A 67,067-nucleotide genomic window follows, 5' to 3' on the forward strand; every position below is an offset into this window, starting at 1 on the left:
GAGAATTGCTTGAACCCAGGAGGCGGAGGTAATGGTGAGCTGAGATTGTGCCACTGCACTCCAGCCTAGGCAACAGAGCCAGACTCCGTCTCAAAAAATAAAAATTAAAATAAAACCTGGTCCTTCCCTTTTCTGCATATTTTGTTTCTATTGCCTACATCTAAAACAAAACCAATCACTATTATTCCCCCAAACTTTGGATTTATTTGTCTGCCTAGCCTCATTCAACTCTGGGAAACACACTGAAGTGAAGCAAATAAAAATTGAAGGTCAGTAGAAGACGGCAAAGGGGACATTCCAAAAGGGAATGTGCAGAGGCTCAGAGACTGGAGAGATTGTTTAAAGATCAATAGTTTCAGCTGGATGCGGTGGCTCACACCTGTAATCCTAGCACTTTGGGAGGCCAAGGCGGGTGGATCGCAAGGTCAGGAGTTCAAGACCAGCCTGGCCAATATGGTGAAACCCCCGTCTCCATTAATAATATAAAAATTAGCTGGGTGTGGTGGTGCACGCCCGTAGTCCTAGCTACTCGGGAGACTGAGGTAGAAGAATCGCTTGAACCCAGGAGGTGCAGGTTGCGGTGAGCTGAGATTGCACCACGGCACTCCAGCCTGGGAGACAGAGTGAGACTCCGTCTCAAAAAAAAAAAAAAAAAAAAAAAAGAGACTAGAGAAGCAGAGAACATCGTATACCAGTTTGGGAGTTTTGGACTTTATTTATATTTTTTGAGATGAAGTCTTCGCTCTGTAGCCCAGGTTGGAGGGCAGTGGTGTGATCTGGGCTCACTGCAACCTCTGCCTCCCAGGTTCAAGCGATTGTCCTGCCTCAGCCTCTCCAGAGTAGCTGGGATTACAGGCGTGTGCCACTGCACCTGGGTAATTTTTTGTATTTTTCTTCTTTCTTTTGGTAGAGATGGGGTTTCACCATGTTGGCCAGGCTGGTCTTGAACTCCTGACCTCAGGTAATCTGCCCACCTTGGCCTCCCAAAGTGCTAGGATTACAGGCGTGAGCCACCACGCCCGTCCTGGACCTCTTAATTTTATGATAATCTGAGTTCCCAAAAGAGTAATTGATAGAAAAAAAACTAGACCTGAGGACACAACTTTCTAAGTTCAAATTTCTTCTATTTTTTTTGAGAGAGCCAGGCTGGAGTGCAGTGTCACAATTTCAGCTCACTGCAACTTCCGCCTCCCGGGTTCAAGCAATTCACCTGCCTCAGCCTCCCAGGTAGCTGGGACTACAAGCGCACCACCAAGCCCAGCTTTTTTTTTTTTTTTTTTTTTTTTTAATAGTAGAGACGGGGTTTCACCATGTTGGTCAGGCTGATCTCGAACTCCTGACCTCAGGTGATCCACCTGCCTTGGCCTCCCAAAGTGCTGGGATTACAGGCTTGAGCCACCACACCCAGCCGGGTTCAAATTTCTTATTCTTTGTGTTTACAGACTGGGTCTCACTCTGTTGCCCAGCCTGGTCTTGAACTACTGGGCTCAAGTGATTCACCTCGGCCTCCCAAAGTGCTGAGATTACGTGCTTGAGCCACCACACCTGGCCCTGGATTCAAATTTCAGTGTAAAATCCCCAATCCACAGTTATACAAGCAATGAACGAGTTATTTAACCTCTCTGAGCCAGTTTCCTCCTCTTAAAAAAGGCATAAACTTTCACTCAATAGTAAGCAACTAAGAAGCCGGGCACGGTGGCTCAAGCATGTAATCCCAGCGCTTTCGGAGGCCAAGGCAGGTGGATCACCTGAGGTCAGGAGTTTGAGATCAGCCTGACCAACATGGTGAAAGCCCGTCTCTATTAAAAATGCAAAAATTAGCTGGGTGTGGTGGCGGGTGCTTGTAATCCCAGCTACTCAGGACGCTGAGGCAGGAGAGTTGCTTGAACCCCGGAGGCAGCGGTTGCGGTGAGCCAAAATTGCTCCATTGCACTCCAGCCTGGGCGACAAGAGCAAAGATCTGTCTTAAAAAAATAAACAAATGAAAATACAAAAATTAGCCAGGCGTGGTGGCGCCCAGTACTTGGGAGGCTGAGGCAGGAGAATAACCGCTTGAACCTGGAAGGTGGAGGTTGCAGTGAGCCAAGATTGCACCACTGCACTCCAGTCTGGGCGAGAAACCAAGCCTTCGCCTCAAAAAAAAAAAAAGAAGAGGAGGAGGCCGGGAGAGGAGGCTCACGCCTGTAATCCCAGCACTTCAGGAGACCGAGTCGGGTGGATCACGAGGTCAGGAGATTGAGACCATCCTAGCTAACATGATGAAACCCCGTCTCTACTAAAAATACAAAAAATAAAATAATTGGCCAGGTGCGGTGGCTCACGCCGCTAATCCCAGCACTTTGGGAGGCCGAGGCGGGCGGATCACAAGGTCAGGAGATCGAGACCATCCTGGCTAACACGGTGAAACCCTGTCTCTACTAAAAAATACAAAAAAAATTAGCCGGGCGTGGTGGTGGGCGCCTGCAGTCCCAGCTACTCAGGAGGCTGAGGCAGGAGAATGGCATGAACCCGGGAGGCGGAGCTTGCAGTGAGCCGAGATCGCGCCACTGCACTCCAGCCTGGGCGACAGAGCAAGAGAGCGAGACTCTGTCTCAAAAAAGAAGAAGAAGAAGAAGAAGAAAAAAAGCAACTAAGAAATGTCAAGGGGGTACCATTTTGGAATCAGAGAAGTCATGCTGACTGAGGCACAGGCTTGGCGTGGGAAAAGTGCATTCCAATATGGTAACTTCTGAAGTTGTCCATGGCAAATATTTCTCTGACGGCAAAGGAAGAGATCCGAACCGGGATTCCCTCATCCATTGAAAAAGTATTAACAAGTATTTATGTATGCCTACTGTGCCAGGCCTTATTCTAACCACTGGGGCTGCAATATTTAAAAAGACAAAGTTGGATCCTCCAAGGATTGTAGTGGGGAAGGCTAACAAAATAACAAAAATATGTAACATTTTTTAAAAAGTGCAATAAAGTTACAAAGCCTAGCCCCAGCTCTGCTTGTTTCCCTAGCTGAAATGGAGGATGGCCAGGTGCGGTGGCTCACACCTGTAATCCCAGCACTTTGGGAGGCCCGAGGCGGGAGGATGGTTTGAGCCCAGGGGTTCGAAGTGACAGTGAGTTATGATAGCCCCACTGACTCCAGCCTGAGCGACAGAGAGAGACCCTGTCTCTAATTTAGGAAAAAGAAAGTTGCCGGGCACGGTGGCTCAAGCCTGTAATCCCAGCACTTTGGGAGGCCGAGACGGGTGGATCACGAGGTCAGGAGATCGAGACCATCCTGACTAACACGGTGAAACCCCGTCTCTACTAAAAAATGCAAAAAACTAGCCGGGCGAGGTGGTGGGCGCCTGTAGTCCCAGCTGCTCGGGAGGCTGAGGCCGGAGAATGGCGTGAACCCGGAAGGCGGAGCTTGCAGTGAGCTGAGATCCGGCCACTGCACTCCAGCCTGGGCGACAGAGCGAGACTCTGTCTCAAAAAAAAAAAAAAAAAAGAAAGTTGTGGCCGGGCTTGGTGGCTAACGGCTGTAATCCCAGCACTTTGGGAGGCGAAGGGGGGGCGGGGGCGTATCACCTGAGGTACGCAGTTCGAGACCAGTCTGACCAACATGGAGAAACCACGTCTCTGTTAAAAATACAAAATTAGCCTGGCGTGGTGGCGCATGCCTGTAACCCCAGCTACTAAGGAGGTTGAGGCAGGCGGATTGCTTGAACCCGGGAGGCGGAGGTTGCGGTGAGCCGAGATCGTGCCATTGCCCTCCCGCCTGGGCAAGAGCAAAACTCCGCCTCAAAAAGAAAGAAAGAAAGTTGTTAAAACATTTTTATAAAATGAAAGGGGAGGTGACTGTTCTAGGGTTTCTAACAGCCTCCACATCGCCCAGCAACAGAGCCCACAAAACTGCCCCTGGCCGCCACCGGGATCCTCCAGCTTCTTCCCTATCTGCGGTTGGGGAAGTGGTGCAGGGGTCGCTGCGAAGGAGGGAGAGGAGCGTGTATGACGCCACATCCGGCGCGCGGCGGAACTGGCCTCCCTTTGCTTCCGCGGCGGGGCCGGAAGTAGAAGCGGCGGCGGCGGTGGCTGCGGCCCAAAGCGGAGTGAAGGAGGGAGGCAGGGAGCCGGAGAGCCGGAACCGGAGTCGCAGCGGCGGTAATATTGCCAGACTCCTCTAAGTCACCGTCCTTAGCGCGGGACCGCGGGGTTCGACGGGAGTTAGCGGGGTTGCGGCCGGGCCGTGGGACGCTGGGGGGTCCTGAGGCCGATGTGAAGGGAGGCGGGGGTGGGGGAGCCGGGCCGGCTCTAGAATCGAGTTGTCTGCCCCCCGCCCCGCACGGACACTCTGATCCGCGGGCTCGTCTTGGCCTTTCCCAGGAGACCCCTGTGCGGTGCGGAGGGGGCGGCGGCCCCGACTCTGACCCGCGCCGGGGGTGGGCCATGGCGGAGATCAGCGACCTGGACCGGCAGATCGAGCAGCTGCGTCGCTGCGAGCTCATCAAGGAGAGCGAAGTCAAGGCCCTGTGCGCTAAAGCCAGGTGAGCCCATTGGCCCTGGGGAAGGGAGGGCAAGCCGCCGCCCACGGGTTCTGTCCTGGGGCAAACCCAGCTGAGAACTTTGGGCTTGCCTCGCCCTGGAAGCTTTCCCAGAGAGGAGCAGGATGGAACCGCTGCCCTCGAGGAAAAGCTAGCCTGCTCGGGGAAGACAGAGCGGATAAAGACACTTAAAGTATTAGACGATGTGTTTCCAGTGGAGTAAGAATGTTACATAAAGTACTTAGGAAACTCAAGGAAACAAGTCCATCTGTCGGGGGTCGGAAGCTTGTTGGAGGGGGGCCGAACTGTGGGACAGGCCTCGAATAAGGAGGTGGTAAAAGAGCCAAAAATCAAAGATTTTAAGACAGGAAAGTTAAAGACCCTGTGATTTATAAAAGTCCTTTAATTACAACAACCCTTAAAGGTTGGTGGTATTGTACTCATTTTACAGGTGAGAACTTTCATGTTAAAAGTTACCCACAAGTAGGGAATGAGGATCGGAAGCCAGCTCTTAGTGTCCCGTCCTTTTTCAGGCCATAATGCAAAAAGGTGTGGAGTTGGATTACTCACGTTCAGGGTGGGAGCCTGAGAAATCGTAGCAAGTAAGCTAGGGTAAAATTAAGCATGATAGGGAGGGAGGCCAGTTCAGAGTTCTGTGGGAAGTAGGATGAAGCAGTGGTTAAGGCCCTGGGTTTTGCAGTGTGAGATGGCTCTAGGTTTGAATGTGAACTCTGCCGCTTTCTAGCTGTGTTAGTGATCTTAAGGTGTCTTTATTTGTAAAGCGGAGTTAATAGTACTTAATAAGATGGTTGTGAAGGTTCAGTGAGTTGGTGCTTGAGATGAGGTTAGCACAGTGTCTTGGTACAGCATACGTGCTTGATAATCACCAGGTATTCTATTTCTCTTGGAAGAGGGCAATAATGAGATGGGTTAAAGCCATCAGGGAAGGCTTTTGAGTGGAGGTAGGCCTTGAAGGATGAAGATAATTTGGCTAGCTGATGGAGGCAGGGCCAGTGAGGGAAGGGCATTCCAAGCAGAACGAATGTAACAGTGGAGGCCCTGAGATGTATGGGGAACAGTCAGGGGTTTAATTATTACCTGCCTCCTCTGGGGCACTGTGTGATTGTGGCTTCTACCAGGCTGGAGAATTGTGGCAGAAGAACCCGCAGAATTACCCTATGTTTATTGAACAATAAACATTGGCCTTTATAGGGCCACTGTTGGCCTGGCCCTGTACTGGTAAAAAAAACTTTTGTCCATCTCTTCCCCCCAGCAATCCTGTGAGGTTGGAATCATTTGTTCCATTTTATCACACAGGAAGCCATGACTCGTAGAGGTCTGGTGACTTGACTGAGGTCACCCACTGAGGACGTGGCAGAGCTGGGTCCTGAATCTGTGGCCCTCAGGCTCTTTGCTTGGCCCTGCCTCACATAGACTCCCTGCAGCCAGACAGGGCCTGTGAGGGGATGATGAGCAGGGTTGGGCTCTTTTTCACCACCCGTCTGTGGCTTTTCTCTTTTGCCAGCTCAAGAAAATGTCCCTGACGAGACTAGCCCCACGGTGTTTTTAGTTTTCCCCTCTCCCTCAGTCCTGATTGGCATTTTTAGGAACTTATACCTGTTATTGCGTGGCTCTGTTCTTTAACCCGGAAGTCTTATCTCCCTCACAGGCCCTGAATCAGCGTGGTGGTGATGGTAGGCAAAGCTTGGATAGCATGCTGGAGTTTGCAGAATAGCAGGAAGTTATGTATTCAGTCTCCATGGCTCCTTGCAACAGCCTAAGGAATAGGCAGGGTGGGCTGAGTATTTAGCCCCATTTCATAGCAGAGGAAACTGAGCCTCTGAGTAGATAATGTCTTGTCCAACTCACGCAGCTAGTCGGAGGGGAAGTTAGTTTTGCATCCAGGTCTTTGACTGTGCTCCGTGGTCACTGAGAACCAGGCAGAGGCATTTAGGTTTTGATGTGTGGTGTGAGGCAGCAGGGAGCTATGGAAGACTGAGGGGTGGAGGGTCCTGCCCAGTTGAAACTGAGTGAAACTAGGAGGTACTAGGCCAAGGCTCAGTCTGAAGCGGGGCCAGCTCTGATACCTGGTTATGGCCTCCTGGGGACCCAACAGAGACCCAGGCTGAGGCTGGTAGTGTCAAGAGCACCAGCTTGCCCAGAGGGCACAGAGATGCAGGTGAAACCCGTGGAAACACAGAGGTCCGCAGTGTCTGAGCTGAAATTGCTGCTCCTAGAAATATTAGCACAGAAGAGCTGAGCTTTTGAATCAGGTGGTCTTCAGTATGAATCTTTGCCTTGTCACCTAGAAACAATATGACCCTTGTCAAGTCACTTTCTGATTTTTTGAAATGATAATGACATGCAGTTGAGAGTTCGGGTATCTGGGCACAGGGCCTGCTGCGCTGGTAGCTGTTACTGCAGGCAGGTCATGATAGGGCTGGTGAAGTACTGCAAGTGACAGAACTGGGGCTGGAATCTGGGCCTGATTCCCAGGCCATAATGGGGTCGTGCCGGCACTGAGGGGTGCTTTTCCGAGAGCACGGGCCCTGCATGTGACCTCCCTGGGTTTCAGGTTTTCACTCAGGGTCTGTGGAAGGGGCTGGCATAAATTCTTAGGAAATTGGGCTTCTGGGTTCCAATTTAGCCACTCTCCAGCTTGGTAACCTTGACCCTGCCGCTTCAGTTTCTTTTTTTCTTTTTTTTTTTTTTTTTTTTTTTGAGATGGAGTTTCGCTCTTGTCGCCCAGGCTGGAGTGCGATGGCGCGATCTTGGCTCACTGTAACCTCCGCCTCCCAGGTTCAAGTGATTCTCCTACCTCAGCCTCCCGAGTAGCTGGGTTTACAGGCATACACCACCATGCCCAGCTAATTTTTGTATTTTTAGTAGAGACGGGGTTTCACCATGTTGGCCAGGACGGTCTCAATCTCTTGACCTCATGATCCACCCGCCTTGGCTTCCCAAAGTGCTGGGACTACAGGCGTGAGCCACCATGCCCGACCTAGCTTCGGTTTCTTTACTCTTACATGAGGCTGAAGAGAACCTCACCAGTCTGTTGGAAAAGTCACTGTGAGCAGTTGATGGGGAAGGATGTTCAGCACAAGAAGCAGTGCAAGTGGGACAGTACAGGTGCTGGTGTGGCCTCTCGGACCACTGCCAGTGCTGCCTCCTTTTCCCAGAAAGCCAGGGAGACCTCCTTCCTGCTGCCTCTGCTATACAGAGCAAGGGGCCTAAGTGAATCCTCCTGTCCACTGAGCTCAGGAAACTCATTCTAAGGGAAGAGATTGGCAGAAAGAGGGGGGCCAGGCGAGTTGGGCTACCACATCAGAATATCTTGATAAAGAATCAGACCCGAGAGCCAGGCTTCCCTGGATCACATCCCACCTGTGTTACTGGCACCAAGCCAGCCTCCTCCCATGCTTCAATTTCTTCATCTGAGTACTGGGAATCATGGTACCTACCTGCCAAGCTCTTAATAACATTCCTGGCACACAGTATGAGCTCAAATGTTCACTGCTGCTGTTACCAGGCAAAATTTGGAAATATAGTATTGCTTAAATTGGGTGTCTATAGGCTGGGTGCAGTGGCTCACGCCTGTAGTCCCAGCACTTTGGGAGGCAGAGGTGGGTGGATTACCTGAGGTCAGGAGTTCGAGACCAGCGTGTACAACATAGTGCAACCCCGTCTCCACTAAAAATACAAAAATCAGCTGGGCCTGGTGGCACACGCCTGTAATCCCAGCTACTTGGGAGGTTGAAGCAGGAGAATCGCTTGAACCCAGGAGGCAGAGGTTGCAGTGAGCAAAGATGGCGCCACAGCACTCCAGACTGGGCAATGGAGCCAGACTCTGCCTCAAAAAAAAAAAAAAAAAAAAATTTGGGTGTCTTACCTGGCAAAGTGATTTCATCTCCTGCTCACTCAAGTAGAAGTAGACTGCACCACAAGGGGAAATAGAAAATATTTAAGTCCTCGTAGTTGTAAAGAAATATTGAACACATGGCAAGAGCATCTCACTTTTTTTTTTTTTTTTTTTTTTGAGACGGAGTCTCGCTCTGCCGCCCAGGCTGGAGTGCAGTGGCCGGATCTCAGCTCACTGCAACCTCCGCCTCCCGGGTTCACGCCATTCTCCTGCCTCAGCCTCCCAAGTAGCTGGGACTACAGGCGCCCGCCACCTCGCCCGGCTAGTTTTTTTTGTATTTTTTAGTAGAGACGGGGTTTCACCGTGTTAGCCAGGATGGTCTCGATCTCCTGACCTCGTGATCCGCCCGTCTCGGCCTCCCAAAGTGCTGGGATTACAGGCTTGAGCCACCGCGCCCGGCCTTTTTTTTTTTTTTTTTTTGANTGAGTAGAAGTAAGGAATGCTGCTAATCATTCTACAAGGCACAGAACATTCCCCTGAAAAAAGGAAAAAAAAAAATATTTTTTTTTTTTTTTTTTTTTCTTTTTTTTTTTTTTTTTTTGGAGACAGCCTTGCTCTGTCACCCAGGCTGGAGTGCAGTGGCCCGATCTCGGCTCACTGCAACCCCCGCCTACCAGGTTCAAGCAATTCTTCTGCCCCAGTCTCCTGAGTAGCTGGGATTACAAGCATGCACCACCACGCCTGGCTAATTTTTGTATTTTTAGTAGAGATGGGGTTTCACCATGTTGGTCAGGCTGGTCTCGAACTCCTGACCTCGTGATCTGCACGCCTCGGCCTCCCAAAGTGCTGGGATTACAGGTGTGAGCCACCGCGCCTGGCCAAGAGCGCATCACTTTGAAGGTGCATCCACTGGTGGGCCTGTCCTGGGCACCTACCCTTGTATCTGGATAGCCTGGGAGAAGGGCTCTGTGATTGGCCAAGAGTTACTTAAGCTCTGCTGTGGAGAGGCTGGGGAGACCCGCCTCCCAGGAGTGAGTCCTGGATGCGGAAGAGGGAGCTTAAGGGGGAGTCAGGGCTGGAAAAGTCCCAGCCTGCTCAGAAGGCCTGGAACGCTGGAATAAGAGCTTGGACTTTGTCCTTTTGGCAGCAGGGAGCCACGGAAGGGTGTTGCATGCTGGAGGGCTGTGGCCAGCCTGTTCTGGGGAGACTGTACGCTTCACTCCTGCCCCCTGGAGGTTCAAGAACCACCTCATATCCTCCCCTCCCTGCCAAAAAAGGTCAGGAATTGGGCTGGGCTGGCCTGGCTGTGGTGACCCTGGTCTTCTCCTGTCTCCAGAGAGATCTTGGTAGAGGAGAGCAACGTGCAGAGAGTGGACTCGCCAGTCACAGTGAGTACCTGCTGTCCCTGCAGAGCCGGGCCTGGTCTTTTAGGCACATGGACTTTCCTCTTCATCTTGGGGGCTCTATAAGCCCACCCCTAAGCCTCTTTTGTCTGTCCTTTCCCTCATCTTCAAGCGAGCACTGTTACAAGAAGTGGGGGTTGCTGTGCACGGTGGCTCACACCTGTAATCCCAGCACTTTGGGAGGGCAAGATGGGCACATCACTTGAGGTCAGGAGTTCAAGACCAGCCTGGCCAACATGGTGAAACCCCGTCTCTACTAAAAATACAAAAATTAGCCACCTGTGGTGGCAGGTGCCTGTAATCCCAGCTCCTTGGGAGGCTGAGGCAGAAGAATCGCTTGAACCTGGGAGGTGGAGATTGCAGTGAGCCAAGATCGGGCCACTTCCCTCCAGCCTGGGTGACAGAGGGAGACTGTGTCTCGAGAGAAAGAGAGACAGACAGAGAGGAAGGAAGGAAGGAAGAAAAAAAGGAAAGAAAGAAAAGAAAGAAAAAAGAAGAGAAGAAGAAAAAGGAAAGAAAGAGGGGTGTGGGGCCGGGCGCGGTGGCTCAAGCCTGTAATCCCAGCACTTTGGGAGGCCGAGATGGGCGGATCACGAGGTCAGGAGATCGAGACCATCCTGGCTAACATAATGAAACCCCGTCTCTACTAAAAATACAAAAAAATTAGCCGGGCGTGGTGGCGGCGCCTGTAGTCCCAGCTACTTGGGAGGCTGAGGCAGGAGAATGGCGGGAACCCGGGAGGCGGAGCTTGCAGTGAGCCGAGATCGGGCCACTGCACTCCAGCCTGGGCCACAGAGCGAGACTCCGCCTCAAAAAAAAAAAAAAAAAAAAGAAAGAGGGGTGTGGGAAGGGACTTTGGATTTGTTAGTGGAGATTCTTGGCGAGGGCAGAAGGACTCCTATTTGGTGAGTGATTCTGCTCACATGTCTCCAGGGCTCTGTGTTAGTAACTTGATTCTGGGTACTTTGAGGGGAGTGGAGAGAGGAGGGGGCCGGGACATCTACCTGGAAGGACTTAGTTCTAGCTCTTGCCTACAGAATAGTTGGTACTCAGCATGGGACAGCGGGTGTGTTTCTGGAGCAGACTGACTTGGTGTGGGAGAGGAGAATTTTGGCCCTAGGAAGCAGAGGTGTAGCCAAGAGCGATAAAGCTCCCTAAAGCAGCGGGTGTTTGGAGGGTCGTCCCTGGCAACTCCCACTGCTCGAGTTCCAATCCCCCCTTCCTGCTCCCCAGGTGTGCGGTGACATCCATGGACAATTCTATGACCTCAAAGAGCTGTTCAGAGTAAGTGTGTGGCCAATACTGCGAAATGTAACGGGGATGACTAGAAGACCCCTTTAATTGAGGGTGAGAGCCTTAATTTGGGGGTGTGGAGTGGGGGCAAGAGGCCCCTAGTTAGATGGGCAGTTGTGGAAGAAGGGCCTCTGCTGGACAGAAACAGGTAGGGGGTAGGGGACTGTTTAGGACAGGGCAAAACTTTCTACTTCCCCACAGGTGGGTGGCGATGTCCCTGAGACCAACTACCTCTTCATGGGGGACTTTGTGGACCGTGGCTTCTACAGTGTCGAAACGTTCCTCCTGCTGCTGGCACTTAAGGTGGTAGTCCCCGGCTTCTGCACCCCCAACCTGGGCCACCTCGGGTCAGGCCTGTCTTAGTCCATTCCACCCTCATCTCCTACTGTGGCCAGCCCCACCTTGGAGCTGTGTCACTGATGATGGACCGATTCTGCTTTTGGGCGTGGTCAGAGACTCGGGGGTGGTGGTGGTGAGGCCACTGGGGCAGCATTCTGGGAGGGGCAGAGGCTCAGTGTTGCGAATGTGGCAGGTCATTGATGCCACTGGTGGGAGAGGCAGTGTGGGGCCAGATGACAAAGGGCCCGGGTGCCTTGCTTAGGGACCCGGTCTGTGTCTGGCAGGTGAAAGAAGAGCCATTAGGTTCATAGTTGATGGGGATGGGTCAGGTTTACATTCTCTGGAGGGGTCCTGCAGGCCTGGGAGGTGGCTGATGCCACACGATCAGGCGAGAGGTTCCAGGAGTGTGCTGGGCAGTGGTTGTGAGGATGGCATGAGGAGGTCAGAGAGGGATGTGTGGAGAGACCGTCTAGGCGCCAGCCCTGGCTTGGTGGCCACCCCCAGGTTCGCTATCCTGACCGCATCACGCTCATCCGGGGCAACCATGAGAGTCGCCAGATCACGCAGGTCTACGGATTCTACGATGAGTGCCTGCGCAAGTACGGCTCGGTGACTGTGTGGCGCTACTGCACCGAGATCTTCGACTACCTCAGCCTGTCAGCCATCATCGATGGCAAGGTAGGCCAGCTCAGGGCTCCATGGGACGGGGAGAGGAGGGGGGCTCCAGGCCTCAGCCCCGCCCTCTTTCCTTGCTGTCCCCTGTAGATCTTCTGTGTGCACGGGGGTCTCTCCCCCTCCATCCAGACCCTGGATCAGATTCGGACAATTGACCGAAAGCAAGAGGTGCCTCATGATGGGCCCATGTGTGACCTCCTCTGGTCTGACCCAGAAGGTGAGGGCATGTGGGCAGGGGCAGACAGGGACAGCCAGGAGGGGTTGGGAAAGAGAGGGAGCAGGGCTGGCCTTCACTGGCATCTGTCCTCCACCTACCAAATGGCTGGAACCCTGGAGGTTGAGCAGGGAGGCCTGCATGACAGATGCTTTGAACGCACAGTGGCTTGGGGCATGGCTCAGAGGGCTGTAGAGGACAACTAAGTCATTGCTCCCTGAAGTGAAGGGATCTTGGAACATGACAGCAGGTTCTTCAGAGGTCAGAACCCCAGAATGATAGCCCCCTGAGACCCCTCATTTTGTGGGTTCTCCACTAGTGTAGAGCAGAGCTGAGATTTAAAGTCAGGTCTTCTGAGGACCAGCCAGAGTTCTTGTCACACATACACACAGGTACACGCGTACACACACACTCTCTGTCTGCTCCATCATAGCCACACGCACGTGAGGCCTCTGCTCCACAGCCACACACACACAGACACACGCACACATGCAGCCACTGCTCCACAGCCACTCCCGACCACTCTGTGACAGCACTGGGTGCCCTTCTGTCTTTGGGAGCACCCCTTTCACTCCTGTGTACTGTTTGGCCAGGGATTATATGATCACTGTCATTATGAGGGGGTCCCAGCCATTGGGCATTCTTTCTCCTCTGGAGCTCATCTGCCCCTACATTTGCTGTCCTGGTCCCCACCATCCCACAGACCATATTCAGGCCCCATGCTCTGGTCCCATGGGCCTCTGGTGGACTTGGGGAGGGGCCAGGCTGCTCACCCTCAAGGGGCAGCGCTGGCAGCCAGAGAAGCCTGAGGATATCCCTCTCCATCCCTCCCTTGCCCCATCAGACACCACAGGCTGGGGCGTGAGCCCCCGAGGGGCTGGCTACCTATTTGGCAGTGATGTGGTGGCCCAGTTCAATGCAGCCAATGACATTGACATGATCTGCCGTGCCCACCAACTGGTGATGGAAGGTTACAAGTGGCACTTCAATGAGACCGTGCTCACTGTGTGGTCGGCACCCAACTACTGCTACCGGTGAGCCAGCTGGGCTGGGCTGGGAGGGGCGGGCATCTGAGCCGAGCTGCTTCTGACCCTGCTGCCCCGCCTTCCAGCTGTGGAAATGTGGCAGCCATCTTGGAGCTGGACGAGCATCTCCAGAAAGATTTCATCATCTTTGAGGCCGCTCCCCAAGAGACACGGGGCATCCCCTCCAAGAAGCCCGTGGCTGACTACTTCCTGTGACCCCCCCCAGCCCCTGCCCTTACAGCCCTTCTGGCCCTCGGACCACTGTGACTCTGCCTTCTTCCTCAGACGGAGGCTGGGCGTTGTGGGGGGAGCTGTCCCGACTCTGCTCTTCCCCAAGAGGGTGCTTCGAGGGTGAGGACTTCTCTGGAGAGGCCTGGAGACCCAGCTCCATGTTCCTCCTCTCCTCTCTCCCCACTTGAACCATGAAGTTTCCAATAATTTTTTTTTCTTTTTTTCCTTCTTTTTTCTGTTTGTTTTTAGATAAAAATTTTGAGAAAAAAAAAAGAAAAAAAAAATTATAATAAAAGAAGAAAAATGGTCTTTGGGTTTTTGCCAGACTTGGTTGGGAATGCATAGGGTTGCTGGCCTGGGACCTGGGGTGGACCTCAGGGCCTTGACTGCCTCAGGGCCCCGACCTGCCAGGAGGGCCAGGCTTAGGCCAGTCAGCTTGCCCAGGGCCTCCAGGGGCCACTGCCCGCTGGCTTCCCCAGCGCTAGGGAGAGGGCTCTGTTCTCATGGCAGCCTTATTAACAGCATCACGAGATTCTGATTTCTCCATTTTTCTGAAGAGATGGGCCTAGAGAGCTGGTAGATTTCGTGCTAGGTCAGGCAGCTGGAAACACAGGTTTAGATCTGGGTCTGGGTCTCCTAGCAAAGCCTTTGCTCACCCAGCCCCGCCCAGGGCCAAACACAGGAGCTTCAATGTTTCCTGAGCATGGATGGCTTTTGAGTTTTATTAACAAAAATACTCTGGTCCCAGAACAACAGACTGGTGTGGCCTGCACTAGTGGTGTGGGGGTGGGGATTGAGCCCCCCCCAAGAGCTCACAGGGGGACCCGGTAGGTGGGGATACTGGTCTGTAGCCCCATTTGGCCAGGCAGAGCCCCTTCCATTCACACGGAGGTGAGAGCTGGGAAGGGGAAGCAGGCCCCAGCTGGACTCCCAGCAGCCTTGGTTGGGCTTTGAAGCCAGAGCAGGGTGGGAGTGAAATCAAGGTGTGAAGTTGGGGGGGGTGGGTGGGCAGGCCCAAGGCAGCCATTTGGTGTGGGGGATGGGGCCGGTGGAGGTGAGGGGGCTCCAGGGCTGGGGGAAGGGAGCAGGAGGTTTGTGATGGAGGCAGAGGGGCCCAGCAATGGCTCAGTACATGGGTTTGGAGCCCACATCCAGATAGCCCCCAGGCCCGGGGTATGGTAAAGGGAAGGGGCCCCCTTGGAGAAAGTGCGGGGCAAAGGGTGCCGCCGGTGGAGCCGCTGGGTACCCGGAGCCCCCTGGCCCGGGCGGCAGCTCCAGAAATGCAGCCGAGTAGGGGGCTGAGCGCCCAGAGTCTGGAGCCTCCGGGAAGCTGGGGCTCCTGCCATAGGAGAGAAGGATGTCAGAGCAGTGCCGAGGGTCCCGCAGCCCCGCCTGGTCCCCTGTCCCACTCACCTGGTGGGAAGGTGACTGGGGGCCCCGTGGAAAGCCGCAGGGTGCATGAGGTAGGCCTCGGCACTGGGGCCACCACACGGAGGTGCCAGGGCAGTGGTGACTTCCCCGGGGGCTGAGGCCTGTTCTGGGTCTGATTCATGAATGTCTCCACCCAGAGTGGAGTCGCAGGGACCACTTGGTGTTTCTGGGGAGAGGGAAGGGAGAGGTTGGGCTAGGGAGGATCCGTGTCTCAGGCCTGGCCCCAACGCCATCGGCACTATACTCACCTCCGCTCCCATAGGCCTCTGTGGCTGCTGGCTCTGGGCCCCGCAGTTTCCTCTTCACACGGGCATCTCGCTCCCTGGGAAACAGTGGTGGTGGTGATGATGATGACGGTGATGGCCATGGTGATGGTAATAACAGTACTTACCCAGTGCCAGGCATTTCACCCTCCCAGGGACCCTGTCGGGTAGGGGCCATCATTATACCCATTTTACAGATGAAGAAACAAGGCCAGAAAATTAAATAACTAGAAAGTGGCAGAGCTGGAATTTTGTTCCTGCTCAAGCTTGTCCATGCTTTACTATTGTGTTTAGTATCAATGGAAACTCCTTCCCAGAGGCAAGGCCAGGACACGGTCTCACCTAGCTCATCCTTCTGCCCCATCTCCACTCTGAGCCTCTGTCTGGAATCCTCTTCTGTCCCCTCTTCACCTGCTGAACCCATCCTTTTTCTTTTCATTTTTAAAATTTGAGATGCAGTCTTGCTATGTTGCCCAGGCTGGACTGCAGTCTGGAGTGCAGTGACATGGTCACAGCTCACTGCATCCTCCGACTCCTGGGCTCAAGTGATCTTTCCATCTCAGCCTCCTAAAGCGCTGTGACTACAGGCATGAGCCACCAAACCTATCCTTGCCTTAGTGCAAGCGCAAGTTCCTCAAGGAAGTCCTCCCTGACCTCCGAGAGCACACACCCCTCCCTCATAACATCTGTCACAGTTATGAGACAGTTAAATGCAAATGCTTTTGCATTTGATGGAGTGACTCCTTGGTTCATGTCTGTCTCTTCTGACAAACTGGAAGCTCCTTGAGGGCAGGGGCCAGCTCTGAGGGGCTACACTTGGAACAGTTCCCACGGCCTTATGGAACCTTTACTGTCCAAGATAACCTGGCTTCCCCTCCCCTGCCTGACTCCTGCTCACTCCACTGCAGCCACGCCACAGGCACAGCCCCACCTCAGGGCCTTTGCACGTGCTGTTCCCACTCCCTAGTGTGCTTTGCCAGATGCCCACCTGGCTCCCTCCCATACTTCCTTCAGCTCTTTCTCAAGTGTCTTCTTCCTGCCGAGGCCTTTTCAGGCCTCTTATCTAATAGCTCACCCCAATCCTTCGTATCCTTTCCTGTTTATTTCTCTTCTCCTTTTTTCCTTTTCTTTTCTTTTCTTTTTTTTTTTTGTGACAGAGTTTTCTTTCTTTCTTTCTTTTTTGATACGAAGTTTTACTCTTGTTGCCTAGGCTGGAATGCAATGGCACGATCTCAACTCACTGCAACCTCCACCTCCTGGGTTCAAGAGATTCTCCTGCCTCAGCCTCCCCAGTAGTTGGGATTACAGGCGCGTGCCACCATGCCTGGCTAATTTTTGTATTTTTAGTAGAAACAGGGTTTCACTGTGTTGGCAGGCTGGTCTCAAACTTCTGACCTCAGGTGATCTGCCCGCCTCAGCCTCCCAGAGTGCTGGGATTACAGAAGCAAGCCACCGCACCTGGTCTCTCTTCTCTTTAGAATGGCTTCCTAACAGATGGCATTTTATTTATTTCTCTTGTCTGCTTGTCTGCTGTCCCCACTAGAAATCAGTTCCATCAGGGCTGGGGCTTTGGTTTACTTTGTTTGATTTATCTCCAGTGCCTGGAACTGTCCCTGGCACATAACAGGTACTATATAAGTATTTGCTGAGTCAGTGAATGAATGTTTTTACTTACCACTGTATTCCTGATGTCCAGCACGGTGCCTGGCACACAGTGAGTGATTAATAAACATTTGTTGAATGCATGAACGAATGAATGAACAACTCCCACCTCTTACAGTTTCTGCCGTTCTCCCGGAAGCCTTTGGCAAAAGGATTGGCTGCAATCTTCAGTTGTGTGATCTGGGGACACACATCCAGGGTCAAAGCAACTGTGGTCTGGGCAGGGCGCCACCACCCCCTCAAGCAGGGGCACTCACCCGTGGGTTCTGGTAGGCTGTCACGGAGATGAATGTGGTCTCCGGGAAGCGAAAGGAAGCCATGCCCCCCCAGTGCTGGCTGCAGAGCTGAGCTGCCCGAACTAGGTGTATGCGGGGTTGGTACTTGTGCATGGAGTGCAGGATCAGCTGGGAGGGAGGAAATGGGAGTGATTCCCTACCCTGTGCCCCAGCCTTGGCCTCCCTTCTAGCACCCCCCAACCCTATCCTAGAGTCCCAGCCTGGGCCTCACGTGGCCGTGGGGGTCCAGCGTGCTGTTGGTGAGCTTGACACGATGGAAAGACACAGGCTGCCTCATCCAATGTGCACCAGTGGCAGGAGAGTCGGGGTGAATGTAGACTCGGTCGGGCAGGCGGGGCTCTGCCTTGCCGCTGGGCTCCCACCGCCGGCCCTGCCAGCGATAGCGAGCCCCGTCCACCGGAACCACGTCCAGAAGAAACAAGTAACGGGCCTCGGGGTCCAGGCCAGTGACTGACACTCGGCAGGCAGGGAACATGCGCCTGTGCAAGGGAGGGGACAGGAGAGGCCTGGTGCTACCCACTGGCCAGGGGTGGGCCCAGCACCAGTAACGGGACATAGCAGCAGGCTCCCCAGAGCTGTCAGAGAAACATCAAGGGAGGTGGAATTAGAACCCAGAGGGCAGGCCGGAGGCTGTGGCTCACACCTCTAATCCCAAAACTTTGGGAGGCCAAGGTGGGAGGATCTCTTGAGTCCAGGAATTCAAGACCAGCTTGGGCAACACAGAAAGACTCCATCTCTACAAAAAATTAAAAAGTTAGCCAGGCATGGTGGTGCACACTGATAGTCCCAGTTACTACAGAGGCTGAGGCGGGAGGGTCACTTGAGCCTGGGAGGTCAAGACTACAGTGAGCCACAATTGCACCACTGCACTCCAGCCTGGGCAACAGGGCAAGACCCTGTCTCTGAAAAAGGAAAAAGGGCCAGGTGCAGTGGTTCACGCCTGTAATCCCAGCACTTTAGGAAGCTGAGGCGAGATCATGAGGTCAGAAATTTGAGACCCAGCCTGGCTAATATGGTGAAACACTGTCTCTACTAAAAATACAAAAATTAGCCAGGTGTGGTGGTGTGTGCCTGTAGTCCCAGCTACTCGGGAGGCTGAGGCAGGAGAATCGCTTGAATCCGGGAAGCAGAGGTTGTGGTGAGCTGACGAGATAGCGCCACTGCACTCCAGCCTGGGCAACAGAGCGAGACTCCATCTCAAAAAATAAAAATAAAAAAAAAGAACCCAGAGGGCAGAATCTTAGATCTGGAAGGTTTTCTTGTCTCATTTTACATTTGGGGAAACAGGACAGACAGGTTAAGCGATCTGTCACACAGCAGGTTAGGAACAGAGCCATGACTCCTACCCCTCAAAGCGTATTTGCAGAAGCAGGGGTGACTAACTTTCTTGCTAGGAGCTTCCTGTCCCCACCCTCCTCTCCTCCCCTGATGTCCAGCACCAGAATCTGCAGCTTTTAGATGAATTTGCTTTAGAAAAAATATACCCTGCCTGCAGTAGGGCTGAGGACTTTCCACGCTAGGGCTTGAGCTCCTGCCCTAAAGACCTCGTCTCAGGCCACACACTGACCATGTCCCTGCCTCTAGGGTGACCCTGGACCTAGATATACTGAGTCCTATTCAAGCTGCATACTGATCCCCAGTCCTGGTCAGATTTCCCTGATGCTGGTCACTGGGCTGGCCCTTGACCCCCTGTCCTTGTCTGGACACTGGTCTAGGCCACACACTAACCTATAACCCAGCAGGACTTCCTGACCCTGCCCCAGACTGACCCATGACCCTTGCCATAGATTGGTCCCTAAACTCAGCCACAGACTCCACAGACTAGCCCTTAACCCTTGTCACAGAATGACTCCTGATTCCAGCCACAAAGTAACCCCTGCCCCAGGCCATAGTCAGATTCTAAGCCTAGGCAGAACTCTAGCCCCTAGGGAACCTCCCAGACCTAGCCGCTCCCCAGGGACTCTGCTTTTCCCAGGAGACCCCCACCAGAAACACGGACCCTGACCAGCCCCTCACCTCCCAGCTTTGGTGATGATCATTTCTGTTCCCACAGAGCTGAACTCCTTCCATAGCTCCCGGTTCTCCAGGCTCAGGCTGACCCCAGGGAGGGAATGGAGGGCCTCTGGAGCTGATGGGGCCGGCTCAGTGCCCATGGCAGGGGGCAGAAGGGGCAGAGGTGGGTGTGCGGCCAGGGTGCGGGGAGCAGCCTCCATCCCGGAGAGGAAGCAATCCAGTTTGGGGGTGTCCAGGTCTGGAAGCCGGGGAAGAATGAGGAGCCAGCCAAGGGCCCCAGCCTCCCTATTCTCCTACCCAGGAGCTGGTCCCAACGCTCACCGGGGTAGCGGTAGCCCTCTGCTAGGCCGGGTGGGAAGCTGGAGTCGGCCCCAGGTTGGGCGGGCCCCAGGCGGTAGCCGGCCCCCAGGGACGGGTACAATTCTCGTGGATGGTACATGTTGTAGTTCCGTCTGGCCTCAGGTCTCGCTGCCTAGAGCCCCCGGTGCTGCGAGATGCCCCCTTTATAGCTCACAGCTCAGCCCCTTCCAGACCCAGGATCACAGCCCCTCCCCTCTTTGGGGCCCTGGATTTGGGCTGGGGTGGAGACCCCTGGGGCCTCGAAGGGGTCCGAGCAGGGGCCGGATACCTGGGTACGGTCCCCTCCTTCCCTCCCTCCCCACCCCCGGCGGCTTCATTAGCCTCGACCCCCTGCCCCCTCATTACATAATTAACTCCTCGGCTTGATTGATCCCCGGGGCTCGGACAGGGACGCAGTTTGGCGCTTCCGGCCAGCTGGTCCCCGTTCCCACGGGGGGGAGCCCCAGCTAGGGATAAGCTGGGGGGCGGGGCATGGAGCCTGGACGGAGCCTGGAGTCCCGGGACACACCTTGGCGCCCCCAACCTTCTGGCAGGTGACCGCCCTCCGCCCTCCTTCACTTGGAGGCCGGGCCCTGGAGGGAAGCAGCATGACCAGAGGGAAAGTGCAGGCTGGAGGGATGCGGCCTGAGCTGATTTCACAGGGCACTCGGGGTCGCGAGGAGGCCGCAGCCCAGTCCCGAGCACCGTAGTCCTCCCCGGTCCCCATGCTTTAAAAAAACCCTCCACCCTGAGCCAAGCCTCCAAGGTTCGGAGGCGCGCACAGTCCGACAGCTTCTGACGCCTCGCGGCAGGGTTTCCCAGAAGGTCCCACGCTGGGGAACCCTCGGAACTACACTTCCCGGCAGGCCCAGCGTTGAGGCGCGCCCGAAGGAGCCGGAAGGACCACGCGGGGGCCGCTGGAAGTTGTAGTCCGGCCGCGAGGGGGCTGCGAGGCCGGCGACGCGGTTGCCTCCCTGGGGCGCTGTCCCTAGGCGGCGGCCAAATGCTGCAGACGACCACACGCAGATCAGGCGAGGTCACAGCGTAGGCAGCCAGAGTGGGCTCAGGGCCTCCGCCGGCAGTGATACCGCCCCGGTTCCTGGAGACCCAGCTTGAACGACTTGCCTACCCCATGCCCCGCCGGGTCTCAGAACCGCACTGGTCTTACAGGGGCAGAAATCTCCGCTTGAGCTTCCCCTCCCCGGATTACACGCGAGCCTGAGCTGTCTCCACTCCATTGTTTTATTATGTACAAACGCTACAGAACGAGGGGGACAGACACGCGTGGGGTAAGAGGGGCCTGGTGGGAGGAGTTCACAGAGCAGACGGTGCACTGGGGCCAGGAGAGCAGAACACAGGCCATATCTATAGGGCAAGCGGGGAAGGAGGGGGTTAAAAACGAGATCCAAGCCAGCCAGATCGCAGGAGGTGCGGGGGCGTCGTCCCCCTTCTGTTCTCCCCCCAAGGTCACAGTGCATGCAATAAAATATATGTACAGGAGCTGGATCCGTCCTCTGCAGGGGCCCTGAGGGTCCAGAGCTCCCTTTGGGCGGAGGGAAGCCGGTGGCGCTCCCTGGCGGCCAGGCCGGGCTGGAGCCACATGCGTCGGGGAGCGGGGGTCAGTCCCAGCCGTTGTCTTTGATCATGTGGTTGAGTTCAATGATGTACTTCCCCTCTTTGTACTTCTGGCTGCTCTCAAAGGCCTGTTCCTGAAAGGAGGGGCGGGACCATCATCCCCGGAGCAACAGTCTCACCACAAGGCACAGGGGTTGGGGAGTGGACATGAGTGGCCCCATTTTACATATGAGGAAACTGTGGCGGAGGGGCAGGGCCGCGCTTCTCACAAACACAGAGTAGAACTCCCTGACTCAAAGGTACTTTTCAAGTATTAATGATGGCTCCAACAGAGAAGATAGGGAAGTGGCTAAAAGATTTCACAGTTCAGGTTTGCAACTGGTGGCTTCATGGCCATTTTGGCTTACAACATGTATTATATGTGGCAAACGACATATATAAACTCTTTCTTGGACAGCAGTTTAATAAAAATAACTTTAAAGTATTAAAATAGGCCGGGCGCGGTGGCTCAAGCCTGTAATCCCAGCACTTTGGGAGGCCGAGACAGGCGGATCACAAGGTCAGGAGATCGAGACCATCCTGGCTAACACGGTGAAACCCCGTCTCTACTAAAAATACAAAAAACTAGCCGGGCGAGGTGGCGGGCGTCTGTAGTCCCAGCTACTCGGGAGGCTGAGGCAGGAGAATGGCGTGAACCCGGGAGGGTGGAGCTTGCAGTGAGCTGAGATCCGGCCACTGCACTCCAGCCTGGGCGACAGAGCGAGACTCCGTCTCAAAAAAAAAAAAAAAAAAAAAAAAAAATAAAGGAGTTAAGTCCAGCCTGGGCAAAATGGTGAAATCCTATCTCTGTNCAAAAAAAAAAAAAAAAAAAAAAAAAAGTATTAAAATATAAGTAGGCCGTGCTCACTCCAGTTTGCCCAGCCTGCCCCCAACTCCCAACCCCTCCAGTCTATGCTACCCTTTACACATCTACAGTATCTGCTTGGCCTTGCAGGCACTTGAGGTTTTTTGTTTGTTTGTCTTGTTTTATTTATTTATTTATTTATTTATTTATTTATTTATTTATTTATTTTTTTTGAGACGGAGTCTCGCTCTGTCACCCAGGCTGGAGTGCAGTGGCCGGATCTCAGCTCACTGCAAGCTCCGCCTCCCGGGTTTACGCCATTCTCCTGCCTCAGCCTCCCGAGTAGCTGGGACTACAGGCGCCCGCCACCTCGCCCGGCTAAGTTTTTTTTGTATTTTTAGTAGAGACGGGGTTTCACTGTGTTAGCCAGGATGGTCTCGATCTCCTGACCTCGTGATCCACCCGTCTCAGCCTCCCAAAGTGCTGGGATTACAGGCTTGAGCCACCGCGCCCGGCTGTCTTGTTTTATTTTGAGAGGGAGTCTCGTTCTGTTGCCCAAGCTGGAGTGCAACGGCACGATCTCGGCTCACTGCAACCTCCGCCTCCTGGGTTCAAGCAATTCTCCTGCCTCAGCCTCCTGAGTAGCTGGGACTACAGGCACCCGCCACCACGCCGAGCTAATTTTTGTATTTTTAGTAGAGATGGGGTTTCACCATGTTAGTCAGGCTGTTCTTGAACTCCTGACCTCAGATGATCCACCTGCCTCGGTCTCCCAAAGTGCTAGAATTACAGGCATGAACCATCATGCCTGGCCTGGCACTTGAGTTTTTGACCTCTTGTCTAGGCCAGCCCTTTATTTATTTTTAATAATAATAATGATTAAATTATTATTATTTAATAATAATAATGATCTCGGCTCACTGCAACCTCCGCCTCCCAGGTTCACACAACTCTCCTGCCTCAGCCTCACGGGTAGCTGGGACTACAGGTGCCCACCACCACACCCAGCTAATTTTTAAAATATTTTTAGTAGAGACGGGGTTTTACCGTGTTAGCCAGGATGGTCTCCATCTCCTGACTTCGTGATCCACCCACCTTGGCCTCCCAAAGTGCTGGGATTACAGGCATGAGCCACCGTGCCCGGCCAGCCATCTCTTTGATAGAGGTCGAGTGGCCAAGCCACCTGTCCAGAGACACACAGCCAATCTGTGGCAGGGCCAGCAGTGAGCTCAGGTCAGGGCTGGCTGGCTGGCTTTGCCTGGGGCATCTACCTCACAGAGGCACCACAGCTCCAAGTGACGCCTGAAGAATCCTGTCCCTTGCAGTGTCCCAAGAGCATCTTCCTTTGCCACATCTAATCTGATCCCTGTAACAATCCGGGGTGCTAGACAGTGGCTTTATCTTCCACTGACAGATAAGGAAATGAGACTCAGGGTAGTGAAATCAGACCCTGGACAGCAGCAGTGGCAATGAGGGCTATGGAAAGGGAGGCTGGTGAACCCAACCTCCATGTTGTTGCACAGTCTGGGGCAATTTTTTCTGATACTCTGAATGATAATATAAGCTGGTGGTCAAGAGTTTGGAGTGAAAAAAAAAAACCAACCAACTCAGATTCTGGTCCCTATTCTGTCACTTACCAGTTGTGTGATCTTGGGCAAGTTACCTAACATCTTTGGGCCTCCCTGTCTTGTTCTGTAGAGATAATACTAGCTTCTACCTACAGGATCACTGCAATGATTGAATGAGATAACAGACGCCAGGCACACAACAGTGCAAGGCACATAAGCATTCAATAAATGGTGACTCTGATTATATCCTAACTCTCAAATGCGGATCCAAGTGCCTGGGAGAAGGGATGGGTTAAGAGAAAAGTTCTACAGCCCTTGCAGGGTGCAAGAGAAGAAAATGTGGTCAGGGATGAAAAGACAGTCTGACTTGTGTGAGCTAGGCCTATGCAATCTGAAAGGCTATAGGATGACTGCTTGTCAGGAGGAGGTGTTGGAAGGTCAGGTCAAAGGCTAGCCAAGGGTCAGAGGTGGCTGACTCACATATTTCCAGCCCAAAGTGGTCTTGCAGTTCTCGCAGTGGATGTCGGCGACAGCATGGAGGCCGGTCAGCAGCACCCGCTCCTCGGCTGGCCCGCAGCCCACGTTCACCCTGTGGGGACATGGGGCAGTCCCAGGGAGGGTCCTGCCATCACAGGGCCCCCCTCAAGCACTGTGCCTGTCCTCCGCATCCAAGAGATGATGCTCACAGCTTCCTGCCTGCACCGGGGAACTCTGGGAGTCTCAGCAGGATGCCAGGGGTCACAGGTCACAACAGATGTCAGGGAAAGCAAGAAGGGAGGCCAGATACTCACACAGAGTTGAAGAGGTAGGCACGCCCCTGACTGCCCTGGAAGGACTAAAGGGTGGGAGGGTGGGAAGAGAGGAGGGGGTCAGGGCTGCCGGTGGGGAGCTGCCAGGCAGCCCCTATAGGTTCCAGCCCCACTGTGGCCTGGTTGGTTACCTTGGAGATGAGGTCGTCGTGGTTGGCCAGGTGAGCGCGGCAGTGGGCACAGCTATACCTCCGGTGACAATCATCCAAGTAGGCCTGAAACGTCTTGGGCTTTGAAATCCGCACCATGGCGGGGGCCGGGGGCAGTGGCCCCACGCGGGGAGCGGCCCACGGGGAGCAGAGGGAGCCCAGTGCCTGCCGGGGAGGGAGTAGGTGGGCTGTCAGGACCTGGGCCATACACATGCGAGGCACTCCCAGAGCCGTGGGGACTCACTCTGTCACACTCGGCTGCTCTCTCCTTTCCCCAGAGCCAGCAGCCTCTCGGGGACCAGAGGCGTCTCAGTTTTGACTCAGTGAGGAGGCCTCAGGTTGCATCAATGGGGAAACTGAGGCTCGGAGGAGCCCAGGGTGAGTCACCCGCCTGCTTCCGGCCTCACCCTTGCTGACCTGGCAGCTGAAGCTGGAGGAAGGGGCTTTGGAGGGCTGGGCTGTCAGTTCCCAGTTTCGGGGGAGCATGGACGGGTAGGCGCTGGTTGGTCCTTGCGACCTCATCTGGAGAGCAGTGGGGTTCACTGGGGGTTTAGGGGGTTCATCCAGGAGAGGGTCCCCCGCCTGGAGGAGGCAGGAGGCCTCGCCGTGAAGGTGGAGGGTCACCTAGCAGAGGAGGGGCTCTCACCTGCGGTCGCCGAGGCCTCCTCTACGCCCAGGGGCTCTTACCTGCATCGCGGAGCCTTACCTGGACCCCGGGGCTCACCTGGGGCGCGGGGGTGGGGGCGGGCGCCGGGGGAGGGGGCAGTCCTGGCCGGCTGGGCGGGGGCGCGGGGCGACACGCAGCCCTGACGGTGCGGGCCTCACCTCGCCTGGGCGCGCGGGGCCCGGTCCGCCGGGGTGGGCTGGCCTGGGAGTGGGGGGCGCTCCTGGCGGGCGCCGTCCCCCCCGGCCCGGGTTCGCAGGCGCCTGGACTTGTTTACACCGAGCCCAGCTGCTGCCGCCGCTGCGGCGGGAGGGGGAGGGGACCCGCCTCCCATCCCGGCGGCCGCCGTGGCCAATGGGCGCTCCGCATGCAAATGAGGGGGGCGCGTCACACGGCGGCCGGCGCAGGCCCCGGCCGCCCCTCCCCCGCCGCCCGCTCCCGCCGGCCCGGAAATGCGGCTGCGGCCCGCGCGCCCCCGGCCTGCTCGCATTCCTGCTCGCGGCCCGCGCAGGGGCGGGGTCGGAGGGTCTAGGCCCGGCGCGGAGCGGGGAAGCGGGTGGCGCTGGGACGCATGCCGTGGGGAGATGAGTATAATGACCCGCGTTTGCCCGCCGCCCGTGCCCCGCTTAATCCCCGCATCAATCCCGTGAGGCCGTTTCTCCCGTTGACTCCACTGTACCGGGGGCTGAGGCCCAGGGAGGTCTCGCGGCTCCCCAGGTTATCCAGCTAGTAAGAGGCGAAGCTGGAATTCTCACTGTGGGCTCATTCCATGGCCTTTGCCAGAGCGCCAGGGGCACTCTCAGTTCACCTCTTAGCAGGGAAGACCCAAAGGTGCGCATTCCTGGCAGGCCCTTGGCAGCCAGGGCGTCGGACCAGGCAATTCCTACTGCCCAGCATCACCTCCTCCAGGCAGCCCCTCGGATGCCTCTGTTGGGACAGCTGAGTTCCTCTTCAAAGACTCAACTTCCTGGTCATAAGCTGTAAACAGATTCTACCCCCGCTTTTTCTTCTTTTTCGCAAATAGTCTACCCTATTTGGGAAAGTTAAACCTTAGTCAATCGGGATCAGCTCAGATTGTGCTGTCCAACCCCCCAGCCAATGGGGAAAGGACACAGAAACAGGAACTGCGTTAGGGTTAAAAACCACTTCCGTCCTCTGTTCAGGAGGTGGGGGGGTGCTCTTGAGATTACAACCAGTGCAAGCGGCACCCTTCTGCAGAAGTAAAGATGCCTTGCTGGGAAGTCTTTTGTCTCAGTGCTGGTTTTTCTTGACTACACTGAGCGCTTGTTTTCAACAAATTTGGGGGTCTTCCAGGATCCCATTATCCTTTGGGAGGGGTAGCGATTACTTTTCCTCGTGAGATGCATCCCACTGCCTTGTTGCTGTGGCCCCGGGAGGGGAGGATTGGGTCCACCCGAAGTGGCAAATAAATCTGGACTCTCAGCAACCTGGGCAGGAAGGATCCTTAAAATTCCCAGGCGAGTGGGTAACTCTGCACAGACCAAGATGAGAAAAGTTGCTACTGGGGCGAGAAAGTATTTCCTTGGTGGTGGGGGTCACTTGGAGGTTTTAAGTGCATGGTTGAGACACGTCAGTGGACACGAATCGAGTGTGGAGTCCAGACTTGGTTCCGTGGTCACCTCATATGGCTTAGGGTGGTTTTCCAGTCAGGGGGATTATACCGACCCACTATTGCTAAGAGGGGCCTAAAATTGCCATGAGGGAAGTGGCCAAAAAGGACGAAGGGAGTATTCACACGAGTGCAAGAAACCTCCAGTGGGAAAAGGGAGAGGTTAAGCCCCTAGGAAACGGGCACCAACCTCCAGAATGGAAATACCCCAAGTAAGACAGGGAGTACAAAAGGCCAAGTGGACGATAAAGTTCCCCCTGACAGTCCTGTAGGCCTTATGTTAGAGTACTGGAGAGATAATGAAAACCAAATACAAGGAAAGACAGTGAATGATAAAATATTGCTGTTTTATTTGGACCAAGGAACCTATCCTCAGACCCTCGGTCTTTTGGCCAAAGTTTGGATCAGATGAGGACTGGATATGCCAACTCTTAATCCAGTATGTTAATGAAAAAAGTCCAGTCTCGCAAGAGGAAATAGGTTATGCTCTGTGTTGGAGACAGGAACTTGTCCTTTCCTTTCCCTTAAAGGATGATGTAAAAGAGAAACCAAACTCAATACCCCCCCAAGACAACCCAGTTAAGTCAGATTCTACATCTAAAGATGCCAATGTATAGGATCCCCTAGACCATCTTCCCCTACCTACCCCACCCCAGGCTAATCACTCAGTCCCTCCTCCACATAACCCTGCCCCATGGGCTTTGTGGCCCTACATCCCCATTGAGTAGCCACCGGCACATGTCCTTTCCTCAGGAAAACTTCAGCACAAGATGGAAACAATGCCAGAGGGATATTCAAAACTTTCCTTTTCCCTCTTCCTCAAAGGAGTCTGCCCCAACCCCTTTTCCCTTAAGAGAAGTAGCACTGGGAGGAGGGGGTATTGGTTTTGTAAATGCCCCCTTAACTAGTTCAGAGGTTAGAAATCTGAAAAAGGGGCCGGGCGCAGTGGCTCAAGCCTGTAATCCCAGCACTTTGGGAGGCCGAGACGGGCGGATCACAAGGTCAGGAGATCGAGACCATCCTGGCTAACACGGTGAAACCCCGTCTCTACTAAAAAATACAAAAAAATAGCCGGGCGAGGTGGCAGGCGCCTGTAGTCCCAGCTACTCGGGAGGCTGAGGCAGGAGAATGGTGTAAACCCGGGAGGCGGAGCTTGCAGTGAGCTGAGATCCGGCCACTGCACTCCAGCCTGGGCGACAGAGCGAGACTCCGTCTCATAAAAAAAAAAAAAAAGAAAAAAAAAAAGAAATCTGAAAAAGGAACTCAAACCATTATCAGATGATCCCTTTGGAGTCACAGATCAAATTGACCAATTTTTAGGGCCACAATAGTATACTTGGGCTGAATTAATGTCCACCTGAGGTATTCTCTTCGCAGAGGGGGAAAGAACCATGATCCACAGGGACGCTATGACAGTCTGGGAATGTGAACACCCTCCTGGTCAAAACATCCCAGCAGCAGAGCAGAAACTCCCAGCCCGGGACCCTCAGTGGGATAGGAGCAATGCAGCCCACTGAGAAAACATGAAAGACTTCAGGGATATGATAATTAAAGGGATTCGGGAATTGGTGCCTGGAACCCAAAATATTTCCTGAGCATTTAATGTACACCAAGAGAAAGATGAAGGGCCCATGGAATTTTTAAACAGACTTAAGGAGCAAATAAGAAAATATTCAGGCTTAGACATAGAGGACCCACTCGGACAAGGGATGTTAAAGCTCTATTTTATCACCAACAGTTGGCCGGACATTAGAAAGAAATTACAAAAGATAGGAAATTGGCAAGACCGCTCCATAGAGGAACTTTTAATTAAGAGATGCCCAGGCTGGGCGCGGTGGCTCATTCCTGTAATCCCAGCACTTTGGGAAGCCGAGGGGGGCGGATTACGAGGTCAGGAGATCGAGACCATCCTGGCTAACATGGTGAAACGCCATCTCTACTAAAAATACAAAAAAAATTAGCCGGGCATGGTGGCGGGCGCCTGTAGTCCCAGCTACTAGGGAGGCTGAGGCAGGAGAATGGCGTGAACTTGGGAGGCGGAGCTTGCAATGAGCCAAGATTGCGCCACTGCACTCCAGCCTGGGCAACAGAGCAAGACTCCATCTCAAAAAAAAAAAAAAAAAAAAGATGCACAAAGGCCGGGCATGGTGGCTCACTCCTGTAATCCCAGCACTTTGGGAGGCTGAGGTGGGTAGATCACGAGGTCAGGAGATCGAGACCATCCTGGCTAACATGGTGAAACCCCGTCTCTACTAAAAAAATACAAAAAAATTAGCCAAGTGTGGTGGCGGGCGCCTGTAGTCCCAGGTACTCAGGAGGCTGAGGCAGGAGAATGGCGTGCACCCGGCAGGCAGAGCTTGCAGTGAGCCGAGATCGCGCCGCTGCACTCCAGCCTGGGAGACAGAGCGAGACTCTGTCTCGAAAAAAAAAAAAAAGAAAAAAGAAAAAAAGAGAGAGAAGCCCCAAAATTATATGTATGAATGGATGAAATAGATGAAAAAAAGCAGAAACAAAAGGCAAAAACTATGCTGTCCGCTTTACAACAGGGAACTCTACAACAGGAAACCCAGGAAAATAGAACTTATAAATCCTCTAAGCAACGGGCTGTGAGACCCCACACAGGAAGTAAAAGGATGAAACCTGAGAGTCACAGAGCAGGCCAGGGAAGAGGTGAAGACAGATGTTTCAGGTGTGGAAAGCCAGGACATTTTAAAAGGGAGTGCCCGAAAGGGAGAGGAAAAAGGAAGTTCTTCCACTCATGGTATGTGAAGAAGAATAGGGGGATCAAGGGCTCTGCATCTTTCATCTCGAGTCCCACCAGGAGCCCTTGATAAATCTGACGGTGGAACCTAAATCAGAGTTAATCACTTTCTTTTTTTTTTTTTTTGAGACAGAGTCTCGCCCTGTCGCCCAGACTGGAGTGCAGTGGCGCGATCAAGGCTCACTGCAAGCTCCCTCTCCTGGGTTCACGCCATTCTCCTGCCTCAGCCTGGCGAGTAACTGGGACTACAGGTGCCCGCCAGCACGCCCAGCTATTTTTTTGTATTTTTAGTAGAGACAAGGTTTCACTGTGTTAGCCAGGATGGTCTCGATCTGCTGACCTTGTGATCCACCCGCTGTGCTGGGATTACAGGCGTGAGCCACCACGCCCCGCCCAGAGTTCATCATTTTCATAGTCAATTCGGGAGGGGCTCGCTCCTCCCTATGTTTTCTCCCTTCAAGTTTAGCATGTTCAACAGAAGAGCTTACTGTCTCAGGAATTAAATGGGAGGGATTCAGGGCAAAAATTTTAGAGGAAACAGGCTAAATATGAGAACAGGCCGGCCACCACTAAGTTCTTGTTAATCCCCAAAGTGGGAACTAATTTGTTAGGAAGAGACTTAATGTTACGATTAGGTATAGGCCTATATGTTAATCAGGGAAAATTCCTCACTTCCTTAAACCTACTCACTGCCCCAGAAGAAAGCCAAATGCATCCTGACGTATGGTTAAAGAAAGGAAATTGAGGGAAACTACAGGTCCAATCCATGTGAAAATAAAAATTCCCTTGGGTGGATGTGGTGGCTCACGCCTGTAATCCCAGCACTTTGGGAGGCTGAGGCAGGTGGATCACCTGAGGTCAGGAGTTTGAGACCAGCCTGGCCAACATGGTGAAACTCCATCTCTACTAAAAATATTTAAAAACTTAGCCAGATGTGGTGGCATGCACCTGTAGTCCCAGCTACTCAGGAGGCTGAGGCAGAAGAATTGCTTAAAACGTGGAGGCGGAGGTTGCAGTGAGCTAAGATCACACCATTGCACTCCAGCCTGGGTGACAGAGTGTGACTGTCTCAAAAAAAAAAAAAAAAAAAAAAAATTCCCAGGGAAATGGTAAGCAGAAAACAATACCCTATTCCCTTAGAAGCTAGAATGGCTCTAAAACCTATAATTGAGGGCCTCGTCCGTGACAGACTCCTTGAACCCTGTATATCCCCTTATAACACTCCAATATTGTCTGTAAGAAAGTCACATGGGTCATACCGGCTAGTAGAAGACCTCTGGGCTATTAATCAAACAGCTCGAACTACCCCACCCCCCCGCTGCTGTTCCCAACCCTTACACCATTATCAGCAAAATCCCACACGATCACCAATGGTTCACAATGATAGATTTGAAAGATGCTGGCTGGGCGCGGTGGCTCACACCTGTAATCCTAGCGCTTTGGGAGACTGAGGTGGGCAGATTGCCTGAGCTCAGGAGTTTGTGACCAGCCTGGGCAACATGGTGAAACCCCGTCTCTACTTAAAAAAAAAAAAAAAAAAAAAAAATTAGCCAGGCACGGCAGCATGCGCCTGTAATCCCAGCTACTCAGGAGGCTGAGGCAGGAGAATTGCTTGAACCTGGGAGGCGGAGGTTGTAGTGAGCAGGGATTGTGCCACTGCACTCCAGCCTGGTGATAGAGGCAGGCTCCGTCTCAAAAATTAAAATAAAATAAAGTAAAATAAAATAATATAATATAAAATAAAATAAAACTAAAAAAAGAAAGATGCGGCCGGGCGCGGTGGCTCAAGCCTGTAATCCCAGCACTTTGGGAGGCCGAGACGGGCGGATCACAAGGTCAGGAGATCAAGACCATCCTGGCTAACACGGTGAAACCCCGTCTCTACTAAAAAATACAAAAACCTAGCTGGGCGAGGTGGCGGGCGTCTGTAGTCCCAGCTACTCGGGAGGCTGAGGCAGGAGAACGGCGTGAACCCGGGAGGCGGAGCTTGCAGTGAGCTGAGATCCGGCCACTGCACTCCAGTCTGGGCGACAAAGCGAGACTCTGTCTCAACAAAAAAAAAAAAAAAAAAAAGAAAGATGCTTTTTGGGCTTGCCCTTTAGCAGAAGACAGCCGGGACATGTTTGGTTTTGAGTGGGAGGACCCTTACTTAGGTAGAAAACAGCAGTACCAGTGGACAGTCCTACCCCAGGAGTTTACAGACTCCCCAAATCTATTCGGTCAAATTTTAGAACAAGTCCTAGAAATCTTTTCCCTTCGTTCATCCATATGCCTACTCAAATATGCAGATGACCTGCTCATTTCAGGAAATAGCAAGGACCACATAACCACAATTCCAATTAACTTCCTGAATTTCCTAAGGGAACAAGGGTTACGGGTCTCAAGGAGTAAAATTCAGTTTGTAGAACCTGAGGTAAAATATCTAGGACACCTCATCAGTAAAGGCAAACGGAAAATAGTACCTGAACGAATTGAAGGTGTCACATCTCTACCTTTGCCTAAACAAAGCAGGAACTTAGAAAATTCTTGGGATTAGTTGGATACTGTCATCTATGGATTGACTCTTATGCCTGAAAATTAAAACCTCTATATCAAAAACTCACCCAAGAAGGACCAGACCCCCTTCGTTGGACCCCATCAGAAGTCCAACAAGTAAAAGAGTTAAAACACCTACTTGTAACTGCCCCCGTTCTAGCTTTGCCCTCCTTAGCCATTCCACCTTTTCGTCAGTGTAAACAAGGGGGTGGCTTTAGGGGTACTCACCCAAAGACACAGAGGCCAGCGGCAGCCCATAGCCTTCCTGTCCAAAGTTCTTGACCCAGTAACCCGCGGATGGCCCCAGTGTGCCTAATCCATAGCAGCAACTGCCTTGCTAGCGGAAGAAAGCAGGAAAATGACCTTTGGGGGAAGCCTCTTTTTATGCACCCTCCATCAAGTTAGGACCATTCTTAATCAGAAGGCAGGAAGATGGCTCACTGACTCAACAATTTGCAAATATGAAGCTGTCGGGTGGGCGCGGTGGCTCACACCTGTAATCCCAGCATTTTAGGAGGCTGAGGCGGACAGATCACAAGGTCAAGAGTTCGAGACCAGACTGCCCAGCATGGTGAAACCCTGTCACTGCTAAAAATACAAAAAATTCCATCCTGGCGAACACGGTGAAACCCCGTCTCTACTAAAAAATACAAAAAACTAGCCGGGCGAGGTGGCGGGCGCCTGTAGTCCCAGCTACTCAGGAGGCTGAAGCAGGAGAATGGCGTGAACCCGGGAGGCGGAGCTTGCAGTGAGCCGAGATCGCGCCACTGCACTCCAGCCTGGGCGACAGAGCGAGACTCCGTCTCAAAAAAAAAAAAAAAAAAAAAATACAAAAAATTAGCCAGGCATGATGGTGCACGCCTGTAATCCCAGCTATTTGGGAGGCTGAGGCTGGAGAATTGCTTGAACCCCGGAGGCAAAGGTTGCAGTGAGCTGAGATCAGCTACTGCACTTCAGCCTGGGCAACAGAACGAGACTCCATCCCCCCTCTCAAAAAAAAAAAAAAAATTGAGGCTATCTTATTAGAGAGGGATGATTTAACATTGACCACTGATAATTTGCTCAACTCTGATGCTTTCCTAATGGGAAATCCGAACCGGGAGGAACCTGAGCATAAATGTTTAGATATGATCAGTTATCAAACTAGAGTCAAACTGGATCTAAGCAAGACCGTATTCCAAACCGGGCGTCACCTCTTTATAGACGGCTCCTCCCAGGTAATCGAAGGAAGAAAGCATAACGGGTGCTCTGTAGTTGACGGGGAAACCCTCATGGAGGTAGAGTCAGGGAGACAGCCCAATAACTGGTTCACTCAAACATGTGAACTCTTTGCATTAAATCAGGCCTTAACATCTTTTCTAAATCAGGAAGGAACTATTTACACTGACGCCAAGTATGCTTTCGGAGTAGTCCATACCCTTGGAAAGATCTGGACTGAACGAGGCTTCATTAATAGTAAAGGCCAGGACCTTGTCCATAAAGAATTGATTATACAAATACTAGAAAATCTTCAACTGCCAGAAGAAATAGTGGTGGTCTATGTGCCAGGACACCAGAAAAACCCATCCTTTGAAAGTCAGGGAAATAACCTCACAGATCAAGTAGCCAAGCAAGCTGCCTCTTCTCGAGAGGCGCCCATTTTCCATCTGACCCCTTGCCTTCCCCTCCAGTCGCAATCCCCATCTTCTCCAACGCAGACCAAGAAAAGTTAAAAAGAATAGGAGCTAAGGAAAGCTCCGAGGGAAGGTGGGTATTACCAGACGGGAGGGAAATGCTGTCTAAACCTCTTATGAGGGAAATATTGTCACAGCTTCATCAAGGAACTCACTGGGGTCACCAAGCTATGTGTGACACAGTCCTCAAAGCCTATGGATATATAGGAATCTATACCCTCACTAGGCAGGTGGCGGATAGTTGCCTAGTGTGCAAAAAAACTAATAAACCCGAAGGAAACAGCCTCCACTTTATCAAGGGAACCACCCCTATAATTGCCAATCCAACCAGTGCAACCCAGTACTTACCTCTATTACTACCCCTACCTCCACCGACCCTAACTCCTCTCTAGGTTGCTTCTATGGCTTAGGAGCCGATGTTACTGGAAGGGACCCTATAGGCTTCTTTGAAATATGTTTTGTTCACCCTTCTCTACCTCCTACCGTTTCCCCTTCCCCAAGCCCACCAAATCAAACCATTCCTCACCTCTTACCCAATGACAAAACCAAAGTAGCTATAGTAGAAGTCAAGGACTTAAAGCAAACCCTAGCCATTGAGACCTGGTATCAAGATACAAATGCCTGGCTGGAATGGATTAAATATTCTGTTCGCACCCTGAATAAAAGCGACTGTTACGCTTGTGCAGCAGGCAGGCCAGAAACCCAGATTGTCCCCTTTCCACTCAGATGGGCCAACCAACCAGGCATGGACTGTATGGTAGCTCTCTTCCAGCACCACGGCCTGGGGAAACAAGATGTGCACCACTCTTTCACTACATTTCCCAAAGATCAGGAGCCCTGTGGGTCAGCCCCTAAGGACCATTCGACTTTCAGCTCTCAATGCCAATTTTACCTTGTGTCTCTCACGACAGGGGGACAAATTGATACTCCTTGGAAATCTAATGGGAGTCTAAACCTTTTCAAGAGCTAACCAATCAGTCGGCCCTTGTCTATCCCTGAGCAGACGTATGGTGGTTTTGTGGAGGACTGTTACCGGGTACACTGCCAGGCAACTGGACTGGCACTTTTGCTCTAATCCAATTGGCCATCCCTTTCACCTTGGCATTTCATCAACCAGACAGGAAGCAAGTAACCCGAAGAAAAAGAGAAACCCCTAACGGGTCCTTTGACCCCCATGTTTACGTAGACAGTAGCAGGGTCCCACGGGAGTTACCAAGTGAATTTAAAGGTCGAAACCAAATAGCCGCTGGGTTCGAGTCTGTTTTGTTCTGGTGGTCTGCTATAAATAAAAATGTAGACTGGATATATACTACCATGAGTAGCGATTCATCAATTATACCAGGGATGCCATCAAGGGAATAGCTGAACAATTAGGCCCCACCAGCCAGATGGCGTGGGAAAATAGGCTAGCCCTTGACATGATATTGGCAGAAAAAGGCAGAGTCTGTGTCATGATCTGAGTCCAATGTTGTACTTTTATCCCTAATAATACAGCTGCCTATGGGACCATCACAAAAGCTTTACGAGGCCTTACCACCCTGGCAAATGAATTAGCCGAAAATTCTGGAATGGATAACCCTTTTATGGGTCTCATGGAAAAGTGGTTTGGAAAATGGAAAGGACTCCTGGCTTCAATCTTTACCTCTCTTGCAATTGTTACTTGTGGGCTGTCGCATCATACCTTGTATGGTGGGTTAACTCAAAGGCTCATAGAAATAGCCCTCCCTAAAGCCCCCCTCGCTTCTCTCCCTTCATACTCAGACAAGCTCTTTCTCCTAGATAATCAAGAACGAAGCCAAATCCTGTTAAAAATTTTTGAAGAGGAAGAAGTATCAAACAGAAGAGAGGAAATTGTTGGGACAGCTAAGCTCTTCAAAGACTCAACTTCCTGGTCATAAGCTGTAAACAGATTCTCCCTGTTTTTCTTCTTTTTCACCAGTCTACCCTGTTTGGGAAAGTTTAAACCTTAGCCAGGCGGGATGAGCTCAGATTGTGCGGTCCATCCCGAGCCAATGGGGAAAGGACACAGAAAAACAGGAACTTCGTTAGAGTTAAAAACCCCTTCTCTCCTTTGTTTAGGGTGCTCTTGGGATTACAAGTAGCGCAGGCGGCACCGTTCTGAAGTACAGATGCCTTGCTGGGAAATCTTCTGTCTCAGTGCTGGTTTTTCTTGACTACACGGAGCACTTGTTTCCAACACCCCTGTGCTCCAGGCTGGGTTAGGTCTGATCTCGGGGCATGTCTGTTTCAACACGTGTCTGCAGTTCTTAAGCTTGTGTTGCTCACTGCAGTGGGCTTGGCCTGGTCTAGAGGAGGCGCTCAGTAAGTATCTGTGAAATGTGAATGTGTGGTTCATTCAGTGAATATGGCCGTGGGGCTGGAGATGGCAGAGGTGTTCTGGGAGCTTCTGGAGAAGGAGACCTGGGAGGAGAAGGTTGGAATGGCGGAGGCAGCAGAGGGGCTGGGTGAACGCACCTGTCCCACCCAGGCCCATCCTCTGCAGCCCGAGGAGGAAGCTCACAGGGCAAGGCATGGAAGAGGTAAGTCCCCTGCCCTGTGCCTGGGCTGTTGATGGCCTCAGGAAAACGGAACCATTATCTGTCACTGTCAAGTGGCTGGGGGCCAGGACACCTGGGTTGGCCGTGAGGGGACATTCCTGAGGAGAGTGGAGGCCAGGCTGGGGCAGGGTGTGGCAGGACAGAGAGGAATGTAGTGGAACCAGTGGGTCAGGCTTCTGAGGGCCCCAGGCTCCAGTCTCAGGGCTGGCCTGTTCCCTCCTAAGCTGCCATCTTCACATCTTCAGGACCCACTCCTCTACTCCCCACCCTCAGCACAACGACGTGATGTGATGGAAAGGCAAATCTTTATTTTTCAGGAAGAGAAACAGGAGAGCGTGAGGCCTCTGGACTTAGGAGGTCTGGGCGGCCGGTCCACGGTTGTCCAGGTAGTGCCGCAGGGCTGTGGGATAATCCGTCATGACGCCAGTGGCTCCCACGCTGAAGGCTGCTTCAAAATCCGACTCTTCATTAAGGCACCAAAAGACCACCTGAGCAGGGAGGGATCAACTAAGGTCAGGAGCTTGTAGATTCTGAACAATTTTATATCCAGACAGTGGGGACCCACCTCCTCCTCTGTGGAGACTCCCCAAGAGCAGTAGGCTGGAGCTGATTGTTACATTCTCAGGAATTTTGCAAAGTGGTTATTAAACTCAGCCATTATTAAAAATTAAATCATTGCCTGGATACAGGGGCTCACGCCTCTAATCTCAACACTTTGGGACGCCGAGGCAGGAGTTGAGGCCAGGTGTTTAAGATCAGCAAGTGAGACCTCATCTCTACAAAATACTTTTTAAAAATTAGCCCGGTGTGGTGGTGTGCGCCTGTGCTACCAGCTACTTGGAAGACTGAGGTGAAAGAATTGCTTGAGCCCAGGACTCTGAGGCTACAGTGAGCTATGGTTGCGCCACTGTACTCCAGCCTGGGTGACAGAACAAGACCTCGTCTCAAAAACATAAATAAATAAATTATATAAACTGACAATTAAATAGTGTTTTTTTGTTTGTTTGTTTGTTTTGTTTTTGAGAAGGAGTCTTACTCTGTCACCCAAGCTGGAGTGCAGTGGCTCAAACTTGGCTCACTGCAAGCTCCGCCTCCCGGGTTCACGCCATTCTTCTGTCTCAGCCTCCTAAATAGCTGGGACTATAGACGCCCACCACCACACCTGGCTAATTTTTGTATTTTTAGTAGAGATGGGGTTTCACCGTGTTAGCCAGGATGGTCTCGATCTCCTGACCTCGTCATCCACCTGCTTCAGCCTCCCAAAGTGCTGGGATTACAGGTGTGAGCCACCCTGCCTGGCCCTAAATAAATTATTAAAACAACAGCGGCCAGGCATGGTGGCTCATGCCTGTAATCCCAGCACTTTGGGAGGCTGAGGCAGGCGGGTCAACTAAGGTCAGGAGTTCGAGACCAGCCTGGCCAACATGGTGAAACCCCATCTCTACTAAAAATACAAAAATTAGCTGGGCGTGGTGGTGGACGCCTGTAATCTCAGCTACTCAGGAGGCCAGGGCAGGAGAATCGCTTGAACTCAGGAGGTGGAGGTTGCAGTGAGCCGAGATCGTGCCATTGTACTCTAGCCTGGGCAACAGAGCAAGATTCTGTCTCAAAACAAACAAACAAACAAACAAACAAAAAAACCACCAACAACAAAAAACCCAAAACAAACAAAAAACCAGCAATAAATACTCAAAGCATATTTCTTCCTAATCAATTTCCTATTACTGTGTCCTTGAAGTGATTAAGTCTGCTGAGGCTGTGAGATGGAACTACATGATGGGGTGCCAACAGGCATCTCCTCCCATTCTGCATTTGGTGGCTTCACGTCGGCAGCCTGAAACTGGCCAAGGTAGGAGTATTTAAACCAGGAAAATTAATGTTCAAATCAGGGCTTTCATTTGTTCCTCTCTGAGAGCTGGTTGTTGACCACTTACCAGCACCACCCTCTCCCAGCGCCCCCGTTCCACCGCCACCTGCCCCAGCTCCTGCAGCTCTGCCTCTTCCCTGCTTGTTCTAGCGGGCACTGAGGTAGGTGGAGATGGGAATTTTTTATTTTATTAAAAATACAGACGAGACGAGGTCTCTCTGTATTGCCAACACTGGAGTGCAGCGGTGTAATCACAGCCCACTGCAGCCTTGACCTCCTGGGCTCAAGCGATCCTCTCACCTCAGCCTCCTAACTAGCTGGGACTACAGGCATGTACCACCATGCCCAGTTAATATTTTATTTATTTATTTGTTTTTGAGACAGTTTTGCTCTGTCGCCTACGCTGGAGTGCAGTGGCATGATCTCGGTTCACTGCAACCTCCAGCTCCTGGGTTCAAGCGATTCTCGTGTTTCAGCCTCTCAAGTAGAGCTGGGATTACAGGCTCCTGCCATCATACCTGGTTAACATTTACATTTTTAGTAGAGATGAGGTTTGACCATGTTGGCCAGGGTGGTCTCGAACTCCTGACCTTAGTTGATCCGCTGGCCTCGGCCTCCCAAAGTGCTGGGATTGCAGGCATGAGCCACCGCACCCGGCCTCTGCATTTTTCTTTCATTTCCCTTTTCCTTTCCTTTTTCCCTCCCTCTCCTTCTCTCTCTCCCTCTCTCTGGCTCTTTGCACTCTCTCCTCTCTGTCTTTTGAGACAGTCTGGCTATCTCTCCCAGGCTGGAGTGTGGAGTGCAGTGGCATGATTTTGATTATAGCTCACTGCAGCCTCAAAACCCTGTGCTCAGGTGATCCTCCCATCTCAGCCTCCTGAGTGGCTGGGACTACAGGTGCAAACAACTGTGCTTGGCTAATTTTTAAATTTTTTGTAGAGACGAGGGTCTCGGTATGTTGCCCAGGCTGGTCTTAAACTCCTGGGCTCAAGTGATCCTCCCACCTTGGCCTCTCAAAGTGGTGGGACTACAGGTGGGAGCCACCGTGCCCAGCCTCTGCCTACGGCATTTCTTCCCTGTACCCTTGATGGGAAGCTCCCACCCCTAGTACCACAGTGCCTGGAACATTCTCAAGGATCGTTTACTAATTAAATGATCTGGTTGAAGCCAATGCTAAGGGGACAGGGGTCGGACTGGGCCTGGTTTCTCCCATCTCTCATCTTTCCCCAGCCCCTCTCATCAGGGATCATGATACATCATTGTCGTCATCATAATGGCTAACATTTATCAAGCCCTTAATAAGTACTAGTTACATATCCATATGTTGGCAATGTCAGGTTAGGGAAATATGTGTGTAACCAGGTGCAGTGGCTCACACCCGTAATCCCAGCACTTTGGGAGGCTGAGGCAGGCGGCTCACTTGAGGCCAGGAGCTCTAGACCAGCCTGGTCAACATGGTGAAACCCTATCTCTACTAAAAACACAAAAATTAGCTAAGCGTGGTGGCAGGCACCTGTAGTCCCAGCTACTCGGGAGGTTGAAGCAGGAGTATCGCTTGAACCCGGGAGGCGGAGGTTGCAGTGAGCTGAGATTGCATCACTGCACTCCAGCCTGGGCAACAAAGCAAGACTCTTGTCACAAAAAAAAAAAAAAAAAAAAAGGAAGAAGAAAATTGTGTGTGTGTGTGTGTATCCAGAGAGTTAAATATACCATTTTCCCATTTTAGGGATGAAGAAACTGAGACTCAGGTGAGGTCACCTGCCAGAATGATGCAGCTAGTTGGCAGCAGAGTGGGACCGGAACCCTGCTGCCAAGTCTGTATACAGTGGGAGTGGCGGTCAAGGCCTCACCTGCACCCCTCGCTCCTCCAAGTGTCGGATCAGACTCTTCCTCATGATCAGCCTGGGGGTGGGGTGGGGACATGGGAGGCGATGATGAGAGGGGACCCGGGAGACGGGCAGCAGTAGGTCTCTATGGGGACACTCCACCCAGCTGTCTTGCCCACCTCACCATTTCGAAACCACAGCTGACAGCTGGTTCAGGCAAGAGCAGGAAAATGGGAAATAGGTCCTGCAGAGAGAAGGAAGTGGGGGTTAGCCCCTAGGGTCTCCCCTGTCCCAGAGGTGGGGCAGGGTGGTAGTACCCCCCCAACCAGGGTAGTGCTGCCCTCCAACCCCCCAGAATCCCCCAGAATAACCTTTGTAGTTGCCCCAGTGAACAATTCACCGATTGTTCAGAGAGCCTACTCTGACGACCACGCTTTGAAGGTGTGGCCCTTTAGCCACCATTCAACAGATAAGGAGTCTGGGCCTTAGAGAACTGAAAGGACTTGCCAGGCCCAAAGCAGAGCAGTGGTGGGGCTGGGGCCAGGACCTGGTTTGGTTCCAAAGCTGGACACTCAGGCTGGAGGTCCTCCTGGTTGGGCCTGGCCAGTTTCTTATTTATTTATCTTATTATTAATGTAAATAAAATTTTTTTGTAGAGACATGTCTGTGTTGCCCAGACTGGTCTTGAACTCCTGGACTCAAGCAATCCTCCCGCTTTAGCCTCCCAAAGTGCCAGGATAATAAGCGTGAGCCGGCCAAGTGCAGTGGCTCACACCTGTAATCTAAGCACTTTGAGAGGCTGAGGCGGGAGGAGACCATCCTGGCCAACATGGCGAAACCCCATCTCTACTAAAAATACAAAAATTAGCCGGGTGTGGTGGCACGCCTGTAATCCCAGCCACTTGGGAGGCTGAGGCAGGAGATTTGCTTGAACCCAGGAGGCGGAGGTTTCAGTGAGCCGAGATCGCACTACTGCACTCCAGCCTGGGCCACAGAGCGAGACTCCTTCTCAAAAACAAAAAAACCTTGTGAGCCACTGTGCCCACTGGCCAGCTTCTTGAGACTAGACAGCACTTAGTGGGACGGCCCCTAATTATCCCACTCCAGGGGTGACTTTAGAGGCCCTTTATAGTGTCCTAGGGCAGGCTTTGGAGTCAGACCCAGGGAAAACCTAAGCTCTGGACTTCCAGCTGTGTGTCCTTGGGCAAATCACAGAACCTCTCTGGGCCTCAGATTCTCCAGGGTACCATGGGAGTCATGATTCCTATACCTCCTGGGGGTGCTGCAAGGTAAAAGTCAACCCAAAAGATGTGAAAACACTTTATAAATCTTGTATAAGGCCGGGCGTGGTGGCTCATGCCTGTAATCCCAGCACTTTGGGAGCCCGAGGCAGGCAGATCACGAGGTCAGGAGATTGAGACCATCCTGGCTAATATGGTGAAACCCCGTCTCTACTAAAAATACAAACAAATTATCCGGGCGTGGTGGCAGGTGCCCGTATCCCAGCTACTCTGGAGGCTGAGGCAGGAGAATGGCCTGAACCCGGGAGGTGGAGCTTGCAGTGAGCCAAGATCGCGCCACTGCACTGCAGCCTCGGTGACAGAGCGAGACTCCTTCTCAAAAAAAAAAAAAAAAAAAAAATCCTGTATGAAAAGGTGGTACACAAATATTGAATGATCTCTTTGTAGCAAGGGATTGTGGGGGCTGAGTGGAACTTCCTTTTGGACAACAGAGGGGAGCAGAGAGCTCTGGGACTACCACAGAGAAGCTGTCAGAAAGCAAAGGGAGACCGGGCCCGGGGGCTCAGGTCTATAATCCCAGCACTTTGGGAGACCAAGGCGGGAGGCTCGCTTGAGCTGAGGAGTTCAAGAGCAGCCTGGGCAACATAGTGAGACCTTGTCTCTACAAATAATTTAACAATTAGCCAGGCGCAGTGATGCAAGCCTGTACTCCCAGCTACTCAGGAGGCTGAGGCAGGAGGATCTCCTGAGCCCAGGAGATCAAGGCTGCAGTGAGTCCTGATCTGGCCACTGCATTCCAGCCTGAGCAAGACTGTCTCCAAAAAAAAAAAAAAAAAATTAAAGCAAAGGGAGGGACCAGGCTTAAGTGCCAGGGAAGTATCCAAATTCGTGATCCTTTCCCCAGATGTTACTTTGTTAACCCCTGCCTTCCTGCAGAACACTGACTTGCCTTTTCCTGCTGAGGGTCTGAGACAGCTGTGATAGCTGTGCTTTAATTAATGAACAAATGTCTTCCCAGCCAGACTGTAAGCTCACCGAGGACCTCCCCCCACCCTCATTGGTCTTATTTACACATTATAACTGCATCTGGGACAGAGTAGACGTTCAATAAAATATGCTAGATGGACTGAGATGGATAAATGAGCCCTCCTAAAACTCCACATTTGCACAGAATTTCAGGGTGTTCACAGTTCCCTTAGTATTCATGAATGCTGGGTAAGAACCACTGTCCTTAAAGGACCTTGGGGGGTTATCTCTGAGGGGAGCCGGGGAGCTGGGAAGATCCGGGCTCCTTCTCCACGGGGACCCTAAGCAGTGGAGCGTTTTTGTGAGGTCCGCCCCCCACTGGTACCTGTTGATGATGTTGGGCAGGAAGCAGAAGAAGAACTTCTCAGGGATTGGGATGAAGGGCAGCAGCCCCAGGTAGTAGGAAAGCAGCACCCAGAATCCTCGGCTTATCGTGAAGGACAGGGGCATCTCGGGGTTCTGGGGAGGCAAGGAGAGATGAGAGAAAGAATCTGTCTGCTCTGGGGAAGCAGAGAGGAGGCATGAGCTGCAGGGGAGCTGTGGTGGGCATTCCAGAGGCCCTACTACCTGCGGGATCCAAGTCACATCCTGGGGCTGGGTGTGGTGACTCACACCTGTAACCTCAGCACTTTGGGTGGTTGAGGCGGGTGGATCACATTAGATCAGGAGTTCAAGACCAGCCTGGCTAACATGGTGAAACCCCATCTCTACTAAAAATACAAAAATTAGCTGGGTGTGGTGGTGAGTGCCTGTAATCCCAGCTACTCGGGAGGCTGAGGCACGAGAATCGCTTGAACCCGGGAGGCAGAGGTTGCAGTGAGCCGAGGTCGCACCACTGCACTGCAGCCTGGGCGACAGAGCGAGACTATGTCTCAAAAAAGAAAAAAACCGGAAGTCACGTCTTGGCCCTGCGTTTGAGGCCTGAGTTCACACCCTTTTCATCGCCACCGCCACACCACTGGAAACTCTCCCAGACCCCTCTAGCTTGGGTCCCCATGCTGGGTGGGCTCCAGCTCCCAGGAGGAGGGGCCCCTGGAGGACGAAGGGAATCGGGTGCGGGGGAACTCACGGCAGCCTTGCATTTCTTCATGACCGAGCGGTTCTCTGAGGCCCAGATGGTGATTTCATTACGGTCATAGCGTCTCACCAAGTCTGCTATCTGGGAGGAGGAGAAGGAGGTGATAGAATAACCAGGCCTCTCTCCCGTCCCCGGTGGCCGCCCTAGCCCTGCCTGCAGCACCACCTCACAGATGAGCTCTTCATTACTCCCTTTGATCTCCACACTCATGGGTGTCCTTGGAAACCTCTGGAACAGGTCCTCCAGACGAACCATGCGCCGGTCTGACCCGTGAGCAAAGTGGCCTGGGGGTGGTGTGGGGAGAGGGGTCAGAGAGGAAAGCCAAAGCGGGGGTCCAGGGAAGGCGGGCATGGCCCAGGCAGGGCTTGAAGCCCTTGTTCTCACCTGGAGAGAAGTAAACCTCCAGCTCCTCCTTGTAGAGGGGCAGGTCCTGGGGAGGACAGGAAGGATGTCACTAGAGGCCTGCATTGGGCATGGCGACTCTCAGGGTGGGGGTTGGGGTGTCAGGGCAGGGCCCACCTCGAAGTCCAGGCTGCCCACATCCCTGTTCAGGCCCGACTGGCGGTACAGGTTCTCATCATGTGACACCACCACCACTTTGTCTCGTGTCAGCTGACAGTCGAGCTCCAGGAGGTCTGAGCGCTGGGCCATGGAGCTGTGGGGGCGAAGGTTAGCTGAGGGGCGGCGGGGGGTTGGGGGGCAGGGGACTGGGATGATGGACATGGTGGTGGGGAGGTGGCGGGGAATGTGAGAGCAGAGTTCACAGCAGGATGTGCAGGCCACCTCCAGGGGGCGCCAGTCACCCGGTTAGGAAGTGAATGGTGTCCCTTGCTGTGATGCAGTGCACGACCTGCACACCCTCACATGGCAGCCTGGGCAGGGGCAGATACACTCACTTCTCCATGGCCTCCATGGTGCTTTCCAGCAGCTCTCCAGATCCTGTGGGGGACACTGGAGTGGGCCCCTGGGGCTTGGGGTCTAGGGGCCTGGCCCGACCTCATCACCCACGTTCCTTCTCTGGGCTCCATCCTCCCTCTGGCCTTACCTCCCCAGCCAGCCCAGGCTGCACCAGCCTCTTCTTCCTTGTCCACACCCTGCCCTGCCACCTTGCTCTCCTTCTCTCTTGGTCCCTGCCCTGTTTCTAGCACGCGCCCTTGGACCTACCCTTCTCTGCTGTCCACTTTGGCACCTGTTCTCACCCCCACCCGGCTCACCTCCTCGGTGGGCCGCCAGGCGGACGCGGAAGGTGGGAGCCCGGGGCGTGTGCAGCAGGTGAGGCCAGCGCAGGAAGAAGATGGAGAGCATGGCATAGCTGCCCAGGGCGGGAAGGGCATAGTACAGCGAAAGGCTCATGTCTGTACTCCCACAGAAGCTCCTGCAGCCGCACACTCAGCCGTCCGTGGGACTGTGCTGCCTGCCTAGCCGGTGTGGGCCGGCTCTACTACTGGCCACTGCCACGCCCGTGGGACCTGCTGAGCCTGCCGCTGGGCTGGCTTGGAGCCAGGCTGCAGGGTTCGGCTGAAGCCGGGGTAGTATCAGATGAAGCCGGGGTAGTATCAGATGAGGCAAGCAGCCCTGGCCCTCACATCCCCAAGCCCTTCCCAGACCCCAGCAGCCCCCTATCCTGGGCCACATCGGGGGAGTAAAAACCACCCAGGACTGTTAGGACCTCTCCCTCCCACTGGTGCTTGTAGCCAGCGCATCCAACGTGCCTACCCCTTGCAGTTTCAGAGGATCCAGGGATGTGTAGGGTGCTCCTGAATCACCCCCAACCAGTTAGACAGGAAGCCATTAGTGTGGGGACAGGACAGTGACTAAGGGGAAAATTGACCCCCTTCTTTCTAGGAGTCTGGAGCTCTCCAGAGCCCCGTCCCCAACCCTGGGCAGCTGGGAGTGAAGGGCACCAGGCCCCAGAAAGCCCAAGTCAAGCAGCAGCTGGGCTGCAGGAGTCCGTCCTCAGAGCTGCACGGGGCAGGGCGGAGGCGTCGCAAACACAGACAGAGCCAGGGTCAGCCATAGACACATCTCTATATTTATATATTAGATGGGTCAGGGAGGTGGCAGGGGCGCTGGGCTCTCCACGCCCCCCAGCTCCACTTCCGCTCACCACACACAGAAGCAGCGAGGGCACTCGAAGTGACAGCTTTGACGGGGAGGGGATTCAGCCCAGTCCGGCTCCTCGGGGATGCTAGCCCTTGAGACTAAGGAATGTTCCTTCAGGGAAGATAGGGTGGGGTTTAAATGAGATGAGGGGGGCAGGCCTGGCCCTGAGTCCCTACTCAGCGCCCCCCACCCTCCACCCCTGCCCCTCAGCAGGTCAGGGCAGCCAGAGCCCCTCCATTCTAGAACTGCCAGAGACTGGGACACTGGGGAAGGTAAGGGTGCAGCAGCAGCAGTGGGAGATTGAACTGGGGCCACCTGAGCCCCCGAGGTCCTGTGGGAAGGGCGGCTGGGGAGGAGGCCTTGGCCTGCCTAAAGCTGGAGGCCTCAGCAAAGGAGAGAGGTGGCCAGGCCCATGCTCCACCCTGGTCTGGGCTGCCAAGGTCTGGGCTCGGCACAGTGTCCATTTTCTAACAGTCCGGCGGGAGAGGGGCAGGCAGGAGGCAGGTCCTAAAGAGAGAAGCAGACAGAAAAGGAGTCATTAGCATACCCCAGGCAGACCCGCGGGAGCCCTGACCTGAACGTCTCTCACCCTCACAGCTGGATAGGCTGGGTCTCAGTTTCCTTATCTGTAAATGGAGATAATAATAGTACCTAGCTGGACGTACTGCTGTAAGATTAAAGGAATTAAGACATGTAAACCTCTTAGAACAATGCTTAGGGTTTTATGCTTTCATTATTAGAACAGTCTCAGCTGGGCACAGTGGCTCATGCCTGTAATCCCAGCACTTTGAGAAGTCGAAGTGGGTGGGTCACTTGAGCCCAGGAGTTTGAGACTGGCCTGGGCAATATAGCAAGACCCCAACTCTACAAAAAAAAAAAAAAATTAGCCAGTTGCAATGGCTCGTCCAGCCAGCTGGGAGGATCCCTTGTGCCCCAGGAATTTGAGGCTGCAGTGAGCTATGATTGCACCACTGCACTCCAGCCTGGGCGACAGAGTGAGACACTGTCTCAAAAAAACGAAAACAAAAAAAAGATAAACAGAACTGACTCCAGGAAACTGAGGTGCAGAGAGGTGAGGTGCCTTGCCCAATATCACACAGCACTTACTAAGTGGCACAGCTGGAGTTTGAGCCCAGGTATGCACGCCTTCTTCCTATTAGGCCACACCTGGCTGAAGACAGGAAGAGACCAGAGGAGGCAAGGAGGCAGTGTGGGTGGGGGCAGGCCCAGCAGGGTCCCCACAGCTATGTGAACTGCTGATCTGGCAGCAGGTGTGAGGAGGCCTGGCAATCTGGGTCAGGCTGGGTGCTGCTGGGCCCCTCCCAAAGCAATCATGGCCCCACCTGCTTCTGCCACACCCAGAGCCGAAGCCTGGCTCGGGTCCTCACCTGGGTGACAGGGGCCCTCAGTGACCTCTTGCCTCTTTACCAGTTCTGTTCCCAGAAGGAGATTAGAATGGCTGCTGGGGCTGGAGGATGCAGGGTGTTGACAGGTGGAGACATTTGGGGCTGGAGGACTGGGTGGGCCATGAGTCTGGGCAGCACCTGGGCATTTTTTTTTTTTTTTTTTTTTTTTTGAGATAGACTCTTGCTCTGTAGTCCAGGCTGGAGTGCAGTGGTGCGATCTTGACTCACTGCAACCTCTGCCTCCTGGGTTCAAGCAATTCTTCTGCCTCAGCCTCCCAAGTAGCTGAGATTACAAGCACACGCCACCACACCTGGCTAATTTTTGTATTCTTAGTAGAGATGGGGTTTCACCACGTTGTCCAGGCTGGTCTCGAACTCTTGACCTCGTGATCCACCACCTTGGCCTCCCAAAGTGCTGGGCTTACAGATGTGAGCCACTGTGCCTGGCTCCCCCGCTTTTTTTTTTGAGACAGAGTCTCACTGTTGCCCAGGCTGGAGTACAGTGGTGCAACCTCCGCCTCCGGGGTTCAAGCAATCCTCCCACCACAGCCTCCTGAGTAGCTGGGACTAGAAGAGCATGCCTACACACCCGGCTAATTTTAGTATTTTTAGTAGAGACAGGGTTTCACCACATTGGCCAGGCTGGTCTCGAACCCCTGACTTCAGGTGATCCACTCGCCTCAGCCTCCCAAAGTGCTAGGATTACCGGAGTGACCCACTGTGCCTGGCTAATTTTTGTATTTTTAGTATAGATGGGATTTCGCCATGCTGGCCAGGCTGGTCTCAAACTCCTGACCCTCAGGTGATCCACTCATCTCAGTCTCAGTCTCCCAAAGTGCCGGGATTCCAGGCATGAGCCACTGCACCCAGCCCCCGGGCACTTCTGTTGTTACCAGACACACCGAGCATGGGTGCAGGGTAAGCTTGCTGCTATATGGAGGCACATACAGATACAGATATAGATATAGATATTGATATAGATACAGATACAGATAGAGATATAGATAGATATAGATACAGGTATTTAGTATCAGCGTATCTGTGTGCCGGCCATGGGGACACTCACCAGGCCCCAGGGTGCAGGGATGTCTGTCTGGGTTAGGGGGCCTCTAGCGCCCCAGGCTGGAAGCGTGCTGTCTCCTGGAAGATGAGCTCCTTCAGCCGCTCCTTAGGTAGGTCATCCAGCTCCATGGCGAAGGTGAAGGGCTCCTCGGCCACTGGCTGGGGTGGCAGAGACAGCAAGGCTCAGGCCTGGCATGGGGGATGCCTACTTACCCCCCTGCCCCTGGCCCTACTGCTGCTGGGGACTGGCCCACCTCATCCGTCGGGTCATAGTACTGCTCCAGGTAGGGGTGAGCCAGCGCTTCCTCCACTGTGATCCGTTTATTGGGGTTAAAGGTTAACATCCGGTCCAGCAGGTCAAGGGCTATGGAAGGGCAGGAGTCAGGGGTCACAGGGAAGACTGGAGAAGCTCCCAGAAGCATCACTTTGCCTGTCTCCTCCAGCCGCTGCTGGGCTCCCGTACCCTCCATGGCACCTAGGGTTTATCCCACACCCGCCCTCATGTCTCTCAAACCTTTGGAGTCTGACTTGGGGAAAAGCTTGGCCCAAGCCACCTTGGTCTTGGAGGGCAGAGACTGTAGGTAGTTTCGGGCCTTCATGTTGATGATACAATTCAGGTCCTCCTGGGATGGGGAGCCCAGGATGCCTGTGGATAAGGAGGTGACTTGGTAAATGATCACCTCCTTCTTTCTGGGAACAGAACAGGCAACAAGGCAAGAACAAGACCCCCAGCCCAGCAACCCATGCCAATCCCTCAGTTACCTCCTAGTCATTAGCATGGTGGTGCAGAGCAAGGGGGCTGGATTCAGGCAGACCGAGGCTCAAATCCTAGGTCTGGTGCCTCCTTAGGTGTGGGACTTAGACTTGCTTTTCCCATCTATCCAATGGGGATAATATCTATACCTCATTGAGATACCATGAGATGCTGGAGGCGCCCCACACGTGGTGGTATCTCTGACTTGGACTCTTGAGAAATCTCACCTTGGAAAAGGTAATCATCCCCCACTCAGCCAGCCGGGCCTCGCTCACCCAGAATGTGGTTGAGCTGATCCAGGTAGTGCTTGCCAGGGAAGATGGGCCGGTTAGAGAGCATCTCAGCCAGAATGCAGCCCACAGACCAGATGTCGATGGACTTGGTATAGCCCTGGGAGAGAGGAGGAAGTGGTGGGCTCCTGGGCCAGCCTCAACAGGGTCCTGTTTCTACACCAAGCCACCATCTCCAAGTTAGATCCAACACCAGGCAGAAGGCAGAGGCCTGGAGGGCTCAATGCTCAGCTTCCTTGCAGAGCCCAAGGCCCAGAGGGTGGAATTCCTGTGACATGGGGGTCGGTGTCTGGCTCGGAGGTAGCTCCAGGGCTTCCTGGGACCTGGTCCCTTCCCTTCAGGAGTGGGCAGCCCCTCCTACCTTGGAGTTCAGCATGATCTCTGGGGCCCGGTACCAGCGTGTAGCCACATACTCCGTCAGGAAGCCGGTGTGGTCATGCTCAGGATCGGCAATCCGGGCCAGGCCGAAATCGCAAATCTGGAATCAGACCAAGCTGCTAAGCTCGGTGCTCAAGGCCTCTGCAGCTTAAGCAGTCACGCCCCCTTGTCTTTGCCTCCACTGTTCCCCTTGCTTGCAATGTTCTCCTGCCCAAGGCTTCTATTGGTCACCTGGAAGCCCCAGACCCTGGGGAGGAGGGGACAGGTGCCCAACCCTCTGACCTTAAGGTCGCAGGTGGTGTTGATGAGCAGGTTGGAGGGCTTTAGATCCCGGTGGAGCACATTAGCGGAGTGGATGTACTTGAGGCCCCGCAGGATCTGGTAGAGGAAGTAGCAGATGTGGTCATTGCTCAGTTGCTGGCTTTTCAGCAACTTGTACAGGTCAGTCTCCATCAGGTCCTGCACAATGTAGCTGAGGATGGTTCCGGAGACCCCCGGGGAGGGGGCAGCAGGAGGCACTTGGTTAAGGAAAACAGGCTCTGAAGGCGAGGCTGCACATCTCCTCCAGCCAGGGCCCCTGGGACTCAATAGATCTGCCAACCTGCACCACCAGCTGGGCAAGCTGCTGCCGTTACCCAGCGGCAGGGCTCTGAGCCTCTGTCGCGTCATAGTTGCTGATCCTGAGCAAGGGGCTTCACTTCTGTGGCCTCAGTTTCCCTACCGGGGAAACAGGGATAATAATAAACTGTGGGAGGCCGGAGAACTTCACAGTTAAGAGCAGCAACTTGGGCCAGGAGTGGTGGGTCACGCCTGTAATCCCAGCACTTTGGGAGGCTGAGGCGGGAGGATCACTTGAGGCCAGGAGTTTGAGACCACCAGCCTGGGCAACATGGCAAAACCCTGTCTCTACTGGTAATACCAAAATTAACTGGGCACAGTGGCATGTGCCTGTAATCCCAGCTACTCGGGAGGCTGCGACACAAGAATCACTTGAACCCAGGAGGCAGATGTTGTAGTGAGCCGAGATCATGTCACTGTACTCCAGCCTGGATGACAGAGTGAGACTCTGTTTCAAAAATAAATTAATTAATTAAAGAAAGAAAACTACAAAAAGAGCAGCAACTCTGGACTTAACCCATGGAAGTCTGAAATCTCCTCTCTACTACTTACTGGCTTTAGGATCTCAACCTGTCTGTGCCTCAACTTTCTCATCTGGTATGTAGGGGAAATAATGTGTTTTTTGTTTGTTTGTTTTCTTTTTGTGGAGACGGGCTCTTGCTATGTTGCCCAGGCAGGTCTTGAACTCATGGGTTCAAGCGTTCCTTCCACCTCGGCCTCCCAAAGTGCTGGAAATTACAGGTGTGAGCCATGAAATAATGGTTCTTTTGAGGGTGGTTGTGAAGACTAGATGAGATGGCGCATGTAAAACTGTCACCCCAGTGCTAGGCAAGTTGTGAGTGCTAGGCAAACATGAACTATTATTACTAATATCAATGCCTGAGTCACATGGCTGTTGAGGGAGTTAAATGAGATAATGTATGAACACCATCTGGCATGCAATAAATGTTTGCTTAAAAATAAATGCCTGCCTTATGGGAATGGTTTGTGCAAGAAAAATGAGGAGACACTCCCAATAGCACACTCCCACTCAAAGAAGAGTGCTTGGCCATACCTCAGAAGATGGAGGAGTAAAATGTCTTTTTCTATTTGAAGATAAAACAAAGCTTATGCGTAAATAAATAAATAAATCCACAAATGCCGTTTGGCTTGTCTCTGGAAAAATAAGTCAGGGCTGTCTTTTAGAATCTGCCTTGAGGCCAGGTGCAGTGGCTCACACTTGTAATCCCAGCACTTCGGGAGGCCGAGGTGGGTTGAAGACCTGAGGTCAGGGGTTCGAGGCCAGCCTGGCCAATGGGGCGAAACCCCGTCTCTACTGAAAATACAAAAATTATCTGGGCGTGGTGGCGGGCGCCTGTAGTCCCAGCTACTTGGAAGGCTGAGGCAGGAGAATAGCTTGAACCTGGGAGGTGGAGGTTGCCGTGAGCTGAGATCCAGCCACTGCACTCCAGCCTGGGTGACAGAGGGAGACTCCATCTCAAAAAAGAAAAAAAAGAAAACAAGAATCTGCCTTGAAAGGGTCTTCAGAGAATATGTGGACCAGCCCTGCTGTTTTAGAGCTGGGGAGGCCCAGCGAGACGCAGTGACTTGCTCCAGACCACACAGCGAGATGGGGGTGAGTACAGAGATTTCCTGTCCACAGTTTGTGGTGGGGGCTGCAGACACCGCAATACAAATCCCCGCTCTTGGGTGGAGGGCTGGGACCGAGAGTGGGTGGGTGGGGCAGGGAAGAGGTGACAGGTGTCACAAGTTGCTAAGGAGAGCCAGACAGGAAGTGGACAGCAAACTAGGAAAGCAGTATCAGGGGAGGACAACAAAGGCTAGGCTGTCCCTCCCTGGGCAAGGTGCAAGTCCACAGGTGATTAGGGTGTGGCTCTGAGTGAGAAGTCCTAAGAAGGACAAGTTCCCATCTGGGGGAGGGGAGGAGGAGACAGCAACAGAAACACTTGATTTTAGGTTTTCTGGGCCTCAGCTTCTTCATTTTTTTTTTTTTTTTTTTTTGTTTTTTTTTTTTTTTGAGACGGAGTCTCGCTGTGTCTCCCAGGCTGGAGTGCAGTGGCGTGATCTCAGCTCACTGCAAGCTCCGCCCCCTGGGTTCACGCCATTCTCCCGCCTCAGCCTCCCAAGTAGCTGAGACTACAGGCGCCCGCCACCACGCCCGGCTAGTTTTTTGTATTTTTAGTAGAGACGGGGTTTCACCATGTTAGCCAGGATAGTCTCGATCTCCTGACCTCGTGATCCACCCGCCTCGGCCTCCCAAAGTGCTGGGATTACAGGCTTGAGCCACCGCGCCCGGCCTCTTCATTTTTTTTTTTTTTTTTTTTTGAGACAGGGCCGCGTTCTGTCCCCCAGGCTGGAGTGCAGTAGCACAATCATAGCTTATTGCAGCCTTGAACTCCTGTGCTCAAGCCATCCTCCTGCCTCAGCATCCCAAGTAGCTGGGACTACAGTCATGCACCACCAAAGCTGGATAATTTTTAAATTTTTTATAGAGATGGGGTCTCACTATGCTGCCCAGGCTGGTCTTGAACTCCCAGCCTCCACTGATCCTTTGGTCTTGGCCTCTAAAGTGTTGGAACTACAGACGTAAGCCATTGCACCCTGCCCTCATCTTTGAAATGAAGCTGAAAAGCCCATCTCATAGGGTAGTTGGGAGGTGTAATAGAAAAAAAAAAAAAAGCATTGGGCATGTATAGTACCTGACACGCAGTAGGACCTCAAGAAAGGCAGTTTTTTGTTTTTGTTTTGTTTTGAGACAGAGTCTCACGCTGTCACCCAGGCTGGAGGGCAGTGGCACGATCTTGGCTCACTGCAACCTCCGCCTCCTGGGTTCAAGTGATTCTCTTTCCTCTGCCTCCCAAGTAGCTGGGATTACAGGCATGCGCCACCACGCCCTGCTAATTTTTTTGTACTTTTAGCAGAGATAGGGTTTAACCATGTTGGCCAGCTCCTGGCCTCAGGTAATTTGCCCACCTCAGCCTCCCAAAGTGCTGGGATTACAGGCATAAGCCACCATGCCCAGCTGACAGTTTGCTTTCTCCTTGTCTCCCAGTCTGGGGAATGAGGAAAGAGAGGAAAGAATCATCCATTTGTTAGTAAGAAGTGACTGTGGGCAGAAGCTGGGTCATGTCTCAGAACTGCCGATTTCAGAAGACAACACTCCCATAGAGACCATCCTGCCTAGCCCTCCCCCTTGGGGCACAGAGCAGAGAACTGACTTGCTCAAGGCCATATTGCCCGGCTGCCACAGGCCTGGGTTCATCAGAGGCCTCCAAGTCCTCTTACACTGTGGTTTCTCCTCTGCAGGAAAGTTTATTTTACTGGGTTTGTTTTGGAGGGTGGTGGGTAAGATGGAAACAGAAAGCAAGCAACGGGTCCCCAGCCCAGCTCCGAGGCTGTGTATGACCAGCCGACTGGGCAAGGTGAAGGATACACATCCCTCATGGCTTCCAGGGTGGACGCACGCAGAATGTCTCGGATGCCGATAACATTCTCATGGCGGAAGCGCAGCAGGATCTGGATCTCCCGGAGCGTGCGCTGGCAGTAGGTCTGATGCTCGAAGGGGCTGATCTTCTTGATGGCCACGCGAGTCTTGCGCACGTGGTCATAGGCCGAGCTGAGGGGACCGGAGAGAGGCTGCTGCTGTGGCCTTACAAAGGGGGAGTCCGGGCCTGGTGGCCCCACCCAGGCCTTGGCAGGGAGGGGAGAGAGCAGGAGCTGGCTCTGGTCAAATCATAAACAATGCTGGTTCCTTCCTGCTGTGTAGGGCTGGGATCTCCAGAGAGAAAGCTGGGGACCAGCCAGGCGGCCCTTCGGTGACTTTACAAACAGAGGAAGAGACTGACCGCTCACTGACTTCCCCTCTCCTCAATCCCCTTCCATTCTACTGGCCCTGAACCCTTCGCCCCCATTCCCAGGAAAGGTTCCTTAACCCAAGACAGGTCCGGGGCTGCAGATGCTGGGGGCACACCATGGAGCAAATACTGGGAAAACGACAGCCAGGGGAGGGGCAGGAGAGAATGGACAGGGCAGGGGCGGGTCCTAGGGTGAGGGAAGCGGGCAGCAGGGCTGTCCCAGAGCTCACGGTGGGGCCGGGGGCACTCACAGACCCCTCCCAAAACATGCAAGTGGCACTCCTGGCCCCCTCATCTCTCTTTGGGCACCTGGTGGTGGTGGTGGTGGGGCCAAAGCCCTGCCCCACCCTGATCTCGGCTCGTCTACCCCAGGCTCCCTGGCACTGCCTCACAGGGGGAATCCAAGACACTCTTTCCCCCAAAACGGGCCCTCCACTGCCTCTTCACTAAGGATGTCGCCTCCCCGAGAGTACTCATCCTCTGGGCCTCGCCCCGTGTCACTAGGGTCCCCGCGGGCCCCCACATGCACTCAGATGCCCCTCCCGTCATTACAGAAGGGTGGACTCAAAGCCTCCAAGCCCCCTCCCCTGAGGACGCAGGCAGCGCCCTCTCCCCTAGAAAGCACTCAGGGGTCCCCTCCCTGGGACGCTCCCGATCATCCCGAGTCCCCTGCCTCCTCGGGACGCTCCGCGTCTCCACGTCCCGGAAAGCGCTCGGCGCCTCCCCCTCCTCTCCTGTGAAGCCCCCTCCCCTGAGGGCGCCCCCTCCCCCGGAACGCCCCCTCACCTGACCATGCCGTACGCGCCCTCGCCGATGTACTGCAGCTGCGTGTAGCGCGGGCCCACGTCGAACGGCTGCCCCTTCACCATCTCCACCTCCCCCGGGACCCCCGGGCCGACCCCCTCGGCTCTCCGGGGCTCCCCACCCCCGCCCCCCTGAGCCGCCGCCGCCGCCATCTCCACTCCTCCCCTCCCGCCGCCCTCCTCCCCCCGGCGGCCCCGCCCGAGGCCCCGCCCCTTCCCGCCCGCCTGTCACCCGCAGGGCCGCGCGCTCCAGGCCCCGCCCCTGCCCCGGCCCAGCGCGCCCCCGGCCCCGCGCGGGCCTGGAACCGTCACGTGACCCACCCCGGGCGCGCGCCCGCCCCTCTCGCCCTAGGTGCGGGAGCCCGGGGGTCTCTCCTGGCTCCGCGGTCACCAAGTCACGGGGAGGCTCGGCAGCGCCGCCTCGGAGACTGTCCTCACCCTCCTCTCGAAGGCGAAGCGGCCAGGGCGTGACCTACCAGAGCCACCCAGCCAATGTGTGCGGCAGCCCACCAGAACCTGGGCCCGAGATCACCCTAGGTTAAAAAAACTGTTCTAATAAATGAATCAGATTTTACAGATGGGGAATCTGAGAGTTGGGCTAACTAACTTGAGTAAGGTCACTAGTAATGACAGAGCTGAGACTCAAAATGATGTCTTCTGACAGAGGCTCTTTTTAATTCCATGCCTCTCAGAATCCTAGACTGTTTTTATTTTATTTTAGAGACAGGATCTCACTCTGTAGTCCAGGCTGCAGTGCAGTGGTGCAATATTTACTGACTGCATTCTCAGCCTCCTTGGGGTCAAGTGATCCTCCCACCTCAGCCTCCCAAAGAGCTGGGACTATGAGTGCGCGCCACCACGCCCTGCTAATTAAAAAAAAAATTGGGGGACTGGGCACTACAGCTCATGCCTGTAATCCCAGCACTTCTGGAGGCTGAGGAGGGCGGATCACTTGAGGACACGAGTTGGAGACCAGCCTGACCAACATGATGAAGCCCTGTCACTACTAAAAATACAAAACTTAGCTGGGCATGGTGGTGGGCGCCTGTAATCCCAGCTCTTCAGGAGGCTGAGGCAGGAGAATTGCTTGGTACCCAGGAGGTGGAGGTTGCAGTGAGCCAAGATTGCACCACTGCACTCCAGCCTGGGTGACAGAGCGAGACTCCATCTCAAAAAAAGAAAATATAATTTTTTTTGGGTAGATACTGGGTCTTGTGATGTTGTCCAGTCTGGTCTGAAACTACCGACTTCACAGGATCCTCCCACCTCGGCCTCCCAAAGCTCTGGGATCACACCTGTCCATCTCAGACTGTTACAACTGAAGAAAGGGCCCTCGGAGATCATCCAGTCCATCCCCCTCATTTCACAGCAAAGATGTGAGCTGGAAGCTTCACAAAAACACACAGCTCCCAACCTTCAGTAAGTAATCATGTAGTGGGGTTTTTTTTTTTTTCCTGAGAAGCTGGGAGTAGGTCCTTGGATGCATTACAGATCAAGAGACAAAATGGAACAGTAATTATGATTCTGAAATTGCTCATAATTAGATCCACAGCCAGGCAGTCTCACTCAGATTAATGAGACTGAGTTTCTGATTCCCAGTGGCCCATAGGTCAGTGAAGGTTCAAGAGGTGCTAATTAGATCAATGAGTTTTTTAGTTATTCATTTGATAAAGCATTGCATGGCACTGTGTGCAAAGCTCTGAGCTAGGTACTGTGGCTGATAAAGGATTACTATATAGTATGAATCTGTATTTAAGAGAAAGAACTCCCCAGAGCCTGATTGCCTGGGATAGAATCTGATATTTGTTCAAGTTTAATGATGAAGAATAAGAAAAAGAAGAAAAAAAGAATTCCATACTTGTCACTTATGTACCCTGTGTTACCTTGGGCAAATTACCTACTGGCTTCTGGGTGGAGGCCTCCAATCTATTGAAGAGATAAAATACACACTCCAAGCTATTGAAGAGACAAAATATATAAATCAATTTAGGCCCCAGTGCAGTGACTCACTCCCAGTGGTTTGTTTGGGAGGCTGAGGCGGGAGGATCACTTGAGCCCAGGAATTTGAGGCTTCAGTGAGCTATGATTGCACCACTGCACTCCAGCCAGGATGAAGAGTGAGACCCTGTCTCTATTTTTTTTTTTCTCTCTCTCTTTTAATAATATTGATACCCTATCTCTAAAACAGTAAATAAACAAGCCGGCCGGGCGCAGTGGCTCAAGCTTGTAATGCCAGCACTTTGGGAGGCCGAGACGGGCAGATCACGAGGTCAGGAGATCGAGACTATCCTGGCTAACACGGTGAAACCCCGTCTCTACTAAAAAATACAAAAAACTAGCCGGGCGAGGTGGCGGGCGCCTGTAGTCACAGCTACTCAAGAGGCTGAGGCAGGAGAGTGGCGTAAACCCGGGAGGCGGAGCTTGCAGTGAGCGGAGATCCGGCCACTGCACTCCAGCCTGGGTGACAGAGCGAGACTCCGTCTCAAAAAAAATAAAAGAATAAATAAATAAATAAACAGGCCAAGTGTGGGGGCTCACACTGGTAATCCTAGCACTTTGAGAGGCCAAGGCAGGAGGATCCCTTGAGACCAAGAGTTTGAGACCACCCTGGGCAACATAGGAAGACTCTATCTCTACAAAAAGAAAAAATTAGCTGTGCGTGGTGGCGCATGCCTGTGGTCCTGGCTACTCCAGAGGTGGGGGAGTTGCTTGAGCCCCAGGAGGTCAAGGCTGCTGTGAGCTATGATTGTGACACGGCACTCCAGCCTGGGCAACAGAGGGAGACACTGTCTCTACAATAAATTTTCTTTTCTTTTTTTTTTACACAGAGTTTCACTCTTGTTGCCCAGGCTGGAGTGCAATGGTGCCGACCTCAGCTCACTGCAACCTCTGCCTCCCGGGTTCAAATGATTCTTCTGCCTCAGCCTCCCAAGTAGCTGGGATTACAGGCACCCGCCACCACGCCCAGTTACTTTTTGTATTTTTAGTAGAGATGGGGTTTCACCATGGCCAGGCTGGTCTCAAACTCCTGACCTCGTGATCTGCCCACCTTGACCTCTCAAAGTGCTGAAATTACAGGCGTGAGCCACCGCAACCGGCCAAAAAATTTAAAAAAAAAAAAAAAAAAAAAAAGCAGGCCGAGCTTGGTGGCTCACACTTGTAATCCTAGCACTTTGAGATGCCAAGGCAGGCAGGTCACCTGAGGTCAAGAGTTCATGACCAGCCTGACCAACATGATGAAACCCCGTCTCTACTAAAAATACAAAAATTAGCCGGATTTGGTGGCACGTGCCTGTAATCCAAGCTACTTGGGAGGCTGAGGCAGGAGAATCACTTGAACCTGAGAGGCAGAGGTTGCAGTGAGCTGAGATTGCACCACTTCACTCCAGCCTGGGCGATAGAGCAAAACTCCATCTCAAAAACAAAAAACAAAAAGAAGAGAAAAAGTAGGGTTGCAGAAGGTCGGGACTGAAGAAAGGCATGAAGGAGAAGGATCAGGGTGAGCTGAGGCATAGAGGCAGAAGCATAACTTGTCCAGCGTGGCTGCAGTAAAAAAAAATGATGGGGTTTCAGCCTGGAGAGGTAGGTTGGGGCCAGACTGAGGAAGGCTCTGGATTCTGGCAAGGAGTTTGGATGTTACTCAGTAAGCAGTAAAAACCCTAGAGGGACTTTTGCCGTATCATTTTGCAACTGCAGGAGAAAATAGTGACTCAGAGAAAACACCATAGAGTTCAGCATGGAGCCAGGTTTGCTGAGTGGGAGTGAGTTTCCCGGCATAGGAAAGGCTGGTGTATCAGAGCAGCAAGCTGCCACCTCCTGCTGCTGGAAGCTCAGTTAGAGTGTGACTGAGATTCCCCTCTAGTGACTGAGGTTGGCATTTCCTTGGAGGACTGGACTGGGATTTGTTCTGGTTCATAGATGCATATTCAACTAATGTAGACTTGCCATCTCTTCTGTGCCAGGCACTTTTTTTTCTTTTTTTTTGAGACGGAGTCTTGCTCTGTCGCCCAGGTTGGAGTGCAAGCTCACTGCAACCCCTGCCTCCTGGGTTCAAGTGATTCTCCTGCCTCAGCCTCCCAAGTAGCTGGGATTATAGTCACCAGCCACCACGCCCGGCTAATTTTTGTATTTTTAGTAGAGACGAGGTTTCACCATGTTGGCCAGGCTGGTCTCAAACTCTTGACCCTAGGTGATCCACCCGCATTGGCCTCCCAAAGTGCTGGAATTACAGGCATGAGCCACCGCACCTGGCTTGCCAGACACTTTTATGTACACTACCTCCTATAATCCTCACAGCAGCCATATGAAGTAGATACTGTTAAAATTTAACTGGAAAATGATGCTGGCTGGGCGTGGTGGCTCACCTCTGTGATTCCAGCACTTTGGGAGGCTAAGGCAGGCTGATTGCTTGAGCCCAGCAGTTGGAGACCAGCCTGGGCAACATAGTGAGATCCCATCTCTACCAAAAATACAAAAATGAGCTGGGTGTGGTGGCATGTGTCCATAATCCCAGCTACTTGGGAGGCTGAGGCGGGAGGATCAATTGAGCCCAGGAGGTTGAGGCTGCAGTGAGCTATCACTGAGTGCCACTGCACTCAGGCCTGGGTGACAGAGTGAGGGACCCTGCCAAAAAAAAAAAAAAAAAAAAGGGAGAGAGAGAAAATTATGTGGAAGCTTACTGAACTACAGAGGTGGGAAGGGTCTAGGAATAATTTGCCCCACCGGGTAGCTCATTACCTATCTCACAGCTCACTGCATTCTTAGAATTATTTTTCTTTTTTTTTCCTTTGAAATGGAGTCTCTCTCTGTCACCCAGGCTGGAGTACAGTGGCGCAATCTTGGCTCACTGCAAGCTCCGCCTCCCGGGTTCACGCCATTCTCCTGCCTCAGTCTCCCGAGTAGTTGGGATTACAGGCACCCACCACCACGCCTGGCTAATTTTTTGTATTTTTAGTAGAGATGGGGTTTCACCGTGTTAGCCAGGATGGTCTCGATCTCCTGACCTTGTGATCCACCTGCCTCAGCCTCCCAAAGTGCTGGGATTACAGGCATGAGCCACCGTGACTGGCAGAATTATTTTTCTAGCACAGGGTCTTGCTCTGTTGCCCAGGCTGGAGTGGAGTGCAGTGGCAAGATCATAGGTCACTGCAGGCTCGAACTATTAGGCTCAACTGATCCTGCCACCATGCCCTAGCACACACCACGCCTAGCTAATTTCTTTTTTTTTTTTGAAACGGAGTCTCGCTTTGTTGCCCAGGCTGGAGTGCAATGGCACAATCTCGGTTCACTGCAACCTCTGCCTCCCGGGTCTCCTGCCTCAGCCTCCCAAGTAGCTGGGACTACATGCGCATGCCACCACGCTTGGCTGATTTTTTGTGTTTTTAGTAGAGAGGGGGTTTTATCGTGTTAGCCAGGATGGTGTGTATCTCCTGACCTCATGATCCACCCGCCTCAGTCTCCCAAAGTGCTGAGATTACAGGCGTGAGCCACTGCGCCCAGTGTTTTTTGTTTGTTTGTTTGTTTTTTGAGATGGAGTCTCCTTCTGTTGCCCAGGCTGGAGTGAAGTGGCACAATCTTGGCTCACCTTGACCTCTACCTCCCAGGTTCCAGCGATTCTCCTGCCTCAGCCTTCCAAGTAGCTGGGATTACTGGCACATGCCACCATGCCTGGCTAATTTTTGTATGTTTAGTAGAGATGGGGTTTCACCATGTTGGCCACGCAGGTTTCGAACTCCTGACCTCAAGTTATGTGCCCGCTTTGGCCTCCTGAAGTGCTGGGATTACAGGTGTGAGCCACGGCGCCCGGCTTGGCTAAGTTTTAGAATGTTTGTAGAGAAGGGGTCTAGCCGATGTTGCCCAGTCTGGTCTCAAATTTCTAGACTCGAGTGAGCCTCTCACTCTGGCCTTTCAGGGTGCTAGGATTACAGGCATGAGCCGCTTCGGCTGGCTCCAGATTAAATCTTAAACCAGTTCTTAGCTTTTTGTGATTTTCAAGGTCTGGCACTTTCTTTTTTTTTTTGAAACATTGTCATGCTGTGTTGCCCAGGCTGGAGTGCAGTGGTGCGGTCATGGCTCACTGCAACCTTTGCCTCCCGGGCTCAAATGATCCTCCCACCTCAACCTCCTGAGTAGCTGGGACCACAAGTGTGTGTCACCACGCCCAGCTAATTTTAGTATTTTTGGTAGAGATGGGGTTTCACTGTGTTGCCCAGGCTGGTCTCAAGTGATCCACCCATCTTGGCCTCCCAAAGTGCTGGGATTACAAGCATGAGCCACCTCGCCTGACCTGAAGTAGTTATTTAGTCTTAGTAGTAGTAGTAGTAGTATTTTGGTCTTTCATGGCCTTGGACTTTTGAAGATTACAGGTCAGTTATTTTGTAGAATGTCCCTCAGTTTAAGTTTGTCTGATATTTCCTTGTGATTCTCATGTCACTTTGCCTTTACTATTGTATTGTATCATTACTATTGTATTAACTCGTCTTTCTTTCTCTTTCTCCCTTCCCTCCCTCCCTTCCTCCCTTCCTCTCTTCCTCCTTTCTTTCCTTCCCTCTCTCCCTCTCTCCTGCCTTCCTGCCTTCTTTCTCTTTCTTTCTTTCTTCTTCTTCTTTTTTTTTTGTTTTTGAGACAGGGTCTTGCTCTATCACCAAAGCTGGAGTGCAGTGGCACAGTCACGGCTCACTGCAACCTCTGCCTCCCGGGTTCAAGAAATCCTCCCACCTCAGCCTCCCAAGTAGCTTGCACTACAGGTATGTAACACCATACCTGGCTAATTCTTTTTGTATTTTTATTAGAGATGGGTTTCACCATGTTGGCTAGTCTGGTGTCAAACTCCTGACCTCAAGTGATCCCCCTGCCTCGGCCTCCCAAAGTGCTAGGATTACAGGTGTGAGCCACTGCGCCCAGCCTGATTTTTTAAATTTTTTGTAGACATGACAGTCTGGCTATGTTGCCCAGGCTGGTTCTTTTTTTTTTCCTGAGATGGAGTCTTGCCCTGTCGCCCAGGCTGGAGAGCAGTGGCTCGATCTCAACTCACTGCAACCTCCGCCTCCCGGGTTCAAGCAATTCTCTTGCTTCAGCCTCTCAAGTAGCTGGGATTATAGGCGCCCGCCACTACATCCGGCTAATTTTTGTATTTTTAGTAGAGACGGGATTTCACCGTGTTGGCCAAGCTGGTTTCGAACTCCTGACATCGGGATCCGCCCGCCTCGGCCTCCCAAAGTGCTGGGATTACAGGCGTGAGCCACTGCGCCTGGCCCCAGGCTGGTCTTAACTGGGTTCCTTTCTGTCTGTCTCTTTCCTCCTCAGATATGCCTAAAACATGGCCCCGATGAGGTTGTAGTAAGCAGGAATCTTTCAGTAACAAGTCTTCAAAGACCCAACTCAAAAGGACTCAAGCAAGAAAGGAGGTGCACTGGCTTACTGACTGTGAAGACACAGTTGGCTCCACGGACTCAAACAGTATCATTAGGACTTTGATCCCTCCCTTAGCTCAACTTTCTTCTGAGTTGGTTCCATTCTCAGCCACTCCCTCCTCTCAGAGTAGCCAGATGGCAGCTAGTACTTGCAGATTCATGTCTGACGTTTTCAGTAACTCCAGCAAGGGAAAGCTCTTCTCTCTCTGTCTCTCTTTCTCCCTGTCTCTGTCCTTTGTAATGCAAGGCCCAGATTTGACTCTTATTGGTTACTAGTTTTTTTGAGACAGAGTCTCCCTCTGTCACCCAGGCTGGAGTGCAGTGGTGCGATCTCAGTTCACTGCAACCTCCACCTTCTGGGTTCAAGCGATTCTCCTGCTTCAGCCTCCCGAGTAGCTGGGATTACAGGCGCCTGCCACCATGCTTGGCTAATTTTTGTATTTTTAGTAGAGATGGGGTTTTGCCATGTGGGCCATGCTGGTCTCAAATTCCTAGCCTCAAGCGATCCACTCACCTCAGCCTCCTAAAGTGCTCTGATAACAGGCATGAGCCACCATGCCTGGCCAGTTACTAGTTTTGTTTGAAGCCTGTGCAAATCCTTCAACCTGAATCAGTGTGGAATTGGGGGTTTAGTTATCTCCACTGGCATGACATGAAGTAGGCTGGGGAAGGGATGGTTTTCCCGAGGAAAACTGGGGCACCATCCCCAGAAAGTGCTAAGCAGACAGTTACAGCAGTGTCTACTACAATATATATATTTTTAATTCCTCCCCCAACCTTTTTTTTTTTTTTTTGAGCAAGATCTTGCTTTGTCCCCCAGGCTGGAGTGCAGTGGCACCATCATGGCTCACTGCAGCAGTGACCACCCAGGCTCAGGCAGTCCTCCAGCTTCAACCTCCCAAGTAGTTAGAACTACAGGCACACAACACCATGTCCAGCTAATTTGTGTGTGTGTGTGTGTGTGTGTATATATATATATATATATATATATATATATATATATATTTTTTTTTTTTTTTTTTTTTTTTGTAGAGATGGAGTTTTGGCATGTTGCCCAGGCTGGTCTCAAGCTCCTGGGCTTGAGACCAGTCCTCCCCTTCAGCCTCCCAAAGTGCTGGGATTACAGGTGTGAGCCACTGCTCCTGGCCTAATTCCTCCCATTAACTACCACATGAAGTCCACCACCCCTGGCTAATTTTAAAAAATTATTTAGGAGATAGGGGTCTCTCTATGTTGCTCAGGCTGGTCTCGAACTCCTGGCCTCAAGCAATCCTCTTGTTTCACCCTCCCAAGTAGCTGGGATTATAGATGCAAGCCACCATGTTCAGTTTAGATTGTACAATTTCTTTTCTTTTCTTTTCTTTTCTTTTTGAGACAGAGTTTCGCTCTTGTTGCTCAGGCTGGAGTGTAATGGCACGATCTCAGTTCACTGCAACCTCCGGCTCCCGGGTTCAAGTAATTCTCCTGCTTCAGCTTCCCTAGTAGCTGGGATTACAGGTATGCACCACCACGCCCAGCTAATTTTTTGTATTTTGTTTTAGTAGAGACGGGGTTTCTTCATGTTGGTCAGGCTGGTCTTGAACCCCCAACCTCAGGTGATCTGCCTGACTCGGCCGCCCAAAGTGCTGGGATTACAGGCGTGAGCCACCGCACCTGGCTAGGTTGTACAGTTTCTTGAAGACCATTATGCTGGTGTCTTCCCTTTGAAGCCCTCTTTTTTTTTTTTTTTTTTTTTTTTTTGAGACGGAGTCTCGCTCTGTCGCCCGGGCTGGAGTGCAGTGGCCGGATCTCAGCTCACTGCAAGCTCCGCCTCCCGGGTTCCCGCCATTCTCCGGCCTCAGCCTCCCGAGTAGCTGGGACTACAGACGCCCGCTACCGCGCCCGGCTAGTTTTTTGTATTTCTTAATAGAGACGGGGTTTCACCGTGTTAGCCAGGATGGTCTCGATCTCCTGACCTCGTGATCCGCCCGTCTCGGCCTCCCAAAGTGCTGGGATTACAGGCTTGAGCCACCGCGCCCGGCCTGAAGCCCTCTTATATTTTGTTGGAGCAAAAGTAATTGTGGAGTGGGCATGGTGGCTCACACCTGTAATCCCAGCACTTTGGGAGGCCAAGGGGAGTGGATTACTTGAAGTCAGGAGTTCAAGACCAGCCTTACCAACATGGTGAAACCCTGTCTCTACTAAAAACACAAAATTAGCTGGCAGACTAGTTTCCTAGTTGGGGTTTCACCATATTGGCCAGCCTGATCTCGAACTCCTGACCTCATGATCCACCCACCTTGGCCTCCCAAAGTGCTGGGATTACAGCCAGCCACTGTGAGCCACTGTGCCTGGCCTTATTTTTTATTTTATCTTTTTTAGAGACAGGATCTTGTTCTGTCACCCAGGGTGGAGTGCAGTGGCCTGATCATAGCTCACTGCAGCCTCAAACTCTTGGGCTTAAGTGATTCTCCTGCCTCAGCCTCCTGAGTAGCTGGGACTACAGGCACACACCACCACCCCTGGCTGGGAAACTAGTCTGAAAAGATAGATTTGGGGGTCAGGCACACTAGTGATGTACACCTGTAGTCCCAGCTACTCGGGAGCCTGAGGCAGGAGGATTGCTTGAGCCTAGGAGTTCAAGGCTGCAGTGAGCTCTGATGGTGCCACTGCACTTCAGCCTGTGCGATAGAGCAAGGCCTACAAAAACAAACAAAACTCAAAACAGAATCACATGAACACACAGCTGTGGACTGATTGGTTGACAAAAGTGTGGCGATCAGAGGCTGGCAGGGACTTCACCGTGTGTTTCCGCTAGGAACAGTGTTCGGTATTCTCTAATTCATTGTTTGTGGTGACTTTGTGGAATACAACCACCACAGAGACAGGAATCAACTGTACTTTGAACGTGTCATCCCACCACCTGCTGGCTTCCGTTGTTTCTGATGAGAAATCAGCTGTCAATCTCACTGGAGTTTCCTTGTACGCGATGAGTTGTTTTTCTCTTGCTGCTTCCAAGAGTCTCTTTTTGTCTTGTTTGTTTGTTTATTTAATTAATTTATTTATTTTGAGATGGAATTTCGCTTTTGTTGCCCAGGCTGGAGTGCAATGGCACAATCTCAGCTCACTGCAACCTCTGCCTCCCAGGTTCAAGCAGTTCTCCTGCCTCAACCTCCTGAGTAGCCGGGACTACAGGTGTGCACCACCATGTCCAGCTAATATTTGTATTTTTTGTTTGTTTGTTTGTTTTGAGACAGAGTCTCACTGTCGCCCAGGCTAGAGCGCAGTGGCACGATCTTGGCTCACTGCAACCTCTGCCTCCCTGGTTCAAGTGATTCTCCTGCCTCAGTAGCTGGGATTACAGGTGCGTGCCACCACACCCGGCTAATTTTTTATTTTTAGTAGAGATGGGGTTTCACCATGTTGGCCACCTGGTCACAAATTCCTGACCTCAGGTGATCCACCCGCCTTGGCCTCCCAAAGTGCTGGGAGTACAGTGTGAGCCACCATGCCTGGCCCTCAGGTCTCTTTTCTTATGAACTGTCTGTCCCACTGGGCAAAGCCTCTGAGCCCCTGTTTTGGACACTGGTGGAGCAGTAGCCTCTGGTCTTCATGGCTTGCCCCTCCTGGTGTGGGATCTCTGTTCCGTGAGCAAGCTGGGAGGAGTGTGATTATGGTCCCCGTATTCTCAGACTGTCGCTGATGGTAGAGCCTTCATTCTATGGTATGGGCGAGTGCTGGGTGGAGGAGTGCCCTACTTCTTTACCACATTCACCAGAAACGTAGCCTCTTTAATTTGGAGTTGGAGGGGATGAAAAATGGTGGCAGCATGCTCCTCCTGGTGAGATATGGTAAGGCTTGGTTGGCAGCTGAGGGGACAGGGAGCCTGTCTTCTTGGCCACGTCTACTCAGAGAGCAGTTTCCTTCCAGCTGAACTGTGAGGGGAGGGCAGTCAGGAGATAGTTGGTCCGCCTGGCTTAAATGCCACAGATGGCCTGACATAGTGGCTCATAATGTTACAGGTAGTTAAACAGGCATGAGCAGGGCTGGAGAGGGCTCTTCCCCACCCACCAGGAATGTCAAATGCTGGTTCAACAACGATCACATTGCCTCTCTAAATGTTATTAATAATTTGGCGGCCGGGCGCGGTGGCTCAAGCCTGTAATCCCAGCACTTTGGGAGGCCGAGACGGGCGGATCACGAGGTCAGGAGATCGAGACCATCCTGGCTAATACGGTGAAACCCCGTCTCTACTAAAAATACAAAAAACTAGCCGGGCGAGGTGGCGGGCGCCTGTAGTCCCAGCTACTCGGGAGGCTGAGGCAGGAGAATGGCGTAAACCCGGGAAGCGGAGCTTGCAGTGAGCTCAGATCCGGCCACTGCATTCCAGCCTGGGTGACAGAGCGAGACTCCGTCTCAAAAAAAAAAAAAAAAAAAAAAAATAATTTGGCAGCCAGCGCCAGGGAGAGACAATCTCCTGACGGTCCAGAGCCGTTATGTTAGAGTGTTAATTGAATGCAGACACCAGGGAGAAGCAACTTCCTGGACATGTGCATTAAGAGACAAAATGGGCCGGGCGTGGTGGCTCACACCTGTAATCCCAGCAATTTGGGAGGCCGAGGCGGGAGGATCACCTGAGGTCAGGAGTTCAAGACCAGTCTGGCCAACATGGTGAAACCCCCGTCTCTACTGAAAATACAAAATTAGCCAGGCGTGGTGGTGGGCGCCTGTAATCCCAGCACTCAGGAGACTGAAGGAGGAGAATTGCTTGAACCCGGGAGGTGGAGGTTGCAGTGAGCTGAGATCAGGCCACTGCACTCCAGCCTGGGAAATAAGAGTGAAACTCTGTCTCAAAACAAACAAACAAACAACAACAACAAAAGAAAGAGACAAAATGATGGAGCATGACCTTCCGGGGTAAGACCACTGGAAAAGGGCAGAAAACCTCAGATAGGCATGCGTGCAACTTCCTACACACACTGTGCATGCTCACCTTCCCAGGGTAAGGGGGGCACTGTGCGTGCAGGCAGCCCATCCTCAGGGA

General features: G+C 52.8%; 5 protein-coding genes across 12 annotated transcripts; 1 reads left to right on the forward strand and 4 right to left on the reverse strand.

Annotated features, from left to right (window-relative positions):
- The first annotated feature begins 4,021 nt into the window (after positions 1–4,021).
- PPP4C (protein phosphatase 4 catalytic subunit) lies at positions 4,022–13,864 on the forward strand. 4 transcript variants are annotated; one of them, XM_025370118.1, is made up of 9 exons: positions 4,022–4,137; positions 4,360–4,520; positions 9,654–9,764; positions 11,013–11,063; positions 11,274–11,375; positions 11,916–12,089; positions 12,177–12,303; positions 13,145–13,334; positions 13,412–13,864. In XM_025370118.1, exons 5-9 carry the CDS (start codon positions 11,310–11,312, stop codon positions 13,539–13,541), a joined length of 687 nt encoding a protein of 228 aa, XP_025225903.1. In that variant the 5' UTR covers positions 4,022–4,137; positions 4,360–4,520; positions 9,654–9,764; positions 11,013–11,063; positions 11,274–11,309; the 3' UTR covers positions 13,542–13,864. The 4 variants fall into 4 exon arrangements, with proteins under 4 accessions (XP_025225903.1, XP_025225901.1, XP_025225902.1 ...); XM_025370116.1 differs by having other exon boundaries at positions 9,713–9,764; XM_025370117.1 differs by lacking the exon at positions 11,274–11,375 and having other exon boundaries at positions 9,713–9,764.
- Positions 13,865–14,249: 385 nt separating this feature from the next.
- TBX6 (T-box 6) lies at positions 14,250–20,398 on the reverse strand. Its single transcript, XM_025370115.1, has 8 exons — positions 19,543–20,398; positions 19,225–19,459; positions 17,420–17,687; positions 17,170–17,316; positions 17,022–17,092; positions 15,236–15,309; positions 14,970–15,153; positions 14,250–14,895 (listed from the first exon to the last, which is right to left on the reverse strand). Exons 1-8 carry the CDS (start codon positions 19,658–19,660, stop codon positions 14,682–14,684), a joined length of 1,311 nt encoding a protein of 436 aa, XP_025225900.1. The 5' UTR covers positions 19,661–20,398; the 3' UTR covers positions 14,250–14,681.
- A 386-nt stretch (positions 20,399–20,784) lies between these two features.
- On the reverse strand, positions 20,785–26,403 carry YPEL3 (yippee like 3). 4 transcript variants are annotated; one of them, XM_025371449.1, is made up of 5 exons: positions 25,849–26,403; positions 24,488–24,670; positions 24,339–24,382; positions 24,028–24,136; positions 20,785–21,269 (listed from the first exon to the last, which is right to left on the reverse strand). In XM_025371449.1, exons 2-5 carry the CDS (start codon positions 24,602–24,604, stop codon positions 21,180–21,182), a joined length of 360 nt encoding a protein of 119 aa, XP_025227234.1. In that variant the 5' UTR covers positions 24,605–24,670; positions 25,849–26,403; the 3' UTR covers positions 20,785–21,179. The 4 variants fall into 4 exon arrangements, with proteins under 4 accessions (XP_025227234.1, XP_025227235.1, XP_025227233.1 ...); XM_025371450.1 differs by having other exon boundaries at positions 25,978–26,162; XM_025371448.1 differs by lacking the exon at positions 25,849–26,403 and adding an exon at positions 25,331–25,488.
- A 10,211-nt stretch (positions 26,404–36,614) lies between these two features.
- GDPD3 (glycerophosphodiester phosphodiesterase domain containing 3) lies at positions 36,615–44,872 on the reverse strand. The gene is made up of 10 exons (XM_025370549.1): positions 44,579–44,872; positions 44,261–44,303; positions 43,884–44,019; positions 43,749–43,794; positions 43,530–43,648; positions 43,356–43,445; positions 42,612–42,745; positions 40,204–40,263; positions 40,044–40,095; positions 36,615–36,814 (listed from the first exon to the last, which is right to left on the reverse strand). The coding sequence occupies exons 1-10, from the start codon at positions 44,715–44,717 to the stop codon at positions 36,677–36,679; spliced, it is 957 nt and encodes a 318-aa protein (XP_025226334.1). The 5' UTR covers positions 44,718–44,872; the 3' UTR covers positions 36,615–36,676.
- A 501-nt stretch (positions 44,873–45,373) lies between these two features.
- On the reverse strand, positions 45,374–54,885 carry MAPK3 (mitogen-activated protein kinase 3). 2 transcript variants are annotated; one of them, XM_025370547.1, is made up of 9 exons: positions 54,616–54,885; positions 53,409–53,591; positions 49,640–49,829; positions 49,341–49,457; positions 48,965–49,079; positions 48,450–48,581; positions 48,190–48,299; positions 47,940–48,094; positions 45,374–45,974 (listed from the first exon to the last, which is right to left on the reverse strand). In XM_025370547.1, the coding sequence occupies exons 1-8, from the start codon at positions 54,783–54,785 to the stop codon at positions 47,972–47,974; spliced, it is 1,140 nt and encodes a 379-aa protein (XP_025226332.1). In that variant the 5' UTR covers positions 54,786–54,885; the 3' UTR covers positions 45,374–45,974; positions 47,940–47,971. The 2 variants fall into 2 exon arrangements, with proteins under 2 accessions (XP_025226332.1, XP_025226333.1); XM_025370548.1 differs by lacking the exon at positions 48,450–48,581.
- Positions 54,886–67,067: the final 12,182 nt, after the last annotated feature.

The sequence above is a fragment of the Theropithecus gelada genome, chromosome 20 (genome assembly GCF_003255815.1).
Source record: "Theropithecus gelada isolate Dixy chromosome 20, Tgel_1.0, whole genome shotgun sequence".
NCBI lineage: Eukaryota > Metazoa > Chordata > Mammalia > Primates > Cercopithecidae > Theropithecus > Theropithecus gelada.

Excerpts from the sequence above, each read along its gene's own strand:
- PPP4C (XM_025370116.1), top strand. The coding sequence starts at position 4,423 with ATGGCGGAGATCAGCGACCTGGACCGGCAGATCGAGCAGCTGCGTCGC. Across the intron at positions 11,376-11,915 it reads TCCTGCTGCTGGCACTTAAG|GTTCGCTATCCTGACCGCAT; the intron begins GTGGTAGTCCCC and ends GGCCACCCCCAG. Across the intron at positions 12,304-13,144 it reads CCTCTGGTCTGACCCAGAAG|ACACCACAGGCTGGGGCGTG; the intron begins GTGAGGGCATGT and ends TTGCCCCATCAG.
- TBX6 (XM_025370115.1), bottom strand. The coding sequence starts at position 19,660 with ATGTACCATCCACGAGAATTGTACCCGTCCCTGGGGGCCGGCTACCGC. Across the intron at positions 19,460-19,542 it reads AGAGGGCTACCGCTACCCCG|ACCTGGACACCCCCAAACTG; the intron begins GTGAGCGTTGGG and ends CCCGGCTTCCAG. Across the intron at positions 15,154-15,235 it reads AGAGGCCTATGGGAGCGGAG|AAACACCAAGTGGTCCCTGC; the intron begins GTGAGTATAGTG and ends CCCTCTCCCCAG.
- YPEL3 (XM_025371447.1), bottom strand. The coding sequence starts at position 24,718 with ATGTGTATGGCCCAGGTCCTGACAGCCCACCTACTCCCTCCCCGGCAG. Across the intron at positions 24,137-24,338 it reads GCCTACCTCTTCAACTCTGT|GGTGAACGTGGGCTGCGGGC; the intron begins GTGAGTATCTGG and ends ATGTCCCCACAG. Across the intron at positions 21,270-24,027 it reads CCACTTTGGGCTGGAAATAT|GAACAGGCCTTTGAGAGCAG; the intron begins GTGAGTCAGCCA and ends CCCTCCTTTCAG.
- GDPD3 (XM_025370549.1), bottom strand. The coding sequence starts at position 44,717 with ATGAGCCTTTCGCTGTACTATGCCCTTCCCGCCCTGGGCAGCTATGCC. Across the intron at positions 44,304-44,578 it reads CCTGGCGGCCCACCGAGGAG|GATCTGGAGAGCTGCTGGAA; the intron begins GTGAGCCGGGTG and ends TGTCCCCCACAG. Across the intron at positions 40,264-42,611 it reads CTGCCCAACATCATCAACAG|GACCTATTTCCCATTTTCCT; the intron begins GTACCAGTGGGG and ends TTCTCTCTGCAG.
- MAPK3 (XM_025370547.1), bottom strand. The coding sequence starts at position 54,785 with ATGGCGGCGGCGGCGGCTCAGGGGGGCGGGGGTGGGGAGCCCCGGAGA. Across the intron at positions 49,830-53,408 it reads CTGGAAGCCATGAGGGATGT|CTACATTGTGCAGGACCTGA; the intron begins GTATCCTTCACC and ends AACCATCCTCAG. Across the intron at positions 49,458-49,639 it reads ACACCACCTGCGACCTTAAG|ATTTGCGATTTCGGCCTGGC; the intron begins GTCAGAGGGTTG and ends GTCTGATTCCAG.